This window comes from Saccostrea echinata, unplaced genomic scaffold (assembly GCF_033153115.1).
Source record: "Saccostrea echinata isolate AGI-Se365-2 ecotype Australia unplaced genomic scaffold, CSIRO_AGI_Sech_v1 ptg000062l, whole genome shotgun sequence".
Lineage (NCBI taxonomy): Eukaryota > Metazoa > Mollusca > Bivalvia > Ostreida > Ostreidae > Saccostrea > Saccostrea echinata.
This window is the reverse complement of record NW_026889811.1, coordinates 6,426,125-6,498,213: the sequence shown is the minus strand read 5'-3', so window position 1 is coordinate 6,498,213 and position 72,089 is coordinate 6,426,125. Positions and strand designations below refer to the sequence as shown.

Here is a 72,089-nt window from a genome sequence, read left to right as displayed (position 1 = left end):
GCCAGAAAAGCTGAAACTTATGTGGAAGCATCCTTGGGTAGTGTAGATTCTAAATTGTTAAAAATCATAACCCCCGGGGGTAGGGCGGGGCTACAATAGGGAATCCAAGTTTTACATTGAAATATATAGGAAAAATCTTTAAAAATCTTCTTCTCAAGAACCACTGGGCCAGAAAAGCTGAAACTTATGTGGAAGCATCCTTTGGTAGTGTAGATTCTCAATTGTTAAAATCATAACCCCCGGGGGTAGGGCGGGGCTACAATAGGGAATCCAAGTTTTACATTGAAATATATAGGAAAAATCTTTAAAAATCTTCTTCTCAAGAACCACTGGGCCAGAAAAGCTGAAACCCTTGTGGAAGCATCCTTGGGTAGTGTAGATTCTAAATTGTTAAAATCATAACCCCCGGGGGTAGGGCGGGGCTACAATAAAGAATCCAAGTTTTACATTGAAATATATAGGAAAAATCTTTAAAAATCTTCTTCTCAAGAACCACTGGGCCAGAAAAGCTGAAACTTATGTGGAAGCATCCTTGGGTAGTGTAGATTCTCAATTGTTAAAATCATGACCCCCGGGGGTAGGGCGGGGCACAATAGGGAATCCAAGTTTTACATTGAAATATATAGGAAAAATCTTTAAAAATCTTCTTCTCAAGAACCATTGGGCCAGAAAAACTGAAACTTATGTGGAAGCATCCTTGGGTAGTGTAGATTCTAAATTGTTCAAACAGGACCCCCCGGGGAAGGGCGGGCCACAATAGGTATTACAAGGGGGGGGGGGAAATCTGGTAAAGAACAGCATGGCCAAAGTTACTCAGGTGAGCGATGTGGCCCATGGGCCTCTTGTTATCAGTTTTGTCAAAGCTATAAAAATGTTGAAATCATTTTTAAAATTCTACTTATCTTATAGTTCTTGAGTTGATTTCAACAAAACTTGGTAGAAGTTTAAGAAATATCAGCATACACGATTCTGTAAATATGAAACTAAAAGAACAAAAGATGTCCAAGGCTATGTGATACTTTTCTCTTCCGTTACTGTAAGTGCAAACCAGTAGAACATCAGTCTCATTAGAAACCTATGTGTTTTTATCAGTTTATGTGGATACAACAGCTTTGTGGAGGATAAACTGGACACAAGCTTAAGCAGGTTGATTTTGTATTTAATAAAGGTATTTTCTTTTTCTTTTCGCTTGCCCTTTTATTTGTAAAATGCGACACTTGAAAAAAAAATACATGTATATATAAAATAAAATAAACAGTGTGTAAAATTCGTTTTTATTAGAGCAAAAATTCTTTATGGTACAATTTATAAACATAACGATTATATCTTTGTCCTTGTCATTACGTGAAACCATTTCATCAGTTTAAGTTACATAAAGAATTTCTTCAGCCTATTTTGAAAAGCTTCAGCCACTCTGTGGAGGCATCTCATACATTTTTTTGTTTTGTTCTTTTGAACTTGATTCAGAATATCTTGCAGTAATTCTGGCACATTATAGTTAAAAATCAATGATGTTTCAAAATACTGGCAAGTATGAAAGTTGGCAACTCTGATAGCATCTGAAAATAGAGACCAAAAATAATCAAACAATAAAAATGAAAAATAGAAAATATTTATTTAATCGTTATTCTCAAAAAAGTTTTCAACACCTCTGACAAACAGCTGACAGTTTCTAAAGGATTTTTAATGGTAACATACCATTTGGAGAAACTTTACGATGGCGAATCAAGTCAGATTTGTTTGCCACAAGAAATATGGGCAAGTCTTCTCGATGACTTTTTCTTATGTTCTGAATGCAGTGTTTAGCAAACTGAAACGATGCTTTATCAGAGACAGCGAACATAACAACACAGGCGTCTGCCTCTTGAATGGGCGTGGTCTAGAAAAGAAAAATGTGATATTTATTTTTATTTACATACATTAATGTTTATTCATATATCATAGATGAAAAATATAGATTAAAATGTCAGTCTTACCTTTTCTAGATACATTTCGGAAGTCTCAAAGAACAGATTGACTTTCGAATCGCTATGCTCCAAAATGACTCTATTTGCTTGTTCATCTATTTTAAATATAAAATGCAAAGGTTTACAAAACGTATATGCTTAATAAAATAATCTACGAAAAAGGGGGAAATGCTTACCGGATGCAATGATCTGTTGATTCTGTTTCAAAAGTTGCATGAAACTGGCTTTTCCAACATTTGCACCTCCGAAAACTCCGATAAGTTTGGCACTTTCATTTGATCTTCCTAGGGATTCTTGCTTTGTTTTGGATATTTTTAGGCCTCGCTTGCCTCTAGTAGATTTATTAGGCCTATGCTTCGCGACCTGAGTAGAATTCTTCAGTTGGATCGCTCTTATTCTTGTTTGGTGAAGGTTTTTGGTTTTTCTGGCCCTCAAAACATCCATTAAATTAAGCTGACTGTTATTGGATCCAATATCTGCAAGCAACAGTGGGCTCGTATTTTTACCGCACTCAAGTTGTTTATATTTGTTTTTTGAACTTACATGTTCTTTATCTAAAGAAATCATCTGATCTGAAGTCGAGCATAAAACTCCTTTCTTCAAGACTGTACTACATTTTGTGATGGACATTGTGTTGTTTATCTGATACTTTCAAGCTAAAGGAATTTCCTTATATAGCGCTGAAGGCGTGTACATTGTAACGATAATTGAATAAATGTTCATTGTACCTGATAATTAAATTAGGGTTCCCTTTTTTCAATTCGTGAAAATATAATATGTAAATTTATGTATATTAATTTTCTGACTCCTTATGTTTGATGTACTTTAAAGCCATAAATATATGTAGATAATATAGCAAGCATCTTAAAAATAATTCACATTTTAAAAGAAAACTCATAGTTAAACATTAGCATAAGAAATTGTAATAGCCGTGGAACAAGTGGAGTATACATGATTATTATATTTGTTGTATAAAACCTGCACGTTAAGTTGGTTTCAATCTTTATTTGATAAAATTAGAATTAAAAAAAACATTTTTGTAGCTAAAACCAAAAAAAAAAATATTAATTTACATGTAATGTTGAGAGCAAATTACTATTGTATGTTATCAAAGATGCCATAAATGTTCGAGTAATTCGATCAACGTTACTTAAAAACTAAATAATTTTAAGTTTGGTCTTTAGGCTTTAAAAGTTTAATCCAAACAGAAACATATAATTATTTTAGATCATTTTTTATTATCTTCACCTTTTCATAGTGATCAGAAATTTTTCAATTGCTATATTGGTCGAAAAGATTTCTTTTAAAAAGTATTCAGCTCTCAAGTCATACCTCTGCTAAAAAGTGATGTCAAAGGAATTACAATGAAAAGATATCGCTTAGATAAAAAATAAATCTTGAAAAAGAACATCCCGTGATGAAGATTGTTCATATATAAATGGTCCGGGAAGTACGAGGGGGTTCATGATTAGAACAAACTTGAAATCTATAGTACCTGAGGATGCTTCCATATTTCTATGACTAATCAAGGCTTATGAAGATTTTTCAAGATTTTTTTTCAATACGTTTACCTTCTATTGTAAAACTTAATGACCCATTTGCTCCCCCACCCCCGGGGGTCATGGTTTGAACCAACATAAATTTACACTACCTGAGAATGCTTCCATATAAATAAGACTAATAAAAGGCTTTGCGATTCTAGAGAAGAAGATTTTTAAAGATTTTTCCTGTCTTCCTATGTTAAAATTTGATGACCCATTGTGGCCCCATTCTTTCTCCCAGGGGTCATGACTCAGACAAATTTGAATCTTCACTACCTGAGAATGGTTCCACATAAGTTTCAACTTTTTTGACCTGGAGGTTCATGAGAAGATTTTTAAATGATGCCATTCATTTTTCACTAATTCGTAATTATCTCATCTTGGAAGAAAGCATGGCTTTTCATTTGAACAAACTTGAATTCCCTTTATCTAAGAATACTTTGTTGCAATTATTGTTGTGGTTCTTGAGAAAAGAATGAAAATGATAAAAGTTAGCAGACAGACGGACAGACAGTTTGCTTCATGATCGGGCGGCCCAGGTCCGATTCTCTTTCTCGTCTGACCTGACACATTAACAGAGGTAGTGACTAGCCCGACACTTGAAGCACTAAAAGTGAAAGTCACGGGTCTTTCAGACGAGATCTTAAAACCGAGGCCCTGTGTCACGGTAGGCATTGGCATTATAAAAAAAATCCTCACTACTTAATGGCCCTGGATGCCGAGTAAAGGTCTAAATTTGAAGCCCTTCATCGGTATATGATGACGTCTCTACATGAGTGAGAAATTCTTGAATGGGACGTAAAACAACGTACAATCAATCAATATATTGTAAAACCTGGGTTGAGACAGTTTAGGCTTTATAAACTATTAAACGGTTTATCAAAAGCATGAACACTTCTAATCCAGATTATACAAGTATAACTTGGGTATCTATTAAAAATGTCCTATATATTTTCATTTTCTTTTATTTAATTAAAAAAAACTTCTTTCCCTTCAAAACTGACATAATTTTTTACAAAATTTAAATGAAACGCCAAGCGAATTGATACGTTTAAGAAGTCATAGGCAACACAGATTATATGATATAATCAAAATTTGTTTTCTTTCAAATTATATTGTGTGTTTAAGCCAGAATTAAATTATAGTTTTTTAAAAAGATTATTGTATTTTTAATACTGACTACTGCTCTCTGAAAAGTAAATAAAATCTTGAATACATTAAAAGATTTCTAATTTTTATAAGCACGGTGTTTCCAAATGAAAATGAATGATTGATCTGTTTTGTGAGTGATTTCAAAAACTTAATATTAAAGCATTAAAGCACGTCTTCCTTTATGCTTTACTTCTTTACACTATCATGTCATAGAAGAATAACAGTAAATATAAATACTTTCTGAAATATAAATTTCAATTTTGATTGTAAAAATGACACTTGCTTAAGTCGCCCGCGTGGCGCAGTGGTTAGATTGTCTGCTCTAGAGTCGCGGAGTAAGGAGTTGATCCATACGTCGCGGGTTCGAATCCCACTGCGGGAAGTGCAGACCGGTTCATCGGATGAGACCGTATAAACCATGGTCCCGCGTCGCAGTAGGTGCTGGCACGAAAAAGATCCCTCACTGCTCAGTGGCCCTGAGTGCCGCGTATAGTGATAGGTCAAAATTTGTAGCCCTCACCGGCAAGTAATGGCGTCTCTATATGAGTGAAAAATTCTCGAGAGGAACGTTAAACAACAAACAAACACTTGCTTAATGTTATGTTGGAGCAGTTCGAGGATGCAATGAGAACTGTAGAATTTTTTTTTTCAGCTAAGAATACATGATCTAATACCTCTTTTAAAGATACAACTTTTTGAATTTGTTTTCTAAATATATTTTTTTTATAATATCTTATTTTTGATGAATTTTCAGCGCAATATCATAAAAATGAGAAGTCATTAAAAATTAGAATGGAAGAACGTTAGTTACTGGCATCTAAATATATAATTATGTGAAAACACTAAACTGGAAAATATATTACCATCTTTGTGTTTAATTCTTTTTGAAGTAATTTGGAACGCATTTGAATATACAGGAAATAAGCTGAGACAAAGTCAGATATTGCGTGCCAGAGGTCATTTAAACTATTCGTAGAAATACATAATTGTGAAGATATTAAACTCAGTCATTCACCATTTTAATTCATTAAAGTACGTCATTTGTACGCGTTTCATACGTTTTCAAAAATCATGTAAGTGACATGGTACCCTAAGGATTCATATTTGTCTATGAAATTTTTCTGTCCGTTTCACGATTTTTATATTTCTGTCCTTACGACTTTTCAACACTTTATACAACCATTCCCCACGATAAATTAAAGTCCAGGTTTTTGACATCTGCTTTTTCAATAAAAATGGAACTCGAAAATTCACTTACCTTGTCATTGGTAATTTGAAAAAGAAATCTGATTGTACGTAAATTACATTTAAAAATAGTTTACCATTGACAAAGCTATTGACAGACAAGATGATGAAACAAGAGGCCCATGGGTCACAACGCTCACCTGAGTCACTTTGGTCCTGTTGTTTTTCATAAGATTTTTCCTCTTGTAATTCTTTGATTCCCTATTGGGACCCAACCCTAACCCAGGAGAGCCATGATTTGAACAATTTATAATATACACTTTTCAGGAAGCTTCCTAGTTTTCAGCTTTACTGGTCGAGTGGTTCTCGTGAAGAGTTTTTTTCCTTTGATTTTCCCATGATTTGATCAATTTAGAATCTACACTACCTCAGGAAGCTTCCTCTTAAGTTTCAGCTCTACTGGCCCAGTGGTTCTTGAGAAGAAGCTTTTAAAAGATTTTTCTATATCTTTCAATGGGAAAATTTTGATTCCCTATTGTGGCCCCACCCTAGCCCCGGGGGACATGATTTGAACAATTTAGAATCAACACTTCCTTAGGAAGCTTCTTCTTAAGTTTCAGCTTTACTGGCCAAGAGGTTCTTGAGAAGAAGATTTTTTTCCTACATATTTTTATGTAAAACTTTGATTACTTATTGCGGCCCCACCCTAACTCCGGGGGTCATGATTTGAACAATTTAGAATTTAAATTACCTCAGGAATCTTACACATATGTTTCAACTTACCTAGGCAAGTGAATTTTGAGAAAAAAAATTTAAACATTTTTCCTATATATTTCAATGTTAAACTTTGATTCCCTATTGGGGCCCCACCCTAGCCCCAGCGGCCATGATTTGAACAGTTTAGAATCTACACTTCCTCAGTTCCTATTTTTGTCTTTTCTTGATTATCTCCTTTTACAAGGGGTCTTGGCCTTTTCTTTAAACAATTTAAACTCCCCTTATCCCAAGGATGCTTTGTACCAACTTTGGTTCAAATTGGCCCAGTGGATCTTGAGAAGAAGTTGGAAAACGTGAAAAGTTTACAGACGGACAACGGGTGATCAGAAAAACTCGCCTGAACTTTCAGCTCAGGTTAGCTAAAAAGGATATCAACAGTCTCGTTTAAAGTCATAATTTTGCAAGTTCTATTGTAGATACAATGACCGTGTCAGCAAATACAATCTATCATTAAGTCAAATGCTGACTGATGTTTCTCATACTAATTGTTTGACCATTATTTACACACTGAATTGTTTACGATTTTTCCGTTTGCCCGATCATGACAAGGAGCACACAGCGGGTGATACACAACTCACCCATTTTTGGCAGACCTCCCATCAGACCACGAGATCTGAAGTAGAACTTTATCTGGGGACTATAAGCATGGTGTGCAACCTTTGAACTTGTGGTTATTATCACGATGAAAAAAGGCATGGTAAAACAATAACTAGGATAATTGTAACGTTAATGTGTACATCTGTAAACAAGAGGCCCAAGGGCCTTAACGGTCACCTGAGTATAATACAAAAATTTAAAGGATGCATAGAGTATAAAATGAACTGAAAGGTGATGCTTTGTTGCCCAAAAGCAAGAAAAATAGGGTGATCAGGATCAACAAAATAGTTAGTCTTAGTATTCATTAACAGTTCGTAAATTAGGTTCTAATCTGTTCCCCAATAATCACTATCACCATACAGTATGTTAACAAACTATCAATGCTTCTGTACTATTTTGATCCCTTGTTGAAATCTCTTACATTGGCCTCTCTTGGTCTTTGTTGAAAATTTAATATGACAAGTTATTTTTTTCTCATTTTTATTTATCTACTACTTTCAAGTCTACCTGATCATTAAAACTATGAATTATTGTATTATACAATAAAAATTCTTGCATAATTCTCTTATTCTATTTACCTTTCAAGTACATTATTTACAGTGATTAATTATCAAAAGTAAATGACAAAGGGGAATAACTCCTCTCAGTAGAATGAAATTAATAGAGCCCAGAACCAGAACACTTGACCAAATGGTCCAGATGTTCAAAAATCTGGTAAAAATTCCCTTCCTTATAAAATTTTTTACTCTATTTACCTCAGATATGCCCAGGTGCGGAGAATATTTTTAAAGAAATAATGGATTTTTACTACAGATTCACTATATTATCAATAGAGCCCCCCCCCGAAACACCAGAGCCTCTCACCCTGGAACCATAAGTTTGCTCATCATAACTAATCACATTGTTTATCTGCTTAACACAGGATTGTTTAATAGAATTAATGCATTTTCACTATATTATCAAGAGCCCCACATTTACACCAGAACATCTGACCCAGGGGTCATGAAATTCACTACTCTGGAAGAAGCACTCTTGCTCATCATAACTATACACTTAGCCTCTTTGCTTTTTAACCAGTAGCAGAAAAGAATATTTTCAAAGAAATTTTGCTTTTTCACTTTATAGTCAATAGAAGCCCCCCCCCCCCCCAGAACCCTTGAACCTGGGGTCATGATATTCAAAATTTTGGAAGAGGCATCCTTGTGTATCATAACAATGTACTTAGTTTGTTTAAATAATACCCAGAGGCAGTGAAGTTTTCAAAGAAATAATTCACCTTCAGTATAGGATCTATTTAGCCCCAGCCCCTGTCCCCGGGGCCATGAATTTCACAATTTTGGAAGAGGCTTCCTTGCTTATCATAACAATGTACTTAGTTTGTTTAAATAATACCAAGGTGCAGAGAAGAAGATTTTTAAAGAATTAAAACATTTTCACTTTACAATCAGTAGAGCCCCCCACTAACACCAGAACCCCTAATCCAGGGGCCATGAATTTCACAATTTTGGAAGAGGCAACCTTGCTTATCAAAACTATGTATTTAATTTGTTTCAATAATACCCAGGAGTAGAGAAGAAGATTTTCAAAGAAATAATGCACTTTCACTATATGATCTATAGAGCCCCGCCCTAGCACCAGAACCCCTGATCCTGGGGTCATGAATTTCATAATTTTGGTAGAGTCACTCTTGCTTATCATAACTATGTATTTTATTTGTTTCAATAATACCCAGGAATAGAGAAGAAGATTTTCAAAGAAATAATGCACTTTCGCTATATGATCTATAAAGAGCCCTGCCCTAGACCCTGGGGTCATGAATTTCACAATTTTGGTAGAGTCACCCTTGCTTATCATAACTATGTATTTATTTTGTTTCAATAATACCCAGGAGTAGAGAAGAAGATTTTCAAAGAAATAATGCACTTTCACTATATGATCTATATAGCCCCGCCCTAGCACCAGATCCCCTGACCCTGGGGCCATGAATTTCATAATTTTGGTAAAGGACTCAATGCTTATTACAATCATGCCAACAGTTTGACTGCTTGATGTCCAGGAGTAAAGAAGAAGATTTTTAAAGATTGCATTATTTTTGATGGTTTTGGCCACACCCCTCAGGCCCCAGGGGGACAGGGGCCACGAATTTCACAAATTTTGTTCCCCTTTACCCATAGATGCTATATGCCAAAATTGGTTGAAATTGGTTCACTGGTTCCAGAGAAGAAGCTGAAAATGTCCAAAAGTTTACGACCGACGAACGACGCACGTCGCACGACGACGGACGAAAAGAGATAGCAATAGGTCACCTGAGTAACTCAGGTGACCTAATGACAGATAATTAAAGGTACTGAGTGAGCTAAGAACTCGGAAAATTTCATGTTGTAGACTTTAAATTTCATGTCACTAATATCAATTATTTCTTAAACTTTCTACTTAATAAAAATAATGAAATATGTTGTTCAAATGCTGTAATTCAATTGCAAACAGTTGCTGTAAATTGCTTTATCCATAGGCACACATACATTTTTTCTGTGGTTTGACAAATATTTTGCTGTGGCTATGTAATAATCAGACTCAATCCAACATGAAATCGTCTGGTCAAAGTCTTTCTGTTATACATTAAAAATTGTCAGGTTTGTTTGCACAACTGAATTGAAATCTCTGAAAATGTTATTGTCATTATTTGTTTAACTGAGATATCAGGATCAGATATTGTATAAACTTGATCAGCATAGACAGCTATTGAAACAGAGTTTTTGGAGTACATACATGTATGTATATAAAGTGGTTTTAATTTATTTAATTTTTATCTTAATACAGCTGTATATAGTTTAGTTTTTTAATAATGTATGAGCAAGTACCTGTATTTCAGTGGGATTTCTATGTAGATCTAACCTCCGGACTTCCATTCTGGTTTCTTTGAACATTAAACCTCTCTTTGATTGATAACTTGAATACAAGTTTTGATGTCTGTGGTATTGAAAATCCCTGCTCTTGGTGGACCTATACAATTTTCATTAACACTACGTACCCTCTATATGCTTTTTTATTTATATTATCAATTAAGGTAAAACAACACATTCCTAGAATATTTGTTTTGTATCTTTTAATAATATATAGAAAAATATTCATAATTATCATTATCTTGTGATTTTTAAACTGTTTTCAAAATGTCTTAATAAATAATTACATCAAAAATTGTGATATTGAAAATTCAGGAGATTCCCAATAAGATTATGCAGAAAACATCATCATCTGGTATCTTGTACAAATGCTTGGTAAGGTACCTCAATTTTTTGTGAAGAAACTTGTTAAAGTAGGAATACTTCAATGACAAAATCTTCGGGAAAATTATATGTTATTGAGGAATGTTGTCTGACCATGATATAAATTATAAAGGAACATAATTCTACTTTAAAAGACTTGAAACCCCTCTCCCTCCCCCCTCCAAAGACCAAAAGGAATGAAAAGAGAATGAACGATGATTAAATAAGGTGTATATGTGTCAGAGAAAACGTGTCCAAAGTCAAAGTCCTCAAATGTATTCGATTCCAATAGGAAATATACAGATATTTGTTTACTATGTGGATATCATATTCAGGTCATTCACCGGTATAAGTTCATAAATGTACATTTCCCACAACTTAAAAAAATAATTACGATTTTATTAACGAAATGATAAAATTCAGTCATTCATTAGCATACAACTTTTTATTTACGTCAGTTGTACTCATTTTACCTATCAACTATTTGCTATTATGTCTGTAACCCAGCAATCCAGTCACCATAATAAGATTTTTTTTTAATAATACATATTATTATGTGATTATGTCTTCACTTCAGCTACGCACTTTTTCAATCTACTGTATTCCAATAGAACGAAAAATAAGAAAATCTTAAATTGAAAGTCATTCACTAGTTTAACTTTATAAGTGTACGTCATATGAACTCATTTCACATCGTCTAAAATTTAGGCCAACAACCCAGTAACCCAATAACCCACAAGATGACATTTCTCTATGAAACTTTGGTATGATTATGTTATTGACCTTTTCATGGATTTAACTTAATATTTACGTAAATGGAAGAAAGAGGGATGTTCGACGGGCATAGTAAGTGTGTTTGTGTGTTATGGGTGTGTGGAATTGAGAACCATCATCATCAAATCCCCACGCATGATTTATTTTCAGTACTGCCTATAATAAAACAAAGATTAATCCTTATAATTTCCACAATCCAATGAATCATGATGATTTTTACATTTAAAGAAATGAAAAATTTTCAGTCGTTCAACATATAGTCTTTAAGAAAAAAAATACCGAAAATAAATTTCTGTTCACCTAAGATATTTGAGTTTTCTATTAAAAAAATAAAAATAGTTAAAGAACGCCATTATTTCAATTAAATGTGTAATTTTAAAGAATACATTAAATTTATTCATTACAAATATTGTTGATAAAGATAGCTTTCGTAAAAGACAGAAATTCGAATCCTACGACCTGCCTTAGAAATTAAGCTTAATCTTTATAGAACACAGGGTCGATTTGTCCCTTCCATATAAATATTGAGAATTATTCTTTTATTTATTTGCAGAAAAGGAACTCTTAATTAAGTTAAGAAATGAAATACATTTCAACCTTTTAAGTTATTGACAGAGTGGATCATTAATTTTTTTCAATGATTGAACGATTTATTTTATCTGTTTAGGTAAATCCAGTTGCAACATTATAACATTCTAGAATTCATAAAAAATTCAGTTCGCCTGCACCTGACCTACAGGGCAAACATAACACTGATGTTTCTAGTATATTGGAACAAAACTTTGTTGGGAACGTCGAAAAAATTCTGATGCAGTATCTTAACTCGAATTATACCCAATCTTAATTTTGGCTTATTGCACTTTGCATAATTATCTCCAAGCAAAATTATTTCATAAAAACACCTTGAGAGATTACCCCCATTGCCTTGAGCTAAAATACAACTTATTGAAGACATCTTGTCCGATATGAGTTATTCTCTGCTCTTGGGTATGTCGTATGAAAATATTTTACTATCTTTGCATTTTTGATAAATTCAACTTTTTAAAAAATAGTTTGATTTTTTGAAGTACAAGCAGTAAGCATGAAATTCTGAGACAGTGCTCATGTTATCCAAAGTATATGGTTTAAATATCAAAATTGTTCTCTTCATGTTCAACACATCGACATTTAACTATCACATGTCAGAAATTCAATGATTCAATTGAGAACCAATGTTTGATAAGGCAAGCGCATAGACGCTTGACGTCTTTTAAAACGTAATTGATAAATTTTTAATGATTTGATGATATTATACCTGTAAAAAATAAATTATACCTTTAAGTTTTTTTCCTTATTTCCAAAAGACACCTTACCTTAAAAAACCGTTAAAGAGATTTCATTCTATTTAAACTTAAAACTCAAAGGAAATAACAGTATCAAGATAAATCAGCAAGAACGTCTGACGAACCGTCTAAATTTAATTAATTATCATGAAATTTGCTCACTTTTTTGTCAACTACTATATATATATATATATATATATATATATATATATATATATATATATATATATATATATATATATATATATATATATATATATATAGATAGATAGATAGATAGATAGATAGATAGATAGATAGATAGATAGATAGATTGATTGATTGATTGAAAAGAACAAAATACCTATGCATATTCCAAAACTTTTAAGAACTTTTTTTTCTTTCACATCCATTTGACTCGAAGTTCTCAAAAAAAAAATGTTAACTTGATGAGACTTAATATACTTTATTTTAAATGTGATATTTTATTATATTCTTCTTTTGAAAATACCTAAAGTAAATCCATGCAATCAAAAAATAGAAATAAATCGCAACAGCGACTTACATTTGTAAAATTAAATAAATTTAATTATATAAAATTAGATGAGAGAAGTAGTAGCACATCTTATATAATCAATACTCCGTCAATCATCCCTTAAATTATATTTTCTACTTTTAATAAAATTTGAGAAACTACAATGTGACTAGGTTTTGACGTTTAACATCATTTAAGTAACTTTTCAAGTCAGTATTCGTCAACGTTAGCATTTATTTTTTTTATGTTCATTGAACGTCACAGATAAACATATGCAAGTTTGAGTTCAATGAATACTGGATTCATTGACCTTAATTAATATGTAGTGTCGGGCCAAGCTCTCTGACCCACACGCTCCTGTCTAACACCTTGAGTAACTAATAAACCCTATACTAGTAGTTACTCTATACAAGTTAATAAACACTACAGGTAACTCTTACCCTTTAAGAAAATACTAATATTCTCTGTGCCAGATGTTTAACTTCAACAATGTATACATGTAGCTGCTCTACCAAATACTGTATATAGGGTTACATGTATTTTCGCCCTATTATTTTCACTTTTTCATTTGCAAAAAAAAAAAAGTTAAAATTTGTTCAGACACAGTTGTGTTATAGAAATAATGTTGTTTACTATGAATTCACCCGTTTTAAATTCCCGTTCGAAAGCGTGAAAGGATCTACAATAAAAGGTGGCGAAAATTCCCCTGCATAAAGTATATGATATCTGCTGGATTACACTGTCTCAAAAGTCACTAAATATTCTGAACCAATTAAATATTTATAGAAAAAAAATGACAGCGACTCTGAACAAATAAGAACATGCATGGATAACACAATCCAAAGAAGGTAACAAGGAGTACTTTTATGCCTTTTGATCTTTACTATAATTTTAATTATCTTGTAATTTTTATATTACACAAAAAGAAATTACTATACGGACAACGGTCATTTAAGCAGATCATAGTCGATGCTGTTTGTTAAATGGATATAATATAGTTCACAAAAGAAAGAGCAATAGTTCTTTGTATCATAAAGGAAAGCAAATATTGTGCAACTTTGGAGTTTGCAAATCCTCGCATTATTTTCATAGACAGAAGCCAGAGTGGTATATCCTTGCAATAAAGGATATCAGTAAAAATATTAATGTATATGAAATGAATTCATTTTCTAAGACAGTATTATGGTAGTAGGGTATGCCATAATTAAGCAATCTCATAATGAACATATGTTGATATACTCTATCAATTCTATATCAAATCTTTAAGTGCAAAAATATTATGTTTATCTTAACCATTTATACATTTGAATGACATTATTTTCTGTTTCTTTTGCTTCTAAAGATATTCCACACTGGCTGACAGTGTTCGGATGCAGAAGGGTTGTTCATCATTTGGACTCAAATAACTAAAATCCTTCCATCATTCGCTGTTGCACCAGAATTTAATCTCAGACATTGACCTGACTTTTTTTAACTACTTCATTGTTGATTATTGAAGCCCTAGAAAGATATAAAGGGCAAACGTCTGAACAATTGTCGTCGATTATCACAACTTAGAGGACAAGCTTTACTTCTCGACCAATCATAGCCCTGAATTCACTGACTCTAAGTTCCATAGAAATGGTGACCTATTTGGAGCAGAGGCGTGGTTTACCATTTCAATGGAATGTAGAGTCAATGAATTCAAGGCTATGATTGGTCGAGAGGAATCACAAAAAAATAATGAGAATTTTTCCTGAAATGTACACAATTTTTTATCTAAAAAAACAAAACAAAACATAAAATTACAGATAGGTACAGCAATTAGAATTATTACAATTACAATGATAGCTTGATTTTCTTTCCATTTTTTTCAATTACAAGTGTTTCAATTTCATTAGGAACAATTAATGTGAAGACTGTACTGGAATTACTGTCACTAATTGTTTCCTTACTTTTAATTTTCTGATCAGAGTTTTCCTTATCACTGTCATCTTTCACCATTGGTGCATTTAAGGCATTAGACACTTTAAGTTGGAGGTCTTTTAATGGCCGTTTGTATATTTCAACTGCGGAACTCCTGTGACCGCTTCTTGATCGAACAGTTTGGTCATCACATCCGCTGTTAAATAATGAGGTACAGCAGCCTACTTTTCCGGAATGATTTGTAATTTTTCTTCCACTTGTATCAATTCCAGCCTCCGAAAAAAGATTTTTCATCATTCCACCCAATTTCTTTTCACCAATAACTTGTGAACTAAATTTAAGAACATTTCCTTCCATAGGTCTTCTGTAGAATGCACCGAAATAAGGAATCAAACCTAGATATTTTTCATAAATTTTAACCATACAACGCTTGTTTTCAGGCTGTTCAAAATGATTAATATTTTTGGTTTCAACCTTTTTGTGCTTTAGACCTCCTTGAACATTTTTACACGATCTTCCTTTAAACTCTAAGTATTTCAAACCAGATTCATGATCATAATTAATTGAAAACTGAGAGACATCCAAATTTCTGTGTTCATCATTTGCTCTGAATGCAAAAAGTTTGCAGATGTAGAAAAATACACAGTTAGAAAGTCCTTGGGCGGTATTTTGGTTCAAAACCCCAGAATTCCATAGCTGTTCTTCATCTTGTAATAGAACAGGATCTGCTCGGTTCACTTTTGTTCCAACACCCATATTGGTTAATTCTTTCGTCCTGGAATCTAAACTTTTCCTAAACAAATCAAAGGTGGGGTCATCTTTCTTTAGAAAATTAACAGTAGGACGATTACATTCTTCTCTTAAATAACGCTAAATCCCTGCCGCAATATTCGTAAGGGTATTTGGTGGGTAGTCGGTACCGTCTTTTCTTCTGATTTCATTGATGAAACGCGGCATCCAGAACTGAAGTTCTGCAACAGTTGATGTTGAAATTTCAACAGGTATTGGGAAAAAAGATGGATTCTCCATGTAGGTTTCAGGTAATGTATTTCTGTGCAGCGATCAGTCCTTCCAAAGTTTAACAGCCCATCTATTATTTTCTCTAGTTTTTTTAGGAACACTTTCTATGAATTTCTTCTGCAAATCTTCTCTAGATATTGGTGCAGCATATCTATCATTCTGTTCTCTTTTAAAAAATAACTCCTGTGTAGGAATTATATCAACATCAAAGTCATCTCCATCAAATAAAGAAAAATTTGCAATGCCAATGAGGTCTGAATAACTGTTATCCTGTTCAGACATTGTGATAGAATGACTGGTAAACCCCAATTCTGTATGAATCAGAAACTGGCATCATAGATGCTGATTAATTTGACACTGATTTACTGGTTTTGTCTCGAGTAAACCTTGTCCTTTAAGCGCGTTAGAATGTTAACTAGGGTTTTCTACAGGACATAGAAGTCTCGCTATCGCTCGACTTCTATATCCCGTAGAAAACCCTAAGTAACATTCTAACCCTTACATTTACACCAACGCCATCCCGTAGATATGTCGCCACTGATATTATAATGTCTCCTGCTAGCTTTGCACAATTAATAATATCATATAATAATTTGCCAAACCTGGGGAAAACTACATCTGGCCATGAAATAAATTAAAAACATTTCTTCTAGCTGTAGACCCTCGCAGTGCATCCAGTTGGTGTAAACGAGTTCCTTTTTTCCAAGGAAATTAAAAGTGAAACTTACTAATGAATCATCTTTCTTCACCACATTCTACAATTATACCAGTATATATTCATAACAAACATATTGAGGCTAAAGTCTATTATTAGTAATTATAATGTCTTCGACTTGTCTAGTACTTACATGTATTAGCTAGAGAATCGACAAAGGACAAGCGACAAAAGACTTTGCCAATCCCCCCAAGTTTGACGAAGTAACAGTCACTTTTAAAAAGTTAAGTAGGAGTCTGTCGAAATAACAACTATTAAATGTAGAGAAAGGAGTGTTATTTCTAATATACATTTTTAAAATTGAAAGGAAAAATTTCCTGCTTCTTTTAAAAGGAAAGGGTAGAATCTTTTTTATGTATCAGATCACAGGAACATAAGCATCTACAATGAGATGAAGTTGTTGACATTTCGAATGATATGAATCAAATTTCTTTTTTAAAGAAGGGAGTGTCCTTAATTAATTAAATCAAATTGTAGCGAATAGTCTAGATATTTTAAGTGTAAAACTCCCATCCCACCCAACCCCCAAATAGGATCTATTCTCCATAGTGTTTGAAAAGAATGTAACATCAAAACCTTTAAGAAATAGGGTATCAAAAAAGGCAATAAGTTGCAATTCGCATGTCAAGGATTTGAATGATTTTTTTCAAAAGATGTGCACTGTTTTAATTATTTTGACATGGAGACATAAACTTAGATTAATTTTGTAGCCGGATAGTGATAGTCAGATTATATTTGTTGAATGTATATGTGATTGATGTGTTATTTGTTGATTCTGATAGGTCTGCCTATATTGTGCTGAAGATTGGCGACTCCCAAATTATGCCAGAATAACACTCAGCACATACATGTACTAATAAATAATTCCTAACTGACAAAAGTTTGATGTTGACTTTTTTCTATATACATAGAAATAATATTATTATCATCTGTTTGAACCTTATAATATCTGTTATAGAGTCTGAATAAGACAATTCGGTAGACACAAATATCTTCTACCCTGTTGTATACAGCATAAGTTTTTCACTCGTTGCTTTAGGACGTATATTTATTTTAAAAATAAGCATTTATAAAATTAAATTAAGTATTTAATTCGAAAACTTCGATTAAATGCAAAACTTAAACTAGATCGGTTTAAAAAGAATCTCTGAGTTATCTTTCTTTTGATATGCCTGTAAAAAATATAAACGGCATTTCTTTAAAAATCAAACTGCTCAATATCAAATGCGTCGTTAGCATTCAAAGCTTTAAAAAGTGATTCTTTTTAGATCTTATAATAAGTAAAGGATGTTCAATGTTTTTTAGTTGGATATTGAATTTATTTCACGAGTGGGACAGGATTTTTTGATATTATTGATTGCGAATCACGAGTGAAAATATAAAAAATTCCTGTCTCACAAGTGAGATCAATTCCATATCCAACTACAAAACATCAAAGCTCCCTTTCTAAGGAGGAAATTCTTCAAAATCAGATGACAGTTTAGAATATTTTTTAATATTCCCAACAACCAAAATGAATTTTAATTACCATATTTATATTGGATTCCGAAACTTTATAAAATTCCTTACAAACAAAGATACAGTGTACATAGCTGGTTAGTAAATTTTCTACCAAGCCTCTTTCTTTACTCCTCACTAAAATATCAACAGCGGCGAAGGAGAAACTTCAGGAGAACTGTTCAACACTATATTCGAGAAGTGGTGTAAATCAGATATGGATATTTAAAAATTCCAAGGAACTTTTGGAAAATTTGAAGTCACAAGATTTTACCAAAATCAATAACAAAAAAAAACTTACGACTTTTCAACACTGTATACAACCATTCCCCATGAGAAATTACAGTCCAGGTTTTTTGACATCATTGACAGCTGGTTTTTCAATAAAAATGGAATTCGTAAATTTAGTTACCTTGTCGTCGGTCATTTAAAAATTATTTTGTTGAAAAATATTCTGATTGTACACAAAGTACTCTGAAGTTGATGTTAAAATGATGTTGTTGATACATGTACTTGATCTGCTCCCTTCGAACAGGAGCAATGAGGGAAGATTATTAAGGATGTTTTGGTTGAGGGCTGAGTCCCCCTCTCCCTCGATAATCGTTATCAGATTGTTTAGAAAGCATTGTACTTGAAACGTACCAAAACATAAAGTGCATTTACATGCATGTGGCATCTGTTATGTTGAATTCTATTCATCAAACCATGCGGCTTTTCAACACATTCTACAACCATTCCTCATGATAAATTTTAGAACACACTTTTGATATAATGAACAGCTTCTTCAATAAAAATGAAACTCATAAATTTGCATATTACCTTATCGCAGGTAATCTGTAAACTTATTTTATATATTTATATAATTTAATTTCGTTTGTATTCTAGCCTCTGATTGGTTAATATCCAAAAAAGAACATAAATTATTTCTGTATAACCTGGTTTGGTATGGGGACACATCCCCCTGACAACCAGCTGAATCAACTGTATCCATACAATCATCTCATTTCCAATCCTCGAGATTCATGGAAAATTCCAGATTTAATAAATGTACCTTTAAATTCAAACAATATTTCGATCTTACCACATGTAAACAAACAACAAGGCTGCTAGGCCTATGTATCAGTTTTTACCTCCCCTCGCTTCCCATCACTTCCATTACTACGGTTGTATTATTGAGCGGCAAATTTGAACTAATAAAAAGCAACGAAATTTTACACCCATAGTTATGTAATGATTTTAAAATTAAAATATAAGGAATGACTCTAATTCTTGGCCAAATTATTCGAGTATAGCCTGGTTTGGGTCAGTTTACGCTATTTTATAATCCGCTTCGCGGATTATAAAGCGTAAACTGACCCAAACCAGGTTTTACTCGAATAATTTGGCCAAGAATTAGAGTCATTCCTATAATATTATATTTGATAGAAACAGTATGATTTTATACACAAGTACATGTACTTTTTTTCTTATCAAACAGATTCTATTCAAAAACTTCTACATTAAAAGAGGAAGTTTCTTTCCTTGGCCTGCAATTGGACATATTGTTTTATCAATGAACAATATTCAGTTTCGTCCCTATGTTCATTCGATTTATCCCATTAAACTTGAAATAAAAGATACCACAGAGTCGGACAAATTTGCTTCTTATTTGGAGATTATACTAGAAAAAGTTATCGATGTCCAACTAGCAACTAAACATTTTATTTAACAAGATGGCTTTAAATTTCTATCATCGGCTTCCCTTACTTATGTAGAAATATACCGTTATCACCTGCATATTGAGTTTATGTCTCCCATTTGTTTCGATACACAAGAGTATGCTATACGTACGAACAATTTCTAAAAGGAGACAGCCGATCATGCGGGATGCTTACTCCTCCTTGGCACCTGATTCCACCTCTGTTTTCAGTAGTCGGTGCTGGCTCTGCTGACAATTTATACTGTATAAGTAGACTTTTTAGCATAATCACTGTCCGTTGTCTCTCATTTCATTGTATCATCTACTAATATCTATTTCGCTGCAGATCAGGAATATTTTAATAATTTACAAGCATTATATTTAGAAATTCGCAATCACATAAATATCTTCAAACCTAATTTGTCTCGAGATATAGTTGCTGTTTTGGGGGACAATAAACCTGCTATTGTCCTCATAACCAGTAAATACATGTAGGTTTATCTATATAACCGTATGAATAGTTTTTGATAGACACAAATTAAGCAAGAGTTATTTTCCGTTGGTTACTATTCTGGATGTCATAATGCACATGTCTCTTTATTAATATTTCATACAGACCATTGTGTTAAAGTAAACATTGTTTCTCTGAAGAATATACGTTTGTTTATGCCTCCCAGAAATCATTCTTTTATATAAAAATTTTCCCTCCCCTCAAATATATCTGCCACACATGTTTGGATTTTGTAAATCAAAGACTAACATTCTTCAGGTGACCTCCATCATGACAGCTAAGAGAAATATACGACATACGAAAATCATCTATACGCTGTAATTATTGAACAAACATTAATAGGTAACTCCGACCAAACTGGTAAAATAAATTTAAATGTATACTATGGCATGCCAAACGTTGCAATATTCGATCTTTTCCATTCATATTGCATAATTTTCCACTTCTATTATATAGTTTTTTCCATTTGTATTGTATAATTTTCTATTTGTATTGTATAATGTTTATTTGTATTTTATAATTTTCCATTTGTATTCTATTAATTTTCATTTGTATTGAATAATTTTACAAAGCAAATTGAAAAGCATACAATACAAATGGGAAATTATTCAATATGAATGGAAAATTATTCAATACGAATGGAAAATTATATAATATAAATTGAGAATTATACAATACAGATTGAAAATTGTCCAATACAAATGGAAATATATTCGATACAAATTAAAAATTATATATAATACAAAGTGAAAATTACACAATACAAATAAAAATTATACAATGCAAATAAAACTATACAACATAAATAAAAAAAAAATATACAGTACAAATAAAAAATTATACAATACAAATAAAAAATTATGCAATACAAATAAAAAGAATTTACAATGCAAATGAAAAAATATAGAATACAACGGAAGCCCTGAAGGGACATTGACTTACTTCTTAGGTGTTTTGACTTAGTTCTTATGACTTAATTGTTAATTCTTGTTATTTTACATTTGTTATCACACGTTTATGTAATCCCAAAACGTAGCGTACAAGATGAAGGCTACGTGTAGTTTCAGAAAGGAAAGGAGTATTTTGCCTTTGAATTTTATCTCAATGAGTAGAAAAAATAGTAGTAATGTTCATGTGTTCAATCATAATGCACACTGGAAGTTGCAAAAAAAGAATTAAGAAAAATCTATTAAGTAACAAGAAATAACAAATGAGAATGAACAAATAACCATTAAGTTATAACAACTAAGTGACCAGATATAACAGATAAGAATTAAGTAATCACAATTGTATTGGACATTAAACTACAATTAATTAATTAAGAAAAAACATAGTTAAACTAGGACTAAACATATCATTTTCAAAGAAACGTAAGTCAAGATACACGTTATTCATAGCTACGTTACACTTAGTCATAACCAGAAATAAAATGTTCTAACAAATAAGTCACAACAAATAAGCTATAACAAATTAGTCATAACAAGTAAGTCAGTGTCCCTCCAGGGCTTAAACAAAAAACAAGCGAGAAAATTAAAAAAAATTCAAGAGTCCAAATCATTACTTAGTCACAAAATCCTAATTTGTGTGATAATTTGATAAATTTTAGAAGTATATACTAAGAAAGATAACAAGGAATTATCAAAAAGAGATTTAAGAACATTAGTTGCATGAAACGATTTTCTGACTTTCCATCTATTCTTGCGCACAGATTTTATGTACTTAAGATTCTGAGAGGTTGCTTACATGTACACTTCGTATTCGAAAAGAGTCAACTTCAAATCAATGAAAAGAAATTTAAAAAAAAAAAGATTGTAAAGATAGATGTTGTTCTTTGATATATGTACTTTTAAACACGGGTTCAAGGCCACCATTTATGCAACTGATATTGTAATTTATTGACACAACTAAATGTTACATTTTAAAAAATGACATTGGATGAATATAGTCAGATTTTATTTTATTTTTCAGCATATGTCTTGTTACGAAAAACGCACCGAAGGAACCAGGAATTGTGAGAGAAAAAAATATGGTTGGAAATGTCGTCAATAATAGATGTTAATAACAGTTATGACATAAATTTGAAAATATGTATATATAGTTTAAAACACTATTCTTAAAGTGCAAGGAATCCCTGCTTGCACTTTGATGGATAAGCAAATAATTTAATTCTGGTTGTAACGCTGTGTTTGATTGGATAAAAAATTTACATTATATCATATAAAATGGGTTGCCCACGTCACAATGACTTGCGTCAAAAACGTATCGATCCGCCTGACGTTACATTCAAATTTTGAACAAATTGAAGTCATTTTTAAAGGACAATCATCTTTTTTTCTTACACTAAATGAATGAAAATTAAATTATAAGGAATGAATTTAATAGCTACCCATTTTATACGGTATAAACTGGGTTCGAACAGTTTACGCTTTTTTATAAACCGCTTCGCGGTTTGTAAAGCGTAAACTGCCCCAACCCAGTTTATACCGTATAAAATGGGTAGCTATTAAATTCATTCCTTAAATAAACATACACTCAAACGTCTGCATCATTCTGATTGGATGATATCCGTCTCCAGAATTTATGAAATATGTATTCATTAATGAAGCTCAAAAGTCAATTGAAACAATACAAATTGGAAGCAGAACAAAGAAAGACTTATAATAACATTAAAGGTGGGATCAGTGTCATTGAGGAGTAAGCATCCCCTCTCGACCAATCGCACCCGCCGTGTTCTTGTCATGGTCGAGCAAACGGAAAAAATCTGTAGACAATTTAGTGTGAAAATAATGACCTAACAATTTGTATGAAAAACATCCGTCAACACTCATCTTAATGATAGATTATGTTTGCTAACAAGGTCATTGTATCGACCATCGAATTTAAGAAATGTTGACTTTTAACGAAACTGTCAATATCCTTGTTTCATCAACTTATTTAAGAATAGCTTGCATTGTTTTAAAAATGTTCGTACGTAGAACGTACATACTCTCGTATATCGAATCAACTGGGAGAATAAACCCCAAATGCAGGTAATAATGGTATATTACTACAACTGAAGTTGACGATAGAAAATTTTTTTTTTGGTTTTGTTTTAAATCTGCATGATATAAATACAAAACAGACCTGCTCAATTAGGACTCATGGGAATTCCAACAAAAATCTGGAAGACCTGATTGCCTAAAACCACATTGATATTGTCAATTAGAACTCAAGCAAATTTTTAAAATCAACTTCGGAGAAAATGTCAATTTTTTTTTTTTTTTTTTTTTTTTTTTTTTTTTTTTTTTACAAAAGTGTCTAATTACTAGGTGTGTAAATTCATGAGTTTCATTTTTAATGAAAAAAGCAGCTGTCTATAAGGTAAAAAAGTCTGGACTTTAATTTATCATTGAAAAGGTTGTATAAAGGGTTAAAAAGTCGCAGGTTTTTATTGAAATGATATTGGTAATTTTTTTTTAAATAATTTATTTTAAAAGTTCCTTTAAGTACCCACATTAATCTGATTAAAACCATTTCTCGAATATATTGTTGTACTGTACTCCTGAATTACTCCTTTTTCTGGATCATTGACTATTGAGCATGTGCGTCTGCAGAATAGGGCAGAGGTCTGTTTGGTCAGTTTCATACTCTACTTTTTCATAGGTCTACTTTAATGATACTTGAACATTGTTAACCTTAGTTTTACGAGTATAACAATTGCTTTGTCCTGTTTAGTACTGAAATGATGTCAAAATACTCATACTTTGTTAAAACATTTAACGTTGTGATTTGAAAAGAAGGGAAACTGTAAAGGGGAAATTATAAACTTGCACCGATCGTTGTGGCATTTCATATCTAGCATCTATCTGTGCTTTAATAACAGTGGATTATTTAAAATTATTGAAATTTTTACAGGATCAGGAATTTTGATGTTATCTAATTGCAATTTGTACAGACTATCTTTCCTGCGGTGAACCTCAGAGTGAGTTCACCTGGTGAGTTATAAACAAAAAAAAAATGAAGGTATATTGCTGCATAAGTAAGGGAAGTTGACGATTGAAAAGTTAAAGTCATCACGTTTATGATAAAACTTGGTTGATAGATTATCATTAACGTCTTTTTCAAGTAAAATATTTAAATATGAAACAGATGTGTCAGACTCTGTTGTATCTTTTATCTCAAGCTTACCGGGATGTATCGTATCGACATAAGAATGGAAACACATATGTAACCATTTTTAATTGACAATACGTCGTCGATATATCTAAATGTCGAGTTGAAGTCCACGGCAAGTGTTTCTTCTTTTCATGTATAAGATTTTGGACAAATTCTTCTTCATATGAATACAAAAAAAGGTCTGCTAATAACGGGGCGCAATTGGTACCCATGGGAATTCCAATAGATTGTTGGAAGACCTGGTCTCCAAAAACCACATAGATATTGTCAATCAGAAACTCAACTTCAGAGTACTTGTGTGTATAATCAGAATGTTTTTAACAGAATAATTTTGTAAATGACCAATGACAAGGTAAGTAAATTTACTAGTTTCATTTTTATTGAAAAAGCAGCTGTCAATGATATCAAAAAGCCTGGAATTTATCGTGGGAAATGGTTGTGTATAAAGTTGAAAAGTCGTAAGTTTTTAAGCTGTTGGTTTTGGTAAAATCTTGTGATTTCAAATTTTCCAAAAGTTCCTTGGAATTTTTAAGCATCCACATCTGATTTACACCACTTCTCGAATATATTGTTGCAGAGTACTCTTGAAGTTTCTCCTTCACTACTGTTAATATCTTAGTGAGGAGTAAAGAAAGAGGCTTGGTTGAATATTTACTGGAACCCGCTCTGTATCTTTGTTAGTAAGGATTTTTATGAAGTTTCGGAATCCAATATAGATGTGGTAATTCAAATTCATTTTGGTTGTTGGGAATATTAAAAATATTCAAAATTGACATAGGATTTTGAAGAATTTCTTCCTTAGAAAGGGAACTATGAGTATAAGTTGGATTACCACTAGTAGAATTTAATCCCAGTTCCTCTAAAATACATTTAATATAATGAACCTTACAAACAAAGACAATGTTGTTACCTGCTTTGTCAGCAGGCACCAGTACGTACTGATCATGTAATCTATCTAATTCTTTTTTCACTTCTGGATTATTGAATACAGAAGGATAGATGGTTCTCATATTGCCCCTCAATCTTTTAATGCGCGATTTTAACATACATCTGATACATTTAATCCATTCTGACAAAATGTCAAGGTCTTCTTTTTCATGTCTGGCCCATCGCCTGGCGTAATCCTCTACAGAATCCATAACATTTATGAAATTTCGACGCCAGTTGAATGATCGGGGTTTCCTATACTTAGGACCTTTTAAAATTAGTAATCTAAAGTCCTCATTATTGACTATATTTACGTCACCAGTAATGACGTGTCCAGCAGGACTATAGTTATAGGGGGAAGAAGAACATGAACACGATGGAGGATTCAGGGAACGTCTAACTGGAAGTGAAGCACATACATGTATTAAATAATGTTAAGACGCAGTGTAATATACAAGTATCATAATACTTAATGAAAGAACAATAATGGTTTACTAAGAATTTAATAGACAAAGGCAAAATTATCCATTTTCAGAACCGAACGAAAGTGATTTACATGTATATTAGATGACCTTTTGATAACAAGTTTTCAGCTGCCCAAAGAGATAAAGAAGAAACTAGCTAAACTAAATTAAAAAGGTTTTATATATTATTCGAATACTTAGTCTTTAAAAAAATCAGTAACGATTTTGATTCTGGTAGAGTAGCCTACATGTATATGAATATTAACATCAAATCAAATTGTCGTTCAAAAGAATCTAATTTTTCATCCGGATCTCAAATGTTTTTTTCCCTAAGTATATTTTTTTATGCTCTAGGGCCCCATTTTAGAATTTATAAAAATAATAAATAAATGAATTATACTTATGAATGATTGATTAAAAATTACTTCGTTACTTATTGATATAGCTTAAAATTTTAAAACTTACTTATTTGGATGCTTTAAAAATTATCCTTTCTATAAATGTTATTGTATACAAGATTAAAAGGTATGTGGTGTTATTTGTTGTTACTACTTTTTTTTTTCAAAAATTGTGCTTATTAAAGTAAAGGTCAAAATAATTATATTAAGCAATCATCCATTGACGTCTAAAACCTCCTTTTTAAATGCCACTAGGGTGAATAAAACATATTTTTTTTTATCAATCTTTTCATTAGTATTTGTTCTTTTAATAAATAGCTTCGAGAGAAAGCAGGAATCATGAAAAAAAAACATATCTAGAAATATTGTGAATTATACAATCATATAATAAAGTTAAAGGACGTATAGTAACGAAAATCTTTAAGAACACAGTTTAATAGGTAGAAGAATTTCCCTCTCTCAGATTGTAGCATGCAAATATGAGCACATATGTCTGTAGAATTCTGATTGGCCAATGACTGTCTCCAAATGCCCTTTACCTTATTAACTTTTGAAAATGAGAGTTCTTTAGAGTAGAACCTGCTCAATTCAGATGGCCACTTTTAAAACTAGCATGTTCGATGTACGATTAGCTAGTGTATATTTTGGTAAAACAGTAAGCTTTGTTATTTGAAAAATACCATTATATAAGGAAGAAAATGTTTGTGAAAATTTAAATGTTGCGTCGTTAAAGAGCATGTCTCTACTCACGTCTGTCTGTGCCCTATTAAAAGTGGCTGATTTGAATAATAGTGACTTTGTTAGCAAATTTCACAGAGGAGGAAAAATAAATTGCGACAGAGTTTTACCTTAAATAAAAACGCTGAAGTTTTAGGAAAATCAAACGAAATTAAATTTCGTTTTTATTTAAATTTATTTAAATATTGACCAGTGGAATCTTACAAAAATGTTTTGGAAAATTAGTTCAAATAGTAATTAATTCATCAAAAACAATGGTATATTCTGTCTCCTCTTTTTCAAACACATACCGTTAAAGGGATGCAGTAGATTGACATGAAAATTACTTTAAACATAAAAACAAGTACTTGTAACTAGAAGTTACTTTAAAAAATAAAACCAATTCAGGATTAATTGAAGATTAGTTTATCAGTAGTAATGCTAGACTGATTTTAAAATACTTTGAAAATATTTAAAAAAAAAAAAAAAAAGGATTTCACTTATTCCTGATTCTCATAAAGCTTTTGATCTTAATTGAATTGGAATTTTATAGTCAAAACATCTTCAAAGACAAAGAAATTCAAAGAATTCTGGTCCCCCGCTTTCGGTGTCATAGTGGTTGGGATGCAATCATTTATGGCATATTGTAACTGTCTTGTTTGTGTGTCCTGTCTTGTCTGTGCATCATACAAACAAGATGTATTTGTGAAACACTGATGCCCCGTATGGAAGGTAATGGCAACGATTAAAGTTTCTCAAATGCAAGTCAAATTCCAAGGATAAGATCAAAGGGTCAAAGGGAAAATCTTGTCACAAGAAATACTTTCATGAAATATGAAATCCTAGCACCAACTGCTCAAAAGCCATGGTCAAGGATAAAGTTTTTCAAAAGTAGGTCAAACTCCAAGGTAAAGGTCAAAGGGTTAAAATTGTTGGTACCTAAAGGAAGGTCTTGTCACAAGAAACACACATGTAAAATATGAACACCAAGCACAAACTTTTCAAAAGTTACGGCCAAGGTTAAAGATTTTTTCAAAAGTAGGTGAAACTCAATGTTCAAGGTCAAAATTGTTGGTACCCAAGGGAAAGTCTTGTCAAAAGGAAAACACCTGTGAATTATGAAAGCCATAGCTTCAATCATTCAAAACCCATGGCGAAGGTTAATTTTTTTCAAAAGTAGGACAAACTCCAAGGTCAAGGTCAAAACGTAAAAAAAAAATATTTTTACCCAAGGAAAGGTCTGGTTTCAAGAAATACACAATCTCTACCTTCAACTATTCAAAACCTATGGCCAAGCTTAAAGTTTTTGCGGACAAAGAGACTGAGAAAACGGACGGACAGACCAAAAACTATATGCTCCCGAATCTTCGATTACTGGAGCATAAAGATTTTATCCAATTACCTTATGTTTATCAATCTAAATATAAATAAAAAAAAATCTAAATGAAAAATCTATTTTTTTTAAATAAAAAAGTTTATTGTTATCATGGAATAGAAACTCAAACATTTCCTCCTTCAATAAATGTCACAACTCGTTAGCACAAATTAAAGAAATAATCGGTAACCTGGATTTGTGTCACGTATTCGTATGTTTTGATAGATTTCATTTCATAATTAATACATATTTATACATGTGTACATCCATTAACCTTCAAATCTTTTTTCCTAGATCGACTATAAGCAATAAATCAGTAAAAGGATAAGAATTTTGTGAATGCTGAGTTTTTTTTCCTTTGAATTTTATTAATTCTTAACATTTTTTTTTTCTTCGGAAGAATTTGATCTACAAGGATGTTTCATCAGACAACTCAGGTAATTATCTTTATAACATCTTCGATTTGCCCAATAGGGGGTGGGGTATTTATTTATGCAATTTTTTCTGCCCATAAATCTGTCTTACTGTATGTGTCTTTATTCTTGCGAGTATATATGCTAAAAAAATTAACGTATTTTTTTTCTAAAAATTGTTCGAGTTATATCGAATTGTGGCTTTTTTTAACCTCGGATTTGTCAGGGAGGGGTTAAAAAGGACTAAAAATACTTAATCTAAGATAACTTTTAAACATGAAATGGACTTAAGAAATTTGCTTTCGATGACCTCAAATATGCATGCTTTAAATCTAACAAATTATAAGCTTAAATATATAAAGAACAAAATTAGGTCCTTCCAAGCCTACATGTTTTAATGTACAAATAAATGTGCGTAAAAAAAGCTCTCCTTGTTGCATCAGTAGAAAAAGACGTTAATGGTAATCTAACAACAAAGATTTATGATTAACATGATGATTTTAACTTTTCAATCGTCAACTTCCCTGCAGCAATATACCCTTATCACCTGCATATGGGGTGTATATCTCTCAATTGATTTGATACGCAAGAGTATGCTCTACGTATGAAAAAATTCTAAACGAGGTAAGTTATTGACAAACAAGTTGATGAAACAATATCAACAGCCATCATTTCGTAAGTTCTATGTTCGATACAATGACCTTGTTAGAAAATACAATCTATCATTAAGTCAAATACTGACTGACGTTTTTCATACTAATTGTTAGGCCATTATTTACACTGAATTGTCGACGGACTTTTCTGTTATTTACCAATCATGACAAGGAGCACACGGCGGGTGTGACCGGTGTCGCATAATATTTGGTCCGCCTCGTTTAAAGGTCCGGGGGGACCTAATACGATAACATATAAGGTCCGGCCTGCCTCTATAATAAAAGGTCCGCCTTCGGTTTAATATGCAGATTTTTCTCCTTTATTGATTCGAAATTAATTTGCTTTATTAATCTTTTTAAATTATTTAAGGTATAGTTGTTATAAAAGTGTCCCTCCCAGCAAAATGGAGTTCCAGGGACGTACATGTATGTACATTGTATATATACTAAAAGGATCAAGTCTTGCGATATCTCGCTAGTTGCTGGATTTCGTTAGCCAATTTTAATTAATTATATTTCTAATACTATGACATATTTCAGTACAAAACCTCAAATTATCTATCAAAAAATTATTCAAAATTTGATGTTAGCACTGATTAACTGTTAGCTCCTTATCGCAGTACATACCTCCCAGGTAGTGCACAAAACAAAAAATATAAAGATGCAAAGATCTGTTGATCGAGTTACCTTATGGGAAAATCATGTACGACATGTGTCTTTTATAGTTTAAGTGATATCAATATTAACATTGCAAAATAAAAAAAAAATATATATATATATATATAATACGCATACCTTCACTGGAACATTGTTCAGTATATGGTGTTCGTAAGTCCAACAATGATCATTTTATTACAGTCTCTTTCCTAACAACGTTCGACTTCCACTTCCCAAAAAGAATTTTCATATCTTTTGAAAGATATTTCATTATATCATTAATAATAATGATGCATAATTCTTACGATTCATATTGTACCTAACTATAAAATAATTGGAGGGTCACTTTGACAGGGACTTGTGTTACGGTGTACTAGCCTATCCCGTTGATGTTAAAACAACATGTCTGTGCTTTGGGGGGTAGTCCTATTGTCTCACCTGACGAAACTTGAAGTCGCATATCCCCCGTGTTTTTATAACCATCGTTTCTTATCCAGTTAAAGACTAACGATTATTTCATTCTACTTGATATTACCCCGGGGTTAACACTAGTTAAGGAAGATGTGCATTAATTGGCAAAATCAAACCAAAGTCAATCGAGTTGAACATTTTAAGTAATAAAACACCCCCCTCCCCCAAAAAAGGAAAAGATTATAAATGGTGTTGTTGTATTTTTGGTGGGTGGGGTATAGCAAAATTATGCTGATACATGTCAAATAGTTTAAAAAGTACTGATGTTGTAGACTTTCCTCCCACATTAATATTTTTTCCCGGAAAAACGAGCTTGGGTTTAAAGACCCCTCCCCTTTTGGAAAATGAGCCTAGCATAGGATTTTATTTCCGGAATTTTTTAAAAAAATATTGTTTATTTCATTCCCTACATTTTGTAGTTTTCATTTCTGACGTTTTAAAATTTTCATCTCTGACATTTATCATCATAAAGTACTTTTCCGGCAATGAAAACAAAATTGAAATTTCCCTTATAAAAAAAAATTAAAGAATAAATCAAGAATAATTCATTGATTTCCAAATAATAAGTTCTGCTTATATTTAAAAGAATCTTATGACGATTTTATCCTCGGACACATGTAAGTGTAAGTTGTGAATTTTTGTTCATCTTTTCAAATCAAGATAATCAGACTGAATTTGAGATCAGAAAGGTTTAGATAGAATTTATGACATACAGAAACTATATTTAACGGAATAAACTAATCAAAAGCTGAGGGGATTCTGTTTTTCGGTGCTTTCAAACACATATAATTCAGTGGGCATTAAAATTTGGTGATCAAAAATTGCATGTTTTATTATTGAAATTATTGCATTTTATTACAGGGGATGCTCACTCTTCCATGGCACCTGATTTCACCTCTGATGGTTTTTGGAGGTCCGTGTTTGCTCTGCTTTCGATTTGTATTGTTTTAAGTAACCTTGAGCTTGAATACTGTTCGTTATCTCCATATTTCATTCAACACGTTTTGAGTGAATCCTCAATGGGACAATATTGCAGTTAACATCTTTACCTTATACAGAAATGATGTAAGAAAAATAGAGGAATACAAAAGATGAAGACAAAGAGATTAATGAGGCAAGAAAATCAAATCATTAAAGTCGAAAGAAAGAATAGGAGTTTTTTCTTACTTTTTTGCCTTTATTCAAACAGAAAATATTTATTCAAATGTTGTGAAAATCTTCACGAAGTTGTCATTCTATTTCAGGCGCTGTATATCTTTAAAAAAAATTGAAGGATACAATTTCAGATACTATTGCACTAGGTTTTAAGAAAAAAAAACTTTGACAAAATGGAGGGAAAAAAATCGGTATATAAAATTCGGAACAGCCAAAATTATACTTGATTCTTAATTGCCCCAAAGCACATCCCCTAATATGTTATTAAAACTTTTTACACGTATTTCTTTTTTCTTGCCCACAATTGGCGGATGACAAAAAGGAAGAAAAGGGATATCCTGCACGAGCAACTTTACAAGAGTCCTGATTTGCTTTCAAATTTTATCAATCCCCATTGTTTCATGCCGCACGTCTCTTCAATTTCATTACAATCTTTCCAATTATGTCCAAGCAGTCAGATTACAAGGCTAAAACTTCTTTTCTCTTTTTCACTCTTACATACACTTTCAATCATCAATTTTTATAATGTATTTTAGATGCATATTGTAATTCCTGAATTTCTTATACTATAATCAATAAACTCAAAACACAATTTGAGCATATTCCTTTTTGGGCGACCCCCCCGCCCTCCACACACACACACATTCGCCACGCAGTGACTGTACTTGTACATGTAACTGTATATGTATGAATTTCCCTAGCATTTAGGTTTAAATTGCTTTACAAGTTTGAGATTCTGCCAAAATATCAAAATATCAAAATTTTCTGCCTAAAGGTAAAATGATACATGTAGATTATGAAAAAAAATTGTAAATTAATTTAATACTTTGATTGAAAGAAAATATAAAGAACTTGACAATACTGAAATCGAAGCTATTTTAGGAAACTGTAATGCAATATTTTCGAAGAAATTTTAAACAGTTTCTTTGAACAAATGTTCGAAGAATTACTGAAACAAGCTTGATACATGTGTATATTTTCTTTTGTAATCAATTATTAAAAATATTGAATTGAAGCATAATAATAACTATAGGAAAATTAATTAATTAAGTGTCGGTAAATTTCGAACTTTAACCAATCAAAAAATAAACTACGTCATAGACTACCCTCATTACAACTTTGCAACCAAGAAATGTGTAAAATATTTGTTAAATTGAAATTAACAAAATTATTTTCAACATGATTGTTTTGTTTAACTATATAAACATTTTGTTTTGTAGAACACTTTATCCCCTTCTCCTTACGGGAACCAGATCCCAAACAACAATTCTTTAATGATATCAACATTTGATCATCAGCAAGAAAGACATTTTCTAAATCATCAGCAAGACATTGACGAGATGTTCCTAACAGCTTCCTATCAGCTGATTCCCAATTCCTTTCTACAGCAAAACCCGGAAATCACCGGACACACCTCAAGCATGCTATCTACAAAGTGGAAGAGTCCAATGTTAGAGAGATTGAGAGACTACAACACAGTCCATGCGATGCAACATCGACATATCGAAGACCGATCCCTATGCCAATCACAGAATTCTGGTTTTGGACATTCCGAAAACTATTTTTTCGGCACTGGAAATCGACACCCCATTTCATCATACCAAGTAAGGTACATATTTCCCACAAGACTGATCAATAACTATGATAATAATTTAAAACTTTTACAAAATGTTAGCTGTTTTCAAAAAGTCGTAACTACATGTATAACTATCTGAATACAGTGGGGCCTTTGTAATATGCCTGTCAATAATTCGGACAATTCACCATGCGGATGAAATGTCTCGGAGAAGAAAAACAATTTCTTTCAATTACTAAAGGTGCATCAAGTTATAAAGATACAATGTACTTCCTTAATCTGGACGATTTTCTCAATACCCGAGTATCTGAGTGAGGCTCGACTGTATATATAAACAAACAATATATTTTATATCTTTTAAGTAGCTTACCTCAAAGTTTTAGAGGTCCCCCTCATCAATGTTACCTATTACTTTATAATCAATACCTATTAGTCTAACTAAATAATCAATGTTTATTACCAATAACAATTATGTAGGCCTAAATTTCATTTCAAAAACAACTTTTTTTTTAATCAAAAGACATAATGTTTAATATCTAAACATACATGTTTATTTACACTCAGTGTAATTTTCTTTATGAAATCCATTAAAAATCTATAACGTTCAAATCTCTATAACATGCGCGAAACCTTGTCACCTCGCGGTAGAATACACAGTAGGAACAACTATATGCATTTTCAATATCTAGGAACACCAAAATATATTTTGTTCTGACTCAATTAAAAAAAACAAACCTGTTAAATTAACGTTAAATACAACTGTGCGTTTAAAATTGATTTGTAATTTTTTTTCTCGCAATGTTCATTTGCGTTATTTAACTTTCCAACGTCACAAACGGCTCTTACGTCTATTAAGCACACCAGTTCTGAAAGGCGCTAAATTCATAATAAAGATTAACGCGCAATTTCAATTTGTCGGCACGACCAGGTGTGTAATAGGACCGACGACATCCGAAAATAAGAATTCAATGCTTAAATGTTTCGTTTAAAAAAATAATTTTGAATTACCAATTAACCTATATATATATATATTTTTTTTAAAAAGTCAAATATACATTGAGTTCCATCAATATAAGCAAAATATTAACATTTTTAAAGAGTTCTCCAGTTGCAGACATTTAGATTTCAAAGCCGTTTCGGTTGTCACCATATTCTTTATAAACAAGGATATATTAACATGTTTTCCAGCAAAGAATTAACGACAAATGCACAATCTACAATACAGCCTCCAAATCACATTTTGTCCAAGAACAAGGGCAGAAGGGACGAAAGTGAAAGTATGTCATGCGCAGTGTGTGGAGACAAGGCCCGGTGTCAACACTATGGTGTTAGAACTTGTGAGGGCTGCAAGGGATTTTTCAAAGTATAAACTATATACTTATCAAGAAAATAATGGCTTTCCATTTTAGAAGTATTATATCAATAGAATCTCTTCGATGAACAATATAATTGTGCATTCAAATCGCTACAATGTTTTATTAAATATAAAAACAAAAACAGAACATTCTTTGACTAAAAGTTGAAAGACTGTACTTTGAAATTTTACCCCCCAAAAAATTTATTGTCCTGCTTAAAATAACAATTTCAAAGTTACAGACTTTCATCAAGCTTTTGATATATATTAAAGCTTCTAGAATATTTTTTTTAATAGGAATAGTTGTAAAATTGTCCAATTCCTTCGATTTAAATGCTATTGAATAAAAGTTTAATTATTTTATCTATTTAAATTTAGATAACTAAATTTGTTGGTAAATATACATTTCTTAAGTTCAACAAGAAAAAAACGATTATTAGCGAACACGCTTCTTACACTGAATTGGTTTTCATATTCCTTGTAGTTTAAAATGACTCATAAACATCAAATTCATTCCTGGCACTTTGAACTTTTATTTTACTTTCACCACAGAAACATATTTAATATCAGAAAGAAAGAAGCTCCATTTTTTGAATAGTATACATTTGTTAGGCGTGTACCACTGTTCGCTTTAATTTGTTTGCAGATAATACTTACTGTAATGAAATATATGGAGATAACGAACAGTATTCAAGCTCAAAAGTCCATTATACAATACAAAATAGGAGCAGAGCAAACACGGACCTCCAAACATCAGAGGTGGGATCAGGTGTCATGGAGGAGTGAGCATCCCCTGCAGACCGGTCACACCCGCCGTGTGCTCCTTGTCATGATCGGGAAATAACGGAGAAATCCGTCGACAATTCAGTGTAAATAATGGCCTAACAATTAGTATGAAAAACGTCAGTCAGCATTTGACTCAATGATAAATTGTATTTGCTGACAAGGTCATTGTATCGACCATAGTACTTATGAAATGATGACTTTAAACGAGACAGCTGATATTCTTGTTTCATCAACTTATTTGTCAATAATTTATCTCGTTTTAGAAATTGTACATACGTAGAGCATGCTCTTGCGTATCGAATCAACTGAGAGATATATACCCCGTATGCAGGTGATGAAGGTATATTGCTGCATAAGTAAGGGAAGTTGACGATTGAAAAGTTAAAGTCATCACGTTTATCATAAAGCTTGGTTGTTAGATTACCATTAACGTCTTTTTCTAGTAAAATATCCAAATATGAAACAGATGTGTCAGACTCTGTGGTATCTTTTATCTCAAGTTCACCAGGATATATCGTATCGACATAAGAATGAAAATAGCCATTGTTAAATGACAATACGTCGTCGATATATCTAAATGTCGAGTTGAAGGCCACTGCAAGTGTTTTCTTCTTTTCACGTACAAGATTTTGGACAAATTCTACTTCATATGAATACAAAAAAAGGTCTGCTAATAACGGGGCGCAATTGGTACCCATAGAAATTCCAATAGATTGTTGGAAGACCTGGTCTCCAAACACCACATAGATATTGTCAATCAGAAACTCAAGCATCTTTTTAATGTCAACTTCAGAGTACTTGTGTGTACAATCAGAATGTTTTTTAACAAAATAATTTTGCAAATGACCAATGACAAGGTAAGTATATTTACGAGTTCCATTTTTATTGAAAAAGCAGCTGTCAATGATATCATAAAGCCTGGACTTTAATTCATCGTGCGGAATAAAGTTGAAAAGTCGTAAGTTTTTAAGCTGTTGATTTTGGTAAAATCTTGTGATTTCAAATTTTCCAAAAGTTCCTTGGAATTTTTAAGTATCCACATCTGATTTACACCACTTCTCGAATATATTGTTGCACAGTACTCTTGAAGTTTCTCCTTCACCACTGTTAATATCTTAGTGAGGAGTAAAGATAGAGGCTTGGTTGAACATTTACTGGAACCCGCTATGTATCTTTGTTTGTAAGGATTTTTATGAAGTTTCGGAATCCAATATAAATATGGTAATTCGAATTCATTTTGGTTGTTTGGAATATTAAAAATATTCAAAACTGACATATGATTTTGAAGAATTTCTTCCCTAGAAAGGGAACTATGAGTATAAGTTGGATTACCACTTGTAGAATTTAATCCAAGTTCCTCTAAAATACATTTAATATAATGAACCTTACAAACAAAGACAATGTTGTTACCTGCTTTGTCAGCAGGGACCAGTACGTACTTACGTACTGATCATGTAATCTATCTAATTCTTTTTTCACTTCTGGATTATTGAATACAGAAGGATAGATGGTTTTCATATTGCCTCTTAATCTTTTAATGCGCGATTTTAAGGGAGTGAATTTGTGTGTGTAAGTGAATTTGTACTATTGTTACCCTTTGAATTTACAGAGGACTGTGCAGAAGAACCCTAATTATGTCTGTACAGGAAACAAAAAATGTAAGATCAATAAAGACCAGAGAAAGCGTTGCCAGAGCTGTCGATTCCAAAAATGTTTGTCAGTGGGAATGAACAAGGAAGGTACGTAAAACATTTCTTTAATCATTGGTAATCACACATTTATTATAAGGGTGTATATTTTGAATAACATTGAGAGGCTCCTGGGCCACAAATATCTTTTTTTTTTATCTGACGATGAATATTCTAAATACCAAAACAAAGTGGAAAGTTATGTTTATCCTTGTTCTTCAAAACGTCTATATATTCCTACTTAAAATTCTAAATCTTGCCTTGCTCTTTGAATATGAATATTTTTTCATATTGTTTGACGAAATAACTTGCTTCATGTATTATTTTGCATATTTCCTTAACATAAATCTTTTGAAGACTTTATTGAATTCTATCGTGGCCAAGGGTCTTGAGAGTTAAATACAAATACGGATGCTTTCATGCGTATATGAGTCTTTCATTTTGTTTAACTCATTTTTTTTTCTTGTTAGAGAGACTGGCCTTCATTTGAAGAAATTTGAATCCCATAAATTTAGAGTACTTTGTTCTAAATTTGGTTTAAATTGGCCCAGTTCACCTGGAGAAAATTTTTTTAAAATGTTAAAATTTTATTTACTGCATACTAAAAACTAACTGACGGGATCTGAACACTCCTAGACAACAGATGTACATATAACATTTGACTCAGATGAACTAGAAATCAGTTGAAAATTAACCGTGAAATATTATTTAGATATGAATGATATATGTGGTTTAAATGCATACTCAATACCTCAGAATTGATTCTGATGTGATTATTGAAAATGAAACCCAATAAGTAATCATTTAAGAAAAGTTAAGTCATATTCTGAGTTACTTACTGATTTATAATTAATGAGTTTTAAAATTAATCAAGTAGTTTAAGTTAAACAGAATTTTTATGAAATACATGTATGTCAGTCAGGAGGACTAATCTATCAATGTTTTAATACGTGTGATAAATAGAGAATAATACATGGAAAAATCTGTTTCACACCCCATATCAACCCGAGACTCCAATATCAGTCCGAGGGCCGAAGGCCAGAGGGGTGATATTGGTCGAGGGTTGATATTGGGTGTGATACAGATTTTGCCATTTATTGTTGTTTTAATTATACATTTGAAAATAGTGTCAAAAAATCATATATAAACTTTGAAAATTAATTACTGAATTTTTAATAATTGAATGTGCTCTGCTTTTGTTGAATTTCTGTTTCTCATTATTTTTTCCAAAGGCAATGCATTCAGCGATAAGAAATGAAGTAATTATAAATTAAACAAATAATTATTTTGAATAACATAAAATATCTGACGAAAATTACAATTTAAATTAACTTCATAAACAAAAGGAAAAGATTCAAGGTACTCCGAATGAAAAATTCAGAGTTGTTCCGGAAAGGTGTAATAAAGGGTGTGATAAAGGGTGAAATAAAGGGTGCTGATACAGGGTGTGTAATACAGGGCGCGTGCCTGTGTTCATATCAAGGATGCAAAAAATCCTGTTTTATATAACAAATATATAATAAATAGGTTTAATACATACATGTATTTAAATTTCAGTTGTGAGAAGCGGGTTTTTAAAGGGTCGCCGAGGGAGGCTGCCATATAGAAACATACCAAGTACAACTCCTCCTCCTTACCTAGGATCATTATTCCTCTAGATCAAAAACAGTAATGCAAAGTCCTAGTTACAATGGAGTGTGAAGCGTATTGCTTTTTTTAAATTGTAATCATAATCATTCTTGTATTTTGGGAGTCACTTCCGAGGAATCGATTGATTGTATTTTAACTGTTGGTACAATATTAAAAAAAATGTATGTCGGATATATTTATTTTTTCCAGAACTTTGTTTGTGTTAGCTTGAAAGCACAAAACTATTACTGTATTTACCCCCCCCCCCCCATTTTTACTTTGCCAAAAGAAATATAAATTTAATCTTTGAAAAAAAATAATCTGTTCATGTTGTCTATGTTGCTGAAATTAAGTTGTAATTTTTTTAAAAAAAAAAAATATCTTAGTAGTTGTCAGAAACTAGGTAATGTTTATCATCAGGGTGGGACCGTAGTCCGAAATATCTGACGTTTTCCTGGCCTTTTTACGATTTTGATATTTTACGTGCCAGCTGGAAAACGTCAGAACCGGCGCCATTACGAAAACTGGAAATTCGCCGCATCCAACTGGAGGCGGCATTCCCGGGTTGATTTTCCATTCTTGCGAACCGAATTAAATGCTGAATTCACAACTTATCAAAAGAGCAATGCCTTTAGTACTCATTTTTTATGGTTTGTTTATAAAATATAATGTCCGGTGAAAACATTTTATCAGACCCTTGAGTTTTGTTTTCAATTCGTGCATTTTAAAATCTTGCAAGGCCTGTATCGAAATGTTGAGTGATATTTTTTTTCATCGATATTGGTGAGAATTAGAAATATTGTGCTATTGATAAATTGTTAGTTTGGCATTTAATTCAGTTCGCAAGTATCGAAAATCAGCTCCGGTTGGAGACGGTGAAATTTCCAGTTTTCGTAATAGCGCCGGTTCTGACGTTTCCCTGGCACGTTAAATATCAAAATCGTGAAAAAAGCCTGGAAAACGTCAGATATTTCGGACTAGGTGGGACCGGTGCAAAGTATGATGGGACGGGTACTTTATACTTTATGCACCATTCATTAGGCTGGGGCAATCAATTTCCACAGCAGTAATGTGGATAAGACATTCTTAATTTTCCCCTATAAAACTGCGTGAAAAAAATCATTTAAAATAGAGTCAATGAAATCATACAATATGTATGCAAATTACAAAACTGTGTTGTGCCTCTTTTAATATTTTCGAATTGTCTGGAAATTAATATTTCATTTTAAATTGAGAAAATCATGCTATTTCATGAAAATCCAATGCAAGATTTGTAATATTTCACACGATTTTCTTTAAAGTTATGGTCAGTTAAGAGATTTTACTAAATAATTAATGATTTACTGACCTTAGCATGAGGAAAGATGCTTTCTATAACAATTCAAGTTTTAGTACAATATATCGTTTTAGATTAATATGTAGAATGTACATGCATTTACAAGAAAAAATCACCACATTTGCCATAAAATATTTAAATGAAACGTTAAAAAATTATAGTCATACATGTACATCTTTATTCTAATAGATTTTATATGACCAATTATTACTTACTTTTAATTAATTAATTTTTTTTATCGGTCCCACCCTGGTGATAGAAATTGCCTGGTCCCTTTTATCATTATCATTATAATGACTATCCTTTAATTTCATTTTATTTTTTAGCACTATTATTTTTAGCAAAATATATATTTGTGTATAAGATAATTTGTTTATTTTGGAAAAATACACGTCTTTGCAAAATATTTTATGTCATTTCATTTCATTTAGTAGATAATTGACTCCATATTTTAAGGAACGTGGGTGGTTAACAGATTATAAATTACCACATAAAATTGGACGTGGAGACCGGTCCTTCGGATGAAACCTTATAAACAATTAAGGTTTCTGTGTTCCATTGTGCTGACCCTCACTGCTCAAAGACCGTAAATGCCGAATACAGTTCTAAATTCTGTTGAGCCCTCATCATCTTTTTCTTTCAGTATTTAATGACTACTTACTATTCCAAGGATCCTTTACAGATTGTATTGCACTCAGGTGACCGTTTAGGCCCTTGAACCTCTGATTATTCATATAAGTATATTTGCACACTCTCTGTTTTCTCCCACTATGAACCTAGCTGCACTCACCGGTTGCGTTCATATCACTATGAATGCAACGTCTTCCACTAAAACTGCAGTTCATTTCTCACATTCACACAGAACAAGCTTCTCAACTTATATATAATTGCGTTCAGGATAAATATATGAAATTTTATGCAAAAGGAATAAATATTAGTGTTTAATAAAATCCTTTGGGAAAAAAAAAAGAAATTCAAAATGACTAAAATTGCTGATTGGGGTAAAACTTTTTAAAAATCAATCTGATTGATGTATTTTATTGTATAATAATTTTTTTTCCGAATAAAACAGAGCTCTGTTATAACTTTTATTTATCTGTACATTCTTACGCATATAGTTACAAAGAAAGATAACTCTTCACCTCAAGTGTTTTACGTTCAGTCGAAACGAAATTTCTATAGTGTATCTATTTCAAGAACAATTTCAGCTCTTAAAATGAATTTTAAGAACTTAAGAAACCTAAGAAAAACATTTTCAAGTAAAAACAATATAAAAGCATTCTCTTTTTTTCATAATAGTGTTATTAATAATTTTTCTCACAGACTTTTAATAATTTGAACGATGACGTCACAACTGCATCAAAACAAAAATTTACGAGAATTGAAAGACGGTTTGTGTCCAGATGGTGGATAAGAAGCAAATACTATGTATACATGTATATTATATGTGATTTATTGGAGAGAAGTGGATTAATCAGGTCTGCTGATCTTATTGCCACGTTTTCCCAATTAAGACAAAATATGATCTTTTCGATAATAAACTTTTAAAAACCAGAAAATAACATTACTTGTATTGTAATGGAAACTCAAAACAGCTTAATGAATGTCAAAACTGATTACCACATATGTAAGTATTAATATATAATCTAGAATTATGTCACGTCCTCGAATGTCATGAGAGTAATTTATCAATATTTATACATGTAATTCTATATATACATATGCATATAAATGTACCTTCGAATTCCAAGATCAGCTAAATGGCCATTACATTACATTAATCAGCAAAAGGATGAAAAAAATTTCGAGTGTTTATTTTTTTTTTAATTTTGTGCACCCTTAACATAACATTTTTTTCATCTGTCGGAAGAAATTCCTCTACAAGGATGTTTCATCAGACGATGCAGTTAATTCATATTATTATATCTTTCAAAAGGCGGATCCAGGGCCGGTGCGCCCCCGTCCCCCGTTTGAATTTTTTTGTATGTAGAATTTATATGTGCATTATCCTAAAATTAAGGAAAAAATCTCTTATTTGCCTCACTGGGGGCTTCAATGCAGCCCCCAGACCCCCTGCCTTCTACTGCGCCCCCGTTACGAAATTCCTGGATCCACCACTGCTTTCTAAGTCGTTTGAGACGTATTAGTTCGTGCATTATTGTCTATCTGTTAATCTTTGCTGTCTTTCTGTTCCTTTTAGTACACAGCGGAGTAAAATGTACTTATTTTCTAGGACTATGATGGTAATTTTGTATTGTCTCTGATTTACTTCATCGGATACGTCTGCGATGGATAAGAAAAACTGACAAGAAATATAACACAAAAATAATTTTCATACAAGAAATGTCTTGTCTTTCGAAACTCTTGCCTTAATGAAGGCGAACTGAAAAAAATTCCTCAAACCCTGCAGGATATATACTTAACTATAAAACTCTTCATTGAATTGGCGAAAATGCGAGGCTATGTTGTCATTGTAGTCTATAAATCTTGCCGAAAACCCTGTGTTCAATATCAAGTACTTTGCCGATGATAAATCGCTGAATGTCAAAGTTTTAGCTCAAGATCAAGGCCACTTGCATTGGTATAGCATAGTGATTTTTTCCTTGTCACAACTTTGAACTTATGGTTGGAATGAATTCAAATTCAAATGTGAATTCGAACTCAAGTCTGCAGACTCACAGGTTGCCTTGGTTTTGACTCTATATATTTTCTTTAATGTCTTGAGTCTCGGGGAAGTTATATCCGGCTCTTTAAGGGGGGTTGGGGTTGGGTGGGTCATATTTTTTGAAATCCTTGCATAGAATGATTTCTAACTTCGAAATTCTACTGATGATCATACGCGTGATCCCCTGGCTATGTCTTTTCTCAAGCGACAAAAGATGATAAAGAAATAATAAGGTGGGGGAGAGTCATCGGGAAGCGGGAAATCAGTGTTTGTAGCGAAAACATAACTTTAATTATCTAAATAATTTCTATGAGAAAAGTGTATAAATTATAGTAAACATTTTTCATTAAATAAAAAAAAAAGATGTAAATTTGCTTCCTTTGCTTTGCTTTTTACGATGACTAAAAATTAAAATAAATATTGATAATAAATAAAAATATCCACCAACATGACGCTCTATTTTAGGCGCTTTATATCTTAAGGTGCACATATGAATTTAAATATATGATTAGAGATGTTTGGGAACATTTTGCAGTTTCCCTGATGCAAAAATATAAAATGAAATATATGGAGATAACGAACAGTATTCAAGCTCAAAAGTCCATTAAACAATATAAATTTTGGAGCAGAGCAAATGCGGACCTCCAAAACATCAGAGGTGGGATTAGGTGTCATGGAGGAGTGAGCATCCCCTGCCGACCGGTCACACTTGCCGTGTGCTCTTTATCATGATCAGGTAATAACGGAAAAATCCGTCGACAAATCAGTGTGTAAAATAATGGCCTAACAATACGTATGAAAAACGTCAGTCAGCATTTGACTTAATGATAAATTGTATTTGCTGACATGGTCATTGTATCGACCAAAGAACTTACGAAATGAAGACTTTAAACGAAGACTGCTGATATTCTTGTTTCATCAACTTGTTTGTTATTAACTTACCTCGTTTTAGAAATTGTTCATAAGTAGAGCATGCTCTTGCGTATCGAATCAACTGAGACATATAAACCCCGTGTGCAGGTGATGAGGGTATATTGCTGCATAAGTAAGGGATTGAAAAGTTAAAATAATCACGTTTATCATAAAGCTTGGTTGATAGATTACCATTTACTTCCTTTTCTAGTAAAATATCCAAATATGAAACAGATGTGTCAGACTCTGTGGTATCTTTTATTCAAGCTCACTGGGCTAAATCGTACCGACATACGAATGGAAATAACCATTGTTAATTGAAAATACGTCGTCGATATATTTAAATGTCGAGTTGAAGGCCACAGCAAGTGTTTCTTCTTTTCACGTACAAGATTTTGAACAAATTCTGCTTCATATGAATACAAAAATAGGTCTGCTAATAACCGGGGCGCGATTGGTACCCATGGGATTTCCAATAGATTGCTGGAAGACCTGGTCTCCAAAAACCAAATAGAAACTCAAGCATCTTTTGATTATCAACCTCAGAGTACTTGTGTGTACAATCAGAATGTTTTTAACAAAATAATTTTTCAAATGACCAATGACAAGGTAAGTAAATTTACGAGTTCCATTTTTATTAATACTAATTTAATTATCTGATTAAATAAATTAAATTTGCTTTGAAATGTGCTGAATTGTATATTTTGTATGAAAAATCCGAATAACAACTCTAGCAAACTATAGTTAACTATAGTACTTTTTTGTTAGGGGTGCTGCAACAAAACGCGAGGAAGGGGTATCTTACTTTTGATAAACAATTGCGTAAACTACATAAACCTTAAAAATTTATGTTCGCAAACAAGTTGGGGAGGGGTATGCCACCCTGACACTATATGTACATGTACGTGCCTGCTGTCATTGTGTCGCCTGCAGAGCAGAGTGGGACTTTAACCGGAGTCTGTCCCTCTGTCCGTCTGTATGTCTGTCCGTCTGTCACACCTTGTATCTCAAGAACGGTAATAGATATGGACTTGATATTTTACATGTAGTGCTTGGCACTATGACCTTTGTGAATTGCCATGGTTACCTACCTCGCAACCCTTGACCTTTGACCTACGTTACAAAAAAGTGAAAAGTGCCAATATACATCATATTTTCGACATTTAAGAGATAAGTCTATGCTATTTAGCATGTGCACTGATTGTCTTAAAACATCATGAAAAATATCAGCGTTCCAATTCACCTGACCTTTACCTTTGACCTACTTTGCAAAAAATACCCCGGACAGTTTAATATAACGGAAGTCTTTTGTATTCTGAGAGGTGGTGTGTTGATAATTAGCATTTACACATGTTTATGAGCTCATGATACTGTACTTTGAAACTGTGTGATATTCAGTTACCATAAAAACTGATATTTTAAAAATAGTATGAAATTACATCGGGATCGGTACCGCACAGTGACAGTGGATCGTGTAGACTGGAAATTGGAGTAAAGACTGAAACATGTATTAATACATGTAAAATGATAAACAATTATTTATAATAAATTCAATTTAAATTATTCATTTTAGGGTTGGGAATCATATTTTCTATTGTAAGATTCTATTGCAGTCTTATACTATGCTTTTTCTTTCAAGTGGATGCTTTTTTCTGCATGAACTATCATGCTGATAGTAAATAAATAGCTAACTACACTTAGATTTATTTACATCTTTAATGAAGCTACAAAGCAGGCGACACATGCGTTCCTTGGAACACTCTAGTTTTGAATTATCGGCTTTATACAGCAGATACATCTTCACCTGTTTCACATGTACTTAACGTACCTGAGAGAGAGAGAGAGAGAGAGAGAGAGGAGTAGAAGTAAAGGATCTAGTTGGAATACAGAGGGTCCCAAAATTATCATTATTAGATTACTTTTCTGCACGAGACCATCAGAAAATGCGTAATTCATAAGACCGGAGGTTACAATGTCAAGTATAAAACATTTCTAAGGCACTGGTAGTAAAATGAAATATGGAGAAAAAGAAATATATTGCAGATTGTCCGGGACTAATTGTACAGCTTTTTATAGTATAGCTTAGCGCTTATTGAGGACTTCAGTCTCTCGATCATTCTTGTGGTAAGTCTGTGACCCTTTAGTTTACATTTTCTCAAATTGGATCCTACATCAAAAGGTTTGTAAACGCTCGGAATAACTCATTCATCTTATAATATCATGATGTATAATATCACATACTTCATTTGGAAGGACTAAGCAATATCAGAAATTCTCTTGGTGATTTAAAAAAACTACACCTAAAAATATACTAAAAAGAGTCAGGTACAATGCAAATATGAAATCCTGCTCTGAAATGAGGGATTTGATTTCTGTCCTACTAAGTCAGTTCCATTTTGTATGTATAACACGTGCTCCTCAAAAAATCGATTGGGAATCAGTTTTTTCCTTTGTGTGCTGAAATGATAATTGAACGTATTTAGTCGCATTTTGTGTTAGACTAACGAAATTGATTTTTATTTTAATACATTTTATTTTAGAAAAAAAAACGTGAGTCTAAACTTATAAATTCGTTTGCATCATTCAAATTTGATAAAGGTTTAAGTGACATAATGATATCTAAATATTGTTATACGTATAATATGCTTGATTGTCGAAAATTTTACCACAGATAAAATCTTGCCTTCTGAATGATAAATTGATAAAGCAATTTTAAATATTTAATGAAGAAAATTTCGTATTCTTCTCTTTTGAAGAAAAGAAATCTTGTCTGAATGAACAAACAACATAAACTATTTCTTCTAAATGAAATACGTTTGTAATAATAATTATTGTACTTTCTAAGCCCTAATTTTATTGTACAGTATTTAGAAATTATAATAATTTTCAATCATTTTTAGACCACATGTTGCCACAGTGTTGCTGTAATTTAATTAATCATACTTGCAAGCAAACAAACAATTCATGGACAGCAGCTGGTCATCGAAAAAAAAAAGTAAAAATCAGATTTCCCGGAGCAAAATATTACGTCCGGGAACAGATACTGCAGACATGAAATAGAATGATAAAGTAGCAATAAGTTTTACAGACCAAAGGTTTTACAGAATGCAAAGAGCAAGAGCCACTTAGGGCCTTTTTGGCCCTGAGAATTTCTGAAAAATTGAAACTGCTCAATATTGGTGGAAAATGCAGTATTTATAACTTGGACCCTTGGTCACCGTGTATCTATTGAACATGACGTAATTTTCTCTCTGGTTCCTGCATTATGACGTCATAAAATGCGTCATTTTTCCAATATCCTGTAAATTCCCTTAACGACGTTGGATCCTGATATTTAAAGTCAAACTTTTTTTTGTCAAGTATATTTTTAGCTTGTACACACATAGCTTAATTAAAAATCAAAACAAAAAATGGGGGTCAATATGCTTCTTTTGGCGCTACAGTACATTTAAAATGACCTTTTTGCACTGACTTTGTGTCTTAATCAAAAATAACATCTTCGACGTTTTCCCTCCAATATTTTTTATCCAAATAAATCATGGGACAAAGTATGCTATTATTCTCTCTTAAAAAAGACACATTAAAATTGTGACAAAGAAAAATTTTCAAATTGCTTCGCATAATCAATTATTTGACCATTCTGCGCTCAAAAAATGTCATTTTTCGGGCATTAAAAATTTAACAAGTAAGAAAATATTTTAAAGTCTTAAACTTTTGCTGAATTTAAGTAGATTGATCAGAGTTATCTTATATATTCAGAAAAGAAAATCAAAAGTGGAGGTCTATGATGTTATTTTTTAAATATTACTAAAAAACTGTTAATTTTGTGATAAAATTGGCTCAATTTTTTCCTGGAGTTTCAGAATATATTTTCTATATTTGTCACAATATGATGATAGAATTCACAAAAACTGATTTATTTAATATTTTAGAACCAGCATTAAACATTTCAATGCACAAAATAGCTCTGTGTGCAACCAGCATGGAAAAATAGGAATCTAAACTTAACAGTACTGTATATATTTCAAAAGGGAAAAAATGATCATTTTCTTCTAAAAAATCTTCCGCCACAAAATATAGTTCCTGGCTTAATCCTTTTTGAATTGAATTTAATCGCGTTTTTTTTCATTGGATATAGTATAATTTGCATTGTAGAATCCAGATTTAATGTTAGAACTTAAAAATTATTCAGAATTTTAGAAATAAAGCTCCAGACCAAAATCTGCTCAAAAGCTCAGGATCGAACGTCCTTAAAAATGGCCAAAAGTTGAGGTATTTTTCAATATTTCATATAGAGCACAACCTCTGATCCAAAATATGCAATCACATAATGAAAGATCTATTTCTAAAGATCACAAAACATGTTTTAATTTTTGGATCGTGGGTTGTGCTCATATTTTAATTCTTTGCTGAAGGTAGTCAAATACGCATGTTTTCTGCAAAATTCAAGAACATTGCATTTTCTCAAAGATTGTTTTCCAATACCTGGATTCTCAAAAAGAAATTTTGTCGTAGGAAATAAAAGCACTAAGTCTCTACTTTATTTTGATATATGAAATAGGACAGAGGGTGATAGCCAATTAATTGATATAAGGACAGGGCCATTTTATGCATAAAGTGAACCTAGCTCTTTGAAACAAAAGGATCAAAATCATACATCTCTGAAAGATTAAGAATAATTAAGGGTCTATTTAGTAATCAAAGTTTTTGTGTTGTTGTAATATTGTTTAAAAAAATATACATCTCTTATAACAGATTTCTTCCCTCTCTGATGCTTAAATTTGAATTTAATACTACAGTTCAAAAAAATAACAAAAACAAAAAAAAAATATTAAAAAATTATCACTTTTTAACTTACAGACACTGAAACCTTAATCTAAGGTCATGTAACCAAAGTTGCATGCTGCTTTGCACGCTTCTTTATCCCAGTTGTTTTAGCAGTCTGTGGAACACTTCATAAAGGCCTTGTAGCAATTTCTTTACAAGACTTAGAAGTTGTAGCATGGTAAAGACAGTTACAATTGGTCTCTAGCTGTAACAAGTATATTATACACAAAAGGCCCGTGTGTGCTCACCTATATCACCTTAACACTGCTGTTCTTCAGCAGATTGTAAATAATCTTCACCTCTATTTTGCCATGAAACATTTGCTCCATATTGTGTCCAAATCCTTATCTCAATTGACATGACTTTAAGGTATTCAATGTATAATGAAGGGATTTTGAACAATTTTGAATCATTTTAAACTAATTAAAAATGTATTGCTAGATAACGATGAAAGTGAAATGAACCAAATTCACATGACGGATAACATATAAGAAACTGGTCATTTTGCACTTTGAAAGTTTTTGAAGAGTTATCTGCCGTTGATGCAAAGAAGAAAATTTTAATTTCGTCAAAATATCTGCGGTAATTGATTAATTTTATTTCATATTTTAATAAAGAGAAAGTGTATGCATATTTTCACCAAGAGCTTTTTATAAAATTCAAATTACTTTTTATAATATCTTAATAACACATGCATTGTCCATAGACTTCAATGTAAAATTCAAGGTGCAATTAATTTGACAATAATCAATTTTTTGTAATTTTCTTTGGTGGAGTATTTTTATTTTATAACACCTTCAAAATGATACCATAATTACAAATATAGGACCGTTCATATATTAGATACAAATTATGGTCGTTATACATTGAATACCTTAACAAACTTGAAAATACACAAGGGTCTTAATATTAGTATGACTGATGCAACCTTCTAAAGAAGATTTATTTTCTAATATATTTTTGTATTTGTTCCACGATTTTAACCCCACCCTTGCCCCAATTTTTATAATCTAAACCACTAAACAAAAAGAATCATGAATAGAGCAATAGCAATATCCTAACAATTGGTAGTCAAAATTGTCAGTGAAAATAAGAGTAGCTTGCCTCGTTTTAAAACATTATCTTAACAAGATCATGTGTCGAATTACCTGGGAGACATAAACTTCATATACAAATATAAATTCATTTTTGAAAAAGAAGAGGAAAGGAATTTGAAATAAAAAACCCAGTTTTGTGGACTTAAAACTAGATTTTTTCTTTGAATAGTGTATTTTTCTAATACTTGATTAAAGTTTTCATTTGGTTGAATGGTATTTAAAAATAATTTCTCCGAATATAACAGAATATTGTCCTTATTCAGTTTAGAAAAATATAACTGCAAGCAACCAAACAATTCCTGGACAACAGCTTCTCGTAAACAAAATGCTTAAAGAAAAAAAAAATGCAAAAACACTTAAACTGGGATACTTCAATGATATTACAATGAAAAAAGTAGTTGTAAATTTTACTGATTCATTTTTTCACAAATGCAAAGGACTTTGAATGATATGAATTTATAATCGAATTTATAAAACAACAAAACGTACATTTGTCAACTTCATTTATTTCTCTTATATAAGGATCAAATCACAAAGTCAAGCTATATACAAGAAAAGAGATTCGTATTTGAAAAAAAAAAATTAAAAAAGAGATCAGAGATCAATTCTTTTAAAGTTTTTTAATTTTAGAGAATTTGATTCATTACAGATTCTCAAGAGCTCTCCTAATTAACACTGAATGTTAATTAAAGGATTCTATCCACAAATAATATTCATTTCACAATATTTGTTCTTATAACGTTTGAATTGTTAAAGTTGATTACATACTGAAAATAGTGAGTATCCCTCTATAATTCCTCGAATACCTTAATCAGCGTTCAACTACGCAATATCAAAAACTGTATAAATTAGAATCTCTTAACAGGTGCAGTACATATTCAATAAGTGCCCCAGAAATCAGGAGACTGGAATATTTCATACTTGTCGCTGTATTTATCTTTCTCTTGAAAGTCTCTTTTTCTGATGGTGGCTTACAGCAGAAACGTAAATATAAATTTATTGAATGGTAATTTTCTTTTATTAATATGATTTCCTAAACCTTATTTAAAGTTTTATGCTTATCTGTTAAACATTATAGCCTGCCCTCCTATGTGTAAGCTTAAGTTTGGCTGCGTATATGGATTCGCTCATGACGAGAACGGATGTAAACTTTGTGCATGCAGAACGAAACGTGAGTTTGTAGAATAGTCTTGGTATTGTAAAATTACTATATTAATATAAATATTGTAAAAAATATATGATATTACGTGTCACAATAAAATATCCTTGTGTACAAAACTGATTGATTTTGAATTTTAAAAAATTCTACTGACTTTTATAATGCCATCAAATAATACTATTTTTACATTAATATGTATTTTAAAACTTGAACTGGAAAATTAAGCAGTTTTTTTTTCAATTGAAAAATCTTTTGTTCTCCTCCATTAGTTGTCTTTAACCTTTCAACATCACTTCTCTGCGAGCAACTAGATCTGTTTAACAAAATTTACCCAAAAGACATTTAGATATATGCATAATGGTTAAATTTTATTGTAAAAAACAAAGGACGGCGATCAGTATGCAAGCATTTAGCCCTTACAAAAAATACTATAGTAAGCTATAGTTTACTAAAGTATCAACGTTTCTACAATGGAAAATCAAAGTTTATATTTTGAAAAATCGAAGTAGTTTTATTCTGAACTTCAAATTGTTGTATTTTTTCTCTCCAAGTCTTCTTACGTGCAATTTGTTTTTAATAAAATGAAATATTATTGGGATATTACGTGTTATTTCTGAAGTTTATATTGGCCATCTGCAAAATTATTTTGTTAAAAAACATTCTGATTATACACACAAGAACCCCGAAGTTGATATTAAGATGTTTGAGTTGATGAATGACAATATATTTGACATTTTTAGACATAGAGTCTTCAAACAATCTGTTGGAATTCTCATGTGTACAAATTGCGGAACTTTTTTTCTATTCGAATGAATCAGAATTTGTTCAAATTTTCTACATGAGAAGAGGAAAACACTTGCTGTGGCCTATAAGTCGACATTTAGATATATCGACGATGTTTAATCAATTGAATATTCATTTTCAATCCTACACTGATTCGATGAATCTCTTTTAACTCGAAATAAAAGACACCATAGAATCTGATTCGCCTGTTTCATAACAAAACTTTATGATAAAATGATGACTTCAACTTCCCTCTTTACATGAATGTAGCAATATACTATTATCAACTGCATATGGAGTATATTTCTCTCAGTTGACTCCATACACAAGAGCATGTTTTACGTACGAACAATTTCTAATACAAGGCAAGTTTTTGACAATTAAGTCAATGATATAAGGATATCTACAGTCTCGTTTAAAGTCAATATTACGTAAATTCTATAGTCGATACAAAGGCCTTGTTAGCAAATTCAATCTATTGTTATGTCAAATGTTGATTGAAGTTTTTCATACAAATTGTTTGGTCATTATTTCCACACTGAACTGTCTACGGACTTTTCCTTTTTTCCGATCATGGCAAGGAGCACACGACTGGTGTGGCCGGTCCCAGAAGATAATTACTCCTCAATGACACGTGATCCCACCTCTGATGTTTTTAGGAGTTTGTGTTTGCTCTGCTCCCAATTTGTATTATTCCAATGGACTTTTGAGCTTGATTGCTGTTCTTTATCATCATATTTCATCATTGGTGTGTGATTAAAAAAATAAAGATTTGAAATTATTTTAAAAGACCATGAATCTCAAAAAAAGTCCCAAAGTTTCATTGTAAATCAAAGTATTTACATTAGTTAACTATAACTATAGCTATATACCTAATGTTAGGGAACATTCACAGTTGGAAAAAGATCATTTGATTTTTTTTTTTCAAAGGAGGGTGCTAAGGAGGTGCCCAGTAAAATTTCTACGTGTTTGCTAAAACATTTATGTAGTTAGTAGAATCAAGTTATTGATGCCAGAGCAGGATTGAATATCAAAGTTTTATATTTGAAAAGGTAAGGGACATAGGCTTAACAAATAGTATTTGCTGTTACAGTATTTTTAGATTCAAGTCTGGTCTAACTGTGACAACAGGCTTAGTAATGTTACCAAAGTAGAATACAGAAGTGTAGTACAGCAGTTTTATGCTGTCTTAAAGGGTAATAAATCTAAAACATGTTAGGAATAAATATAATATGGGTTTTTTCTGTAATACATGTAGATGAAAAGTTGACCAATCATAAATTGAATGAAATAGGTGAAGATAAGATTGATCGATCTAAAAAAAAAAAAAAGAAAGAAAAGACAAATCTTGCAAATCTGTGAACAGGGCATAAAACACGGACCCCTGGAAATTCCAGAAATGGGAGCAGGTGCCATGGGAAATAAGCATCCCCTGTCGACCGATCTCACCCGCCGTGAGCCCTATATACAGAATATATCGTAGTCAACTTAAGAATAAAATCAAAGGCCTAAAAATTGGTATGAAATACGTCAGTTTAAATACAACCCAATTATAGAACCGGATTGTACCGAGAGCATGCTCGTGAGTATCGAATAAGTTTTGAGATATAAATACCATATGCAGTTGATAGTGGAATATCACTACATAAATAAGGAAAGTTGACGATGAGAAAGCTGATCTTCACGTTTGTCATACAGTTTAGTTATTAGCTCGCCCTTATTGTCTTTAGTCAGTACAACATATGGAACAGATGTGTAGATTCTGTGGTGGTCTCCAATGACGACATAGATGTTGTCAATGAGGAACTCCAGCATCTTTTTAATATCTACTTCAAAGTGCTTGTGTGTAGAATCAGAGTGATTTTAACTACGTAATTTTGTCGATGAGCAATCATCTATAATAACATCTATAATGGTTAGTTTAATTTATCGTAAGGAATGGTTGTAGAAAGTCATACGTTTTGACGTTACTAACTTTTGCAAAATATTGTGATCAAAAATGATAAGTTTTCTAAAAGTTCTTAATAAGTTTTGAAAATCCACATTCAGAATATGCTGTAGCACAGTACGTCTGAAGTTTCTCCTATACAGCAGTTAATACTCTTGTGAATAGTAAAGATTGGGGCTTTGTAGAGCACTTACGCACTTACTGAATTTTTATGAAGTTTAGAAATCCAGTGTAGGTAGGGTAGATCGAACGCACCTTCGTTGACTCGAATTATAAAAGTATGAAACACTGATATGTGATTTTGAAGAATATATGAAATCTTTAGACATTGAACTGTGAGTATAAGTAGATCTCCAGATGTAGAATTTAAATAGGGGTCAAGATTGGGAATCATGTATACATGTAGCTAAATGTCTTTACATTCCAATATAATCCTTATGGCCAATATCTTCAAGAAGGCAATCTAAAGTACTGTAGAAACTCTGTTATTACAGCAAAAGATTATGTCACTGAACTGTTCATTAGAGATAAAAGCGTAGTGATCACTTCGTACTTACCTGCCAAAAATACAATTTTTTAGAAATATATCCTTTTGCTTCCATAGCAACGCAGTTATTTTTATAAATTTAAAATACTGCAAGATTGAAGAGATACACCTCATATTAAGTATTTCTTTTAGATGAAGAAATCGAACTTTTTGTTTCCGTGGTTACATTGCCAAAGTTTGTAAAACCTGATAATATTTTCCCAGAATTCGGTTTGACCTTATAAAAATAATAAACACATAAATTCAAGAACAAGAACATGAAAGTAAAATGTTAATATTTCCCTCTGTTTTCATTAATATTTTGATAAAATTAAATTTTAAGTGTACAACTAGACTTGGTAATTATCAATATTTTGAAGTTCCACTAAGATTTTTCTAACAATCCCCAAAAACTTCAGCGGACAAACTTATATGTGGAAGAATATCAATATGTGAATCCCAACCCCTGACTTTGTTGGGGTGACATAAGTTTGAAATAGGAATGAAATCGAAGGTGCAAAATGTAGTAACTCTTCACAAGAAAAACAGAATTCCTCAAACAGTTTCACAGAAAACAATTTTTGTTAACTCTATCCACAGCTTGTCCACCCCGCTGTAAGATGCGATGCGAAGATGGCTACGTACGTGATAAGGAAGGATGTGAATTGTGTATATGCAAGATAAAGCGTAAGTATTTATAAAGTCTGCGTTCATATGTAGTTAAAATGAAGTACATAACTTGATTGAAAAGAGCTTCATCTTTGGGATCATAAAATACTAATGAACTAAGTGCATTTTTACGCTCCCAATGACGTCCCACATTTATCACTCTAATTGCAAGCATATTTTCTTGTAGTGGAATAAAATGGCAACATAGATAGTCAAGAAATACAGATAATTTAATTCGGGAAAGAATTAAATATACTGGAAATCCAACGCTAGTATATTTAACTAATTTTTCAACGACATTTATATAAATGCTAGATAAATGTCACTTTCTGTGATTATTTCAATTAAGATCCGCGTAAGTTGTTTAAACATTAAATATTTAAACAATGTTTGCTTATACGAGAATTAACGGTTGCAACCAACGCAGAAAAAATGCATTACCTGCGTAAGTGGGTTATGTATTTTTTCTGCAAGTATGTAACCGTAAATCCCCAAAAGTTCAAAGCGAAGACATTTTTTGTTTATATCATAAAAATTATTCATGTAAAGTAAATTAGTGTACGCAACATATTTCATTACTGATTCGTATGTTAAATTGATAGAAGAACCCACTTTTTAAAAAAAAATCTTTCATTCAGATGGCTTTAAAACAACCAGATTTACCAACTTTAGGGTTAATCGATTAATTTTTTTGTAAGCATTAAGATGAAATGTTAAGATAACGGTAATCATACAAAAAGTCAAATGAAACAATACAAATTGTGTGGTAGAGGAACATCTAGAAACATATAAGAAGTGGGATCGGGTACCATGTACCCGCCGTGTGCCATTTAGTTATGCTCGGGTAAAAGGAGAAATCCAAAGCCAATTCAGTAAGGAAATAATGGGCTTAACAATTTGAAGATGTCAAATGTAAAAATTGTGAGGGAGGCAAACGGACTTCTAGAAACATAAGAAGTGGGATCGGGTGCCATGGACCCGCCATAGGCTCTTTTGTCATGATGGGGTAATAGGAAAAATCCACAGCCAAATTAGTAAGAAAATAATGGCTTAACAATTTGATGATATCAGAAACATGAGCAGAATGTTTCCATTGATGATTATTCTGTCCATTCTGTGTTTTTTTTAAACTAATGTTCATGTTTTTACAATTTGTTTTACTGTTATATAAAAAAAAATTACATGACTTGCATCTCTGCAGAAACACACTAAATATAGATTGACTTTTATTCAGTACTATACATGTATAAAATTATATTTGAACAATCAGTCGAACAGGTAATGATCTGACAATTAATTTTAATATGCAAAATTTACTACTTGAATTGATAAAACACACACTGCCTTCTTTTTTGTAAGGAGATACATGTACAAAAACATATGTCATACTATTTTGATATATTATTTTCCAAAACTGCTAAATATCGATTCATAGATTCTTAAAATGTATACGTTCGTATGTTGACAGCTGAATGTCCACTTGTTTGCACAAAACGTTGTAGAAACGGTCAATATATAGACCCTAACGGATGTCCAACTTGTATTTGCAAGCGGCCAGGGTAATAAAAGTAAGCACGTTTCTAAAGAACATTTCATAAATAGAAAACTTAGTAGATATACATTGCAACATTATTTGGTGACATTCCGTCGTGGTGTGCTAGACAAACTATCACAAATATAAGCATAACACTATATATTGATCAAGCAAAACCAAAAAAAATGTGTTTCTTATAATACTAGCCCGTTAGCGAGTTTCTCTCTGATTTTACCAACCCTTTTAAACACATGAAGTTGAATAGGTAAGTTTCAAACTTCTTTTATATATTGTCCAAATATGAGATAACTCAGATTTGAATGCACATCCAGGTATTTAATTACTTTAATTGCTCTTTTGTACAATTATTGTACCCTTATAATTGTACATTTTACATAAAGTTTAGCGTCAAACAGATGTGACATTGTACCGCTATTTTGAATACGTACACTGCGAAAGGAATTGATTGAATACATTTCAGTGGTTTAACACCTTGTGTATAACAAAAAGTCTCTTGGTTTTCTTAATTTCATCGCGTAGACTTATTAGATATATAATAAGTACATAATCATAAGATATAACAAAATTATGACGTTAACTTTGAGCTTCAGCTCATAATAATATGGATTGAAAGGTTTTTTTTCTTTGTCTGAAATAGGAATTACTAGTAATTATTATGTCGATTGAAGTCGGTTACTGTAAATTTAACATGATACTTATTAGAGATGATTTTTTAAATCCTTTTCATGCTTGACGCATATACCTTTCAATTTCAGATAACAATCGGAGCATCCATATTGATGGGAAGCAGTTTTGATTTAAGAGACATCATTATTATAATTAACCAATGCCATTGCTTTGTTTGCTCCTTATAATTTAGATAAAATATCTTCAAAATGAAATAAATTCGCATGATTATATTATATATATGTACATGATTTTTTTGTTTGGTTTTTTTTTTTTTTTTTTGTTTTGTCTCTCACATTTGACTTATTCACAACTTCATAGTTAGTCGTCGAAGATAATAAATCTTTCATGGTTACATTCTTTCATTACATTCTGAAAATAGTCATTAGACCACAAAATTTGGATTTCAAAATTTCAACTCATTAAGACATTATATTTAGACATTTGATGCATATTTGAAATATGCATACGACAATTAGATGTATGCAAATTTCTTCACTGTGAATTAGGATTATATAAGTCTCAGTGAAAAAAAAATAACAAGAGTTACAAAGATTAACTGTATATTGTCAGGAGTGGAAGTATTTTTCCCGCAGCAAATATCAAAGCATATAGGAATTAAATAATCGCCACCTACGAATTCATGGTCCAATGGAAGTCGCCATAATCTGCAATAATATTCGGGGATTTTCTTGTTTCCCTCTACAAACAGGAAAAAATTAAAAGAGAGAGAACCCGTGAATATTGTGTTCACAAATTAGTTTATCTACATACATTTTAATACCTACACACATTCACCATCAATATTAAACAGGTGTTACAATAAAGTTTTAAATTCAGAGAATTCAAAACTAAACTTACTATAAAAATCTCATAGTGTGTTTTAATTCTCTATAACTGTAAAACTTCAGAGTAAGATATTGGGTTATTCTGGACACCATATTATCATTAAATTCGAGATTTCACTTAAAAAGACAGTTACAGACTAATATTTAAAAGAGTTCAATTTATTCTATGTTGCAAATAGTGGGGGGGGGGGGGGGGGGGGGGGGGCGTGTTCCATATCTAATCTAAATGTTAAATCCACATAACAATTTGTTACGGACCTTTAACTACGTATTATTCGAAAATATCTCTATGCAAAAATATGTTTTTGACAACGAGGCAATTTTTCAACTTTGTGACGTTTTTCCCGTCATGATATGTCGTGCAAAAGACTCAGTCACATGTGGTTTTGACATGTTGTTATTTTTCCTGTGATAAGAATTAATGGATGTTATTGTTCATAAAAGAGAGTGCCCATATACTACAAAGTAAATTATATGTCGAGAATATTAAAAAATAGATAAAATTACATAATTCCTCATATCATTTGTTAAGAATTCCTGCAAAATGTGCATGAAATTAGCTCACATTTACAAATGCATTTTAAGTTAAAAAGGATTTTAAGTAAAAGATCTTTGTACAATACTAAGAAGTAAATGTTTCTCTTTCGAACTAATATTGAAAGTATTGCCAATTTAAAGATAGTTTCATTTACTATAAAATAAGGTCGACAAATTATTGCTGTTTTATAATTAAGTATTTATGATTATATATCATAATTTTTAAAAGCAATGATATCGATTTGAATTATGTTTAAATTGTCCCACAGTCACCTGTCAAAAGTCACTGTCCAACAAATTTATCACCAACTCACCAAATTTATATCTGATACGTAATTTGGGATTGTGTCCGAATAACAAACATTTATCAAAATAGAGGCCCAAGGGAAAAAAAAATAATCGTACCTATAAAGTGGTGGGGGATGGTTGATACTGTGTCAGAAAAACTATTTCATTAAAGAATGAAGCATCTGAAACTTTTCTCAATTTTCCTAATTTTCGGACTTTTGTACGTGACTTGTTCTGAGGGACGTGTAATAAGATTTCCTGGGGGTAAGTGTCTTTCAAAATACTTTACTTAATTAAGGATTTTTGAAATATTCGATTCTTTTATCTATTTGACCCAGAATCTACATCTGACCCTTTCTACTCTAATCATTTATGTTTTGAAAAATGAACACGCTGAGACAAATAGCAAAAGGAAAAAAAAAATAATTATCAATAATATACTTTTGACCACCCACAAAATATGTACAGGTTTTAATTAAAACAAAAATTTCGCTTTGCATGTATAACATTATCCTATGAATTGTGTGAAATTCATGAGAAATTGCATACAATTTTTATGCCCCCATAATCGAAGATTCGTGGGCATATAGTTTTTGCCCTGTCCGTCCGTCTGTCTGTCTGTTCGTCCGTAAAATTTTAACCTTGCCCTTAACTTTCAATTGGTAAGAGCTATAGCTTTCATATTGCACATGACAAAACTTTTCATATAATACCAACATATCTGACCTCTTGACCTTGGAGTTTGACCCATTTTTCAAAATTTTACCAAACTCTAACCTTGACCAGAACTATTGAACAGTTGGCGCTAGGGCTTTTCTACTTCACATGTGTATATTCATTGTGAAAAGACCTTTCCTTTGTATAAATATTTTTGACCTTGGAGTTTGACTTACTTTTTAAAATCTTTAACCTTGGCCATAACTGTTGAATGGACGATGCTAGTTCTTTCATATTTCACATGCGTATTTCTTGTGACAAGACGTTCCCCTTGGGCACCATTAATGTTTTTTTCCCATCTGAACTTGACTTTGACGTTTGACTTACTTTTTTCGAAAACTTTAACCTTGGCCATAACATTTGAACGGTTGATGCTAGGGTCTTCATATTTCAAAGTTATATTAAGGCCTTGAGACAAGACTTTTCTTTGGGTATCAACTTTTTGATCTCTTGATCTTGACGTTAGAGTTTGACTTGCATTTGAGAAACTTTACCTTAAAGCTGCCATGCGGGGTCATCAGTATTTCACTAACAAATCTTGTTTATAATGATGTAAACAATTGTAATCGTGCGAGGAATTTCGAAAATAAAATCATACATTGCTCTGTATTAACTGAAAAGGATATACGTACTTCACTTTTGAAAATGTTTGCTATCGTCACTACAGATAATACCAACAGTGGCTGTCAGCTATCATCCGCAACTGTACTCGGCAATGCTGGTACCGGACATCCATGCCTGTACCTGCTCACTAATATCAAAAACGGAATTTCAGAGCAAGACTTTCCGGATTGTTCAACGTATTAAACTGTATGTTGTTAATTAAGTATGGATTGTTTTTTTAATGAAACGTACGAAATGTGTTAATAATTAATCTACTTTATGGAAGGCTGTAATCGCCAAAACGGTAACGATAACTAGCTTAGTGAATATATCGCGGAAAATATATTTGTAAGCAGACCCGTAGGAAGCAATTTCAGTTTTTTTTTTGGGGGGGGGGGGGGAGGGGGGCACAGCCATACATTTTTCAGTTGACACTACCAAAAATTTCCTGACAAGCAAAAAAAAACAAAACAAAACAAAAAAAAAAGGTCATCAGACGTTTCTATTGAGGGGGCACAAGCATATAGTATCTATGATTAATATGGTAATCTATATAGATCGGCAAAATTATTGGGGGGGGGGGGCACGGCCCCCCTGTGCCCCCCCCCCCGGTTCCTACGGCCATGGTAAGCTTGACTATGCCTAAATCCATTGCATAGATCATGTAGATCGCTATTATCTCTAAAAAGTAACATTTACTACAGCGTACATTTTGTATATCTATGACTGTATACCTGTGCCTGATATACAACATCTGCGACTGTACCTGTGCCGTACATACACACTACCACTGACTCAACCCGCGCTTGATTAAATTAACCCGCGCTTGATTAATAACATCCACAACCAAAAATTCTGTGGATTTTCTCCGATTTAGATTTAGACTGAATTCAATCAAAGCGCAATTAACGCTAATCTTTATATTACCCATGACAGTGATACCGAGACAAACGATGTCAGCAGTGATTAGGGAAGGATCCAAAACTTTTACAGATTTAAATTTAAAGCTTTATGTTCAGAGTACAATATGAGCCAGGTCTTTATTTTTTTTTTTGGGGGGGGGGGGGGGGGGCTAGGGGCATGATTTCAATATCCTACATGCTCAATAACAATGATGAATTTAAAATGAAACATGCTAGTATAATTATAGAAAATATATGAGTAAACAATAAACAAAGTGAAATAAAAAAGGAAATTAAAATAAATATTGGAATTAATTTGTAATCTTTAATTTTATGTTAGAAAGTATAAGTACGTCACAATATTATTAATTTCACCCATTTCATTGATCACGCAAGAGGTGTCAATGAAAAGCACAGGTTTTTTCCCATAAATATATGTCTTACGATATTTACGGGTGGAATGGGCTGATCCACCCGTTTTCAGTGTGTTATATATAAACATCTCAAGTGCACCCCAGGAAGTAGCCTCCTATGCCCTGAAAAAGAATGGTTCCTGACAAAAAAAAATTATTTATTTACAAAGTACATAAAATTTACTAGGCACAGGTAACAAAGTTGTAAAAATAGGCTGGAAGACCCCCCCCCCCCCCCAAAAAAAAAAAAATTCTCAAAAGAAATAAAAATTAATTTCATATGCATGAAACAATTAACATCTTGACTGGTCGATAACCGTGGTGTGATACCTGGAATATGTAGGGTATGGTATTAAAATAATTGCTCATATTAAAGAAAATTAATCCTATAATTATCAATAACATCCGAAGAAAATATTTGTATAAGTAAATATTTTATTAGATCCACCTCTCTAAGATTCTGCTGTACTGTCCAGACAACTCTAGAAATTTTACACCATGACTGTACCGGTGCCTGATTGACAACATCCACGACTGTACCTGTCCAGTACACACACTTTATTCTACATCCCTGACTGTACCAGTGCTTATAAACAATATCCCTGACTGTACCCATGCCTTATAAACAACATCCCTGACTGTACCTGTGCCTTATAAACAACATCCCTGACTGTACCTGTGCCTTATAAACAACATCCATGACTGTACCTGTCCAGTACACACACTTTATTCTACATCCATGACTGTACCTGTGCATTATAAACAACATCCATGACTGTACCTGTCCAGTACACACACTTTATTCTACATCTATGACTGTACCTGTGCCTTATAAACAACATCCACGACTGTACCTGTGCAGTATACACATCTTACTCTACATCCATGACTGTACCTGTGCCTTGTAAACAACATCCATGACTGTACCTGTCCAGTACACACACTTTATTCTACATCCCTGACTGTACATGTGCTTTATAAACAACATCCACGACTGTACCTGTGCATATATGCATACTTTTTTCTACATCCATGACTGTACCTGTGCCTTATAAACAACATCCACGACTGTACCTGTGCAGTATACACATCTTACTCTACATCCATGACTGTACCTGTGCCTTGTAAACAACATCCATGACTGTACCTGTCCAGTACACACACTTTATTCTACATCCCTGACTGTACATGTGCTTTATAAACAACATCCACGACTGTACCTGTGCATATATGCATACTTTTTTCTACATCCATGACTGTACCTGTGCTTATAAACAACATCCACGACTGTACCTGTCCAGTACACACACTTTATTCTACATCCCTGACTGTACCTGTGTCTTATAAACAACATCCACGACTGTACCTGTCCAGTACACACACTTTATTCTACATCCATGACTGTACCTGTGCCTTATAAACAACATCCACGAAAGTACCTGTGCAGTATACACATCTTACTCTACATCCACGACTGTACCTGTCCAGTACACACACTTTATTCTACATCCCTGACTGTACATGTGCCTTATAAACAACATCCACGACTGTACCTGTGCATATATACATACTTTATTCTACATCCATGACTGTACCTGTGCCTTAAAAACAACATTCACGACTGTACCTGTCCAGTACAAACACTTTATTCTACTTCCATGACTGCATCTTTGCGTTATTAACAACATCCAAGAAAAGTTACTCAAGGCTCTACTAAAAGTTTGTCCTTTTGTCGTTTGTGACCCGAACCCCCACCCCCAATGCAACCCCCACCCCGTCAAAAAATTGAATCATATATGCCTGCAAGAAAGCTTGGGATTTAGTCTTTTTTTTTTTAAGAGGAAATACTCCTTCTTTCGATATACTCCATCCTCGCCTTCACAACTTCTGCCAAGTTTTATTATTATTGTAGAAGAGTTTATAGGTAATGGCTTAATTATTTTAAAACCAGTGTCAAAAAGTTAACTGCTCATTTAAAACTCTTCTCATAAAGAGGGGGAAGGGTAAGACAATTTTATAAATTGAAATCGGGTTTTAAACATAACAAGTGATCCAGATTTTCAAATACTCATGGAAATGGATAAATAACCATCAAATCTCTCCGTATGTTTAACTTATGTAAAAGTCAACTGACATATTAGATTCATTGGCAATAAAATGACTATTTTTGCTGCTTTTAGTATGTAAATATATGTTCTACACCCTCATACCCCCCCCCCCCCCAACAACAACCCACTCCCCTGAAACAAGAAACAATTGGTATAAATTTGAATTTCTGAAATAACAATTCATAATACTTTAAAAGGAATTGTTGTTTCAGTGAAGGGGGGGGGGTAAAAATATTTTCCGTTGATTTCTATAGAGATGAAGTTTTACCAAAATTATAGACTTATCTCTCTTTGTTTTCCCAAGTAAGTTATGTTTTTTGATAAAATTCACATAAATATTCGGTATATGAATATGAAAAAATCATTCCAATATGTCAACTTTCTAAATTAACTCTGCGATAGGTGGCAGAATTTTACTATCATTCTTGCTATCATATGGTTTATTCAAGCATGCGTATTAAAGCTATTGAGACAAGCTTTCTGCATTAACTATACTAGTCCACTACCGGCAAGTGTAATCTGGTTCCCATTAAAAATTGAAAATGCTGTAATTCTGTCAAAAAATCATTGAAGCGGAACATAATGCAAACTTGATCTGTGACTCATCAAGATACACTCATATACCAAAAATCAACTCAATATCTGCAAACGTTTGGGAAAAAAGTGTGGAAAACCCTTAAAAATTAAAAAGATTGTAATTCCCTCAAAAATCAATGAAGCAGAACGAAATAAAAAACTTGATCTGTAACTCATCAAAACACACTAACATACCAAAATCAGCTTAATATTTGCAAGCGTTTAGAAAAAAGTGCGGAAAACCAAGTGGGACAGAGTGACAGCTAGGCGGACAGTTTGACAGACAGACGGACGGACAGACTCAGAGGAAACCTATCGTCCCCTCCGGTTTCAATTTATTTTATTAGTCCCCTACCGGTGAAGCCGGAGGGGACTATAGGTTTCCTCTGAGTCTGTCCGTCCGTCTGTCGGTCTGTCTGTCTGTCTGTCTGTCCCACTTGGTTTTCCGCACTTTTTTTTCTAAACGCTTGCAGATATTGATGAGCTGATTTTTGGCATGTGAGTGTATCTTGATGAGTTACAGATCAAGTTTGCATTTCGTTCCGCTTCGGTGCTTTTTGACGGAATTACGACCTTTTCATTTTTTCGGGGTTTTCCGCATTTTTTTCTAAACGTTTACAGATATTGAGCTGATTTTTGGTATGTGACTTTACCTTGATGAGTTATAGATGAAGTTTGCATTTCGTTCCGCTTCATTGATTTTTGACGGAATTATGGCATTTTCAATTTTTAACGGGAACCAGATTACACTTGCCGGTAGGGGACTAGTATTGCTAATGCAATACTCTCAGAATGCTTGTTCTTATTGAAAGGGCAGATTACTCTATTTGCATAAATGTACCACAAAATTAGAACTCTTTAGTGTGCAGTGTATAGAGGGCTCTTAAGCACATGAAAAAAAGTCCAACTTTTTCCTCATTTTCCGATCCCCTCCTGTTTATGTCATGTTTCATCATTGGGTTATTATACCCCCGCTCCGAAGGAAAGGGGGGTATACTGTTTTACCCTTGTGTGTCTGTCTGTCTGTCCGTCTGTCTGTGTGTCAGTCTGTCTGCCTGTCCGTAACAAAATTTTCGTCACAGTTTTCTCAGCAACTACTCATCGCAGATGCTTGAAATTTTAGCACACTCTTTGTTTAGGCATGCCATATTGTAGGATTCATTTTTGTACGAATCTGATGTCAACTTCTTGTTCATTCTTGTCTCTGTCCATAACTGAACTTGTGTACATTCACGTCAAAGCGGGGGTATTACTAGTGAGCATTGGCTCACAGACTTCTTGTTTTTTTAATTCTTTTGAATGCCATTTAAACATTGAATTGTGAAGTGTAGATACATATAGTATTACATGTACTGCAATAATTATTTTCGATAGGTCTTTCTTTGTTAACACGATAAAATGCACTATTCCATCCTAAAATGTTTTCAACTATGAAAACATTTTTACACCTTCTTCTGTGCCAACCCCAAAGTTGCGGGGTATTATTATCATAGTTTACAACTGATTATACGTCAAACGTATACGACAAATGTTTATTAAAATTAATTAAAATTAATAATAGTAATTGGCTATATGTTGACTTATAGCTTTGAGTTTTCCACCTGTACACTGATGATTAATTGTGTCTCGAACTTGATTCTAATTGATTTTCATGGTCAAATTTTAGGAGTCAAGTACACACTTAAATATCAAAATTTGTGAGTGAAAGAAAATTGTTTAAATATTGTTGTTTTTTATGGTAGGATGGTCCAAATACAGTATACAATACGTACCTCTTAAACCCTGAGAAGTTTATTGTGTGTAAATCTTGCTTATAAGGCATAGGTACAGTCATAGCTGTAGTGTGTGTCATACATGTACGCAGGTACAGTTGTGGATGTTGTTTATAAGGCACAGGTACGGTCATGGATGTAGAATAAAGTGTGTGTACTGGACAGGTACAGTCGTGGATGTTGTTTATAAGGCACAGGTACAGTCAGGGATGTAGAGTAAGATGTGTGTACTGGACAGATACAGTCGTGGATGTTGTTTATAAGGCACAGGTACAGTCATGGATGTAGAATAAAGTGTGTGTACTGGACAGGTACAGTCGTGGATGTTGTTTATAAGGCACAGGTACAGTCAGGGATGTAGAATAAAGTATGTATATATGCACAGGTACAGTCGTGGATGTTGTTTATAAGGCACAGGTACAGTTGTGGATGTAGAATAAAGTGTGTGTACTGGACAGGTACAGTCGTGGATGTTGTTTATAAGGCACAGGTACAGTCATGGATGTAGAATAAAGTATGTATATATGCACAGGTACAGTTGTGGATGTTGTTTATAAGGCACAGGTACAGTCATGGATGTAGAGTAAGATGTGTATACTGCACAGGTACAGTCGTGGATGTTGTTTATAAGGCACAGGAACAGTCATGGATGTAGAGTTAGATGTGTATACTGCACAGGTGCAGTCGTGGATGTTGTTTGTAAGGCACAGGTACAGTCAGGGATGTAGAGTTAGATGTGTATACTGCACAGGTACAGTCATGGATGTTGTTTATAAGGCACAAGTACAGTGTTGGATGTAGAATAAAGTGTGTGTACTGGACAGATACAGTCGTGGATGTTGTTTATAAGGCATAGGTACAGTCATGGATGTAGAATAAAGTGTGTGTACTGGACAGGTACAGTCGTGGATGTTGTTTATAAGGCACAAGTACAGTCATGGATGTAGAATAAAGTGTGTGTACTGGACAGATACAGTCGTGGATGTTGTTTATAAGGCACAGGTACAGTCATGGATCTAGAATAAAGTGTGTGTACTGGACAGATACAGTCATGGATGTTGTTTATAAGCACAGGCACAGTCATGGATGTAGAATAAAGTGTGTGTACTGGACAGGTACAGTCGTGGATGTTGTCAGTCAGACACCGGTACAGTCATGGTGTAAAATTTCCAGAGTTGTCAGGACAGGTACAGTTGTGGATGTTGCATCCCAAAAAATTCCTTACGATTTTCTTTGAGCTGAACACAATAAAGGTGCTATTAACGCTATTCACCGATATTCCCTATAGATTGATTCCAGACAATTGATTGCAGAATCTTAGAGAGGCGGATCTAATAAAAATATTTACTTATACAAATATTTTCTTCGGATGTTATCGATAATTATAGCATTAATTTCCTTTAATATGAGCAATTATTTTAATACCATACCCTGCATATTTCAGGTATCACGCCACGGTTATCGACCAGTCAAGATGTTAATTGTTCCATGCATATAAAATTAATTTTTATTTCTTTTGAGAATTTTTTTTTTGGGAGGGGGGGGGTGTCTTCCAGCCTATTTTTACAACTTTGATACCTGTGCCTAGTAAATTTTATGTACTTTGTAAATAAATAATTTTTTTGTCAGGAACTATTCTTTTTCAGGGCATAGGAGGCTACTTCCTGGGGTGCACTTGAGATGTTTATATATAACACATTGAAAACGGGTGGATCAGCCCATTCCACTAATATATATCGTAAGACATACAAATTTATATTTATGGGAAAAAAACCTGTGCTTTTCATTGACACCACTTGCGTGATCAATGAAATGGGTGAAATTAATAATATTGTGACGTACTTATACTTTCTAACATAAAATTAAGGATTACAAATTAATTTCAATATGTATTTTAATTTCTTTTTTATTTTACTTTGTTTATTGTTTACTCGTATATTTTCTATAATTATACTAGGATGTTTCATTTTAAATTCATCATTATTATTGAGCACGTAGTAGGATATTGAAATCATGCCCCCAGCCCCCCCCCCCCCCCCCCCGAAAAAAAAATTAAAGACCTGGCTCATATTGTACTCTGAACATAAAGCTTTAAATTCAAATCTGTAAAAGTTTTGGATCCTTCCCTAATCACTGCTGACATCGTTTGTCTCGGTATCACTGTCATGGGTAATATAAAGATTATATATAGCGTTAATTGCGCTTTAATTGAATTCAGTCTAAATTTAAATCGGAGAAAATCCACAGGATTTTTTGTCGTGGATGTTATTAATCAAGCGCGGCTTGAGTCAGTGGTAGTGTGTATGTACGGCACAGGTACAGTCGCAGATGGTGTATATCAGGCACAGGTATACAGTCATAGATATACAAAATTTAGGCATAGTCAAGTTTACATATATTTTCCGCGATATATTCACTAAGCCAGTTACCGTTACCGTTTTGGCGATTACAGCCTTCCATAAAGTAGATTTATTTAAAATCAGAAATTTTCTTTCCTCCATATTAACACATTTCGTATTTTTCATTAAAAAACAATCCATACTTAATTAAAAACATATAGTTTAATATGTTGAACAATCCGGAAAATCTTGCTCTGACATTCCGTTTTTGATATTAGTGAGCAGGTACAGTCATGGATGTCCGGTACCAGCACTGCCGAGTACAGTTGCGGATGTTAGCTGACAGACCCCACTCGATAATACACTTTTGTTAACATTTGCCATACAGCTTATATACTTTACTTTTTTATAACGTTTGACATCATCCCTTCAGAATATATACTTCCCTTTTGACATTGTTTGTTATCATCTTACAGATGATATACTTCACTTTTGGCAATGTTTGCCACGTCCCTACAGATTATATACTTTTGTTTATGTTTGATATTATTCATAAAGATTATATACAGTGTACTTTACTTTTGATAACCTACAGGTTGTCCACCAGTATGTGCGAATTATTGTCCGTTCGGCAGAGTGTACATCAATGGATGTCCCACTTGTACATGCAAAGGACGTAAGTTTATTTACATTGCTGACTAATGTGACCAAAACCTAACAGTATGGAACGCCATAGCTGCCTGAAGGTCATTTTCATATTATATGAGGTGGGATAACCTTTATGTGAAGTGGTGAAGTCATTATATATAGTGGTAAAATCATTATATTCAATGAAAACTTTATTATATGCAGTGGTTTTATCATTATATACAGTGATAAAATCATTATTTTCATTGATAACTTTATTGTATGCAGTGGTTTTATCATTATATTCAGTGGCAATGTCATTATATGTAGTGGTTAAATAATGTAATGAAGTGATAATATCGATATATTATGTTGTAAAATCATTATATGCAGTGGTTTTTCCATTATATACATTACTGAAATCTTTCTGTGATGTGATGAATTCAATATATACAGTACAAACATAATTTGTGTGATAAAGCAATCATTACATTGTATGAAACCCACTGCATGTGGAGTGCCAAGTTAATTTCATTCAGTGCGACACCTTTACATGAAGTGAAAAATCTATTATGTGCAGTACTAACATCATTATATTATATAGTAAAATTATTATATATATTCCTTAAATCATGCTTTGCAGTGGTAACATCTTTATATGAGGTGGTTAATTAATTATATGATGTTGTTAATTTGTTATATGATGTGGTCAAATCTTTATATGCATAAGTCGTTTCATATTATGCAGTGGTAACTTCTTTATCATAATCTAAACTGGTCCTTTTATTTAAAAAAAAGTGCGCGGAGTTCCAGTTTAAAGAGTGTTTGAAAATAGGAAACCCGGGCCGTGGCAAATTAAAAGCCGGGGCTATTCGAGATTTTTCTAATTTCTGATTCTATTATACAGCTTCCTGATTTTATCAACTGTGCTGAAATTTTAAGACTCATTTTTATAGGTTAATGTGTATTCGCTGTAAAAATTGCACTTAATTTTAAAATACTTAGTAATTTAGATTTTCTTGGCGATTGTTTATTTCCAAGTTCAGTGGTGGATCCAGGAATCTTGAAAAGGGGGGCCCGACAAGTTTTTGGTCGGGGTAGGTAGCCCACAGCCAAACCAAAAAACAATTGATTTTATTAAATCTTGTGTATATTTTGGACACAAGGGGGGGGGGGGTCCCATAGGCCCTCTCTGAATCCGCCCGTGAGGTTGGTAAATCGGGTAGGCAATCAAGTAGACATTTTACGTGTTTTGTTTGTTTGTTGTTTTTTGTTTTTTTGTTTTTTTTTATTTTTATTTTTTTTTTTGGCCATATTTGACAGAAAGCTAATAAACTTTTAAATTATTCTGATGTTAAAAATTATTCATTCTTTGAAAGGCATTTTTTGAGTGAAATGACACGTTTAAGAAAAACCGGTTCACATAGACGTCGGAACCGGGGGGGGGGGGGTTTACCCCCCCTTTTTTTTTTTTTACAAAGGTAGACATAATATAGGCATTGAAAATTCGGGCGTAGGTCTAGCCCCCGCCCCTCCCCACTTTCTACAGGCACGATTCATTGTAGTGAAAGAAGGGTAATTGGTAGTGTTTAAAAGAATTTGGTACTGAAAAATGTTCGACCCCCCACCCCCCCCCCACCCCCACCCACACACCCCGAAATAGGATTTTCGGGTTTGGAGAAAGAACAATTTTCCTTTTTTTTTTTTGGCTTGTCAAGTTTTTTTTTTCAGGTTTGATTTTTTTCTATTTCAATTAGCCACACCACTATCAATTTCCTTCCGACGCCAATGGTTCATTAAAATCGGATTTGATCTCCCGGAAGTCAAAAATAAAAAATCCGAGATACTTGTTCATTATCTTCATGTCATTTGATAAAATATAAATTAATTAAAGTATTATCACATATACATGTAATTATAGGACTATTAATGCAAAGCCTTGTGTCAAACTTTAATCACGCGTAAGTTGCTTGGTTTAAGGATATCCGATCCTCAGCCTTGAAGGATAACTCTTAATTTTATCATTTTATTCAAAAAGGCTAAAATGATTTTAATTTGGTTGTTTGTTTGCTGTTTAACGTCCCTCTCGAGAATTTTTCACTCATATGGAGACGCCACAATTTGCCAGTGGAGAGCTGCAAATTTTGTCCTATACTTGGCACTTACGGCCATTGAGCAGTGAGGGATTTTTTTCGTTCCAACACCTACTGTGGCACGGGACCTCGGTTTATGGCTTTATGCGGTCTCTTACGAAGGACCGGTCTCAACGTCCCACTGTCGGAATCGAACCCGTGATGTAAGGATTGACTCCTTATTCCGCGTCTCTTAGAGCAGACACTCTGATCACCGTGCCACGTTGGCGACGGCAAAGATGAAACTTGAAAATGAAATGTTTTCATGCAGCAATTTTTATTTTAAGCATTTCAATGTGATTTAAGGTTTTCTGAAGTCTTAGAAACAGTCTTATAAATAGTTGATATTAGTAATTTAACACCCCCCCCCCCGAAAAAAGTATTAAACAAATTACATATTTAACGTAATCCAGTTTCCTTCCATCTACTAGCATATAGATACATGTACCAGTGCACATTTGCATATTATGAAATTAGAAATGATTTATGGTGTTTTGCACCAGGTTCTTCCCGGATGATCGGATCTGGTTTAATAATCCTTTTTCTAATGAAAATGTGTATTTTGCATAAAAATAGCATTTTCAAATAAAGAAATAACTATCAAAAATTAATAGATTTTTTTTTTTAGTTAAAATACAGTGTTTAACATAGGAATAATTTTTAAGTTTATTAGATTTTTATCAAATATGTCAAAAAAACACACACACATAAAATATCGCCAACCCAGTCTACCCATTTTACCAACATGGAAATCAACAATCGCCAAAAAAAAAAAAAAAAAAAAAAAAAAAAAAAAAAAAAAATCTAAAATACTAAGTACTTCTAGCACAATAGATAAAATATTAAATCAGAAAATTGAAACTGCCTACCAATTTTACTTGAAACCAAAAATCGTCAAGAAAATCTAAAATACCAAGTATTTAAATACAATTTTTACAGCGAAAACACATTAGCCTAAAAAAAGAGTCTGAAAATTTTAAATCAGAAATTTTAAAAATCTCGAATAGTCCCGGCTTTTAATTTGCCACGACCCGGGTTTCCTATTTTCAAACACTCTTTAAACTGGAACTCCGCGCACTTTTTTAAAAATGTTTTTGCAAGAGGACCAGTTTAGATGATGATAAAGAAGTTACCACTGCATAACATGAAACGACTAATGCATATAAAGATTTGACCACATCATATAACAAATTAACAACATCATATAATTAATTAACCACCTCATATAAAGATGTTACCACTGCA

The 72,089-nt window shown here is 32.5% G+C and overlaps 2 protein-coding genes and 2 long non-coding RNA genes across 4 annotated transcripts in view; 3 read left to right on the top strand and 1 right to left on the bottom strand.

Moving 5' to 3' along the window:
- Positions 1-1,368: 1,368 nt before the first annotated feature.
- On the bottom strand, positions 1,369-2,597 carry LOC133175340 (GTP-binding protein GEM-like). Its single transcript, XM_061310434.1, has 4 exons — positions 2,144-2,597; positions 1,977-2,062; positions 1,699-1,879; positions 1,369-1,559 (listed from the first exon to the last, which is right to left on the bottom strand). Exons 1-4 carry the CDS (start codon positions 2,595-2,597, stop codon positions 1,369-1,371), a joined length of 912 nt encoding a protein of 303 aa, XP_061166418.1.
- Positions 2,598-16,016: 13,419 nt separating this feature from the next.
- On the top strand, positions 16,017-37,700 carry LOC133175338 (nuclear hormone receptor family member nhr-6-like). The gene is made up of 5 exons (XM_061310432.1): positions 16,017-16,040; positions 33,027-33,415; positions 34,571-34,745; positions 37,132-37,261; positions 37,681-37,700. The coding sequence occupies exons 1-5, from the start codon at positions 16,017-16,019 to the stop codon at positions 37,698-37,700; spliced, it is 738 nt and encodes a 245-aa protein (XP_061166416.1).
- A 12,898-nt stretch (positions 37,701-50,598) lies between these two features.
- Positions 50,599-57,140, top strand: LOC133175380 (uncharacterized). Its single transcript, XR_009719274.1, has 5 exons — positions 50,599-50,660; positions 50,755-50,847; positions 54,693-54,779; positions 56,230-56,329; positions 57,072-57,140. It is a non-coding gene; the product is annotated as an uncharacterized LOC133175380 (long non-coding RNA).
- A 1,657-nt stretch (positions 57,141-58,797) lies between these two features.
- LOC133175503 (uncharacterized) overlaps positions 58,798-72,089 on the top strand; it is a 14,179-nt gene continuing 887 nt past the window's right edge. The window contains exons 1-2 of the long non-coding RNA XR_009719297.1: positions 58,798-58,919; positions 68,681-68,761. This is a non-coding gene — a long non-coding RNA (uncharacterized LOC133175503). The remainder of the gene's footprint in view (positions 58,920-68,680; positions 68,762-72,089) is intronic.

What these genes read in the sequence shown, in the direction of transcription:
- LOC133175338 (XM_061310432.1), top strand. Translation starts at nt 16,017, where the DNA reads ATGGATTCTCCATGTAGGTTTCAG. An exon ending in GCTGCAAGGGATTTTTCAAA is followed by an intron (nt 34,746 to 37,131) that starts GTATAAACTATA and finishes TTGAATTTACAG; the next exon opens with AGGACTGTGCAGAAGAACCC. An exon ending in AGTGGGAATGAACAAGGAAG is followed by an intron (nt 37,262 to 37,680) that starts GTACGTAAAACA and finishes TTTTCTTGTTAG; the next exon opens with AGAGACTGGCCTTCATTTGA.
- LOC133175340 (XM_061310434.1), bottom strand. Translation starts at nt 2,597, where the DNA reads ATGTCCATCACAAAATGTAGTACAGTCTTGAAGAAAGGAGTTTTATGC. An exon ending in TCAACAGATCATTGCATCCG is followed by an intron (nt 2,063 to 2,143) that starts GTAAGCATTTCC and finishes TATTTAAAATAG; the next exon opens with ATGAACAAGCAAATAGAGTC. An exon ending in CCGAAATGTATCTAGAAAAG is followed by an intron (nt 1,880 to 1,976) that starts GTAAGACTGACA and finishes TTTCTTTTCTAG; the next exon opens with ACCACGCCCATTCAAGAGGC.